This window comes from Dipteris shenzhenensis, chromosome 10 (genome assembly GCF_047967505.1).
Source record: "Dipteris shenzhenensis isolate YYH24624 ecotype China chromosome 10, Dip_SZ_1.0, whole genome shotgun sequence".
In the NCBI taxonomy this organism is placed as follows: domain Eukaryota; kingdom Viridiplantae; phylum Streptophyta; class Polypodiopsida; order Gleicheniales; family Dipteridaceae; genus Dipteris; species Dipteris shenzhenensis.
This window is the reverse complement of record NC_141605.1, coordinates 24,598,833-24,670,921: the sequence shown is the minus strand read 5'-3', so window position 1 is coordinate 24,670,921 and position 72,089 is coordinate 24,598,833. Positions and strand designations below refer to the sequence as shown.

The window sequence follows — 72,089 nt, the reverse complement described above, 5'->3', positions numbered from 1 at the left end:
TAAAGGCCTGGCTAGGGTATATATATATATATCTTAGTCTATGCAGTATTTCTTTGCTGCCATGTTTTTCCCTCCCCCCGGTTGACACTTACAATGTACTGGCTTACAGTATATGCAAACTCTGCACATCAACACATTCGAGTGCACTGCAAGTTCTTGGACTTCGATAACTGCTCGTGCTTGTCGAGATAAACATGTATCATTCCAATTACTTGTAAGTGATATGCTTTAGAGTTTTGTGTCTACTTCAATCAATCATCTCACCCATTGCATCTTTGTGTGAAGGCTTGCCCATCTACATGTCCCAAACACAATAGGCATGACATCTTTATGATGCAAAAATTTGGCATGGCAAATAGAGACACGCTCATGTGCTACTTTGCCAATGAGGACAAAAGACTAGTGGACGCCATGCTTGTGAAGGAGGTGAGTGGGTCCAAAGGCTTGGTACAACTTCCCAATGGGGCTATTCTTGCACAATGTGTTTTCAAGGTAGGTGCTTTAGAGATATTTGTTCCTTGAATTGCAATAATTTGTAAAAGCCACATCTTATCTTAAGAACTTGCTAGTGGTTCCTATGCAAGAGGAGTGCCAGTGTAAGTATAAAGAGGAGATGGACAAAGTGGACACCTCATCCTGCCACGAGAGGAGTGCCAAAAAGAGGCATGTAGACTATGCAATTTTCTCAATTTATTTTAACTCTTGTAGTCATGGTTGTGGAGGATAATAATTACAATCGTTCATGGTTTTCTACCTTGTGGGTGATTATGTTGAGATCAAGATTGCATTATCTTTCTTGCTTTTACAAGATATGTTTCTATTTTTTTGCCATACCATTCAAGCTTGTTGTTTATGAATCACCTTTAAGATTTTTAATTATGGTTTTCAAAACAATGTTTGGGGGCTTTTATTACTACAACATTCCTTCTTACTTAGAGTAGGAGATACTTAGGATAGTGGGCTGAAGGACATATGATTGTTCAAGGGAGGTTATGATAGACTATTTTAATGTTCAATGGAGCTTATGAGACTGATCATTTTATTGTTGTGGAACAATGTAGAAGATGCTTAAGAAGTGGGATGAAGAACATATGCTTGTGCTAATGGGATAAAGGAGGTATGCTTGTTCAAGGGAGCTTGACCGATTAATTTATTATTTTGGAATTGGGGGCTATAAATTTTATTTCTTTTATTAATGTAGTCTTCCAATTTATATAGATAAAAGGTCTCGACGTGCCTTTTTTTCCTAGAGCCAATGATGTGCTACTTTTCTAGAGCCCTTCTTCTTCCATTCCTTGAGTAATTGTTTGTCTATTGTCTTGGATTTAATGAGCAACATGGGGGAATGCATCCTCACTTACACACAACGATCATGCCGTTCTCGCTAACTCATTGATAGTACACACATCCTTGCACAAGTCACGACATGGAGAACATCAGTCAGTACCTTGTCACATACCAAGCTTGTCATAGAGGACATCAATCACTCACAAAGTTTGGCCTAGACTGTGCCCGCTCACCTAAACCTATGACCGCTTGCCAAAAATGGTGACCGCTTCCCTAGGTCCACTGCCAAAACATTTCTTTCCTTTATGTACTATATAGCACATTTATGCACTATTTAGCATAATGTATTCAACATAGCATGGCTGATGTGTAATGTAGTGTTATTTGCGCCATGAAGCACATGATATCACCTATATACATGTTGTGCTATGTAGCTCAACTTGTGGTAAATAGCACACAATCTACTCCATATAGCATAGTTAATGCACTTAGAAGCATATTCTATGCTATGCAGCATTATCTATGCTATATATCACTCAATCTAGTCTTTCAAACATTCTAAATGAGCTATATATTTCATGCAATATCTTTCATATATAGCACTTCATCTATTCTTGCAAGCATACTTAATGAGCTATATAGCTCATACTATGTGCTATATATTATTTTTGTTATATGTTACTTTATCTGATCTTTCAATCATACAATATGAGCTATATAGCTCATACTATGTGCTATATATTATTTTTGTTATATGTTACTTTATCTGATCTTTCAATCATACAATATGAGCTATATAGCTCATACTATATGACATGTACATTATATTTGCTATATAGAACTTAATATATTCTTTCAAGCATACTTAACGAGCTATATAGCTCATACTATGTGCTATATATTATTTCTCTTATATATTACTTTATCTAATCTTTCAACCATACAATGTGAGCTATATAGCTCATAACATGTGCTATGTACATTATCTATGCTATATAGCACTCAATCTATTTTTTTAAGCCTACTGAATTATCTATATAGCTCATGCTATGTGCTAACATAATATCTTCTATATAACACTTAATCTAATATTTCAAGCATATTGAAAGAGCTATATAGCTCATAATATGTGCTACGTAGCATAGGACTTGTAATATATAGCATGTAACTAAGCTATGTAGCATAATGTACAATCTATATCTACTATATAGCATGCATTGTGCAACATAATCTTGGAGGTAAATGTAAACTAAAAACTCACTTGTGTGGAGTACGAGTACAAGGATATTGACTCTTCTGCGATGCATGAATTGATAGCTTGCATGGATAAGGTAGAAATCATGTGGCAACACCTATCATGAAGGCAATACAAAAGGCCAAGGGTGCTCATGGATGTTTACTTGACATTTTGTGGATACAAGCTAATAATTGCTGGAAAGAAAACATGAATAGATACATATTTGCGTTATGCTCAATGTTGGATGCTTTGAAAATATTTGAAGAAGTGGAAATGGGTTTTCTCCTTGTTGGCCACACACATGAAGAAATAGACCAGGGTTTTAATGTTATATCTAGAGAGTTGAAGTCAAGGGATGTTTTGAATATGGAGGACATGCTAGCTTGAATTGAAAAAAGAATTGGTGTCTCTCAAAAGGAGGAATCAAAAGTTGCTATCTTGCATAGGATGGTAGACTAGAGGATGTTCATTGAGCCACATTTGAAAAAAGGAGATGATGCAGTAATAGGCCATACAAATCCACATGACTTTAGGTTTGGCATGCATAACAACACTCCAATGATGCAATGGATGCACTAGTACTAAGTAGATGGAGATGACTTATGGAGTCACACATGTGCTTTATTGGAAATGATAACACCATTGGAAGAAAATAGATTTTTCCTTGCAAAAAATAAAGCACTTGACATAGATGAAAAAATATATATTTTTTAAAAAGCACTTGACATAGATGAAATGAAAGTCTTGTGGGCCTTCATTTCTCATGTTAGAAGTGTGATGTAAAAATACCCAAAGCAATCAAAGAGAAAAATGGAGATAATCAATTCAAAGGAATCTTTCTTCAAATATCTAAAAGGACAAAAAACTTTACCAAGCATAGGATACTCAGAATTACTTTGGCCATAATAGGATGAGTTAAGAAGATATGAACTTACAAATTTTGTGGTAGGAGAGGTGATAAGCCCTTACCATAGTTTGTACCATCTAATGAGTTTACAGAGGATATCTTTGTTGTTGTTTGGTTAGCTGATAAATTGGGATGAGAGTTTTTCAATAGTCATGATGGGAAGGTCTCACTTGAGACATAAGTGTTCAATACGTAAGAGGAATCGTGCACACGTATATATACCTTTGTAAGACTAGAATATATCCAATCATTTCTAAAGAAAAAAATCCTACAATGAAAATTAAAGAGAAAAAAAGAAAGAGAAGAAAAATGAGCAAACCAAAATATAAATTTTAAAAAATATATAATAAAAACAAAAGGTAGACATATCTGGCAAACAAAGCAATGCTTAGGTCATCAGTGTATACACAACTATACTAGGTTTCTAAAGACCCATGTAAAATCAAGTGCTTACTAATAGCTCAACTAAACAAAAGGGAAAGATAACAACAAATAAAGAAGAAAGGAAGAAGGTCACTAAGCAAAAATAAACAAACAAAAGAGACTTATGTGTGTGTGTGTGTGTGTGTGTGTGTGTGTGTGTGTGTGCGTGCGTGCATGCATGCACGCGCGTGCACGTGTGTGTGTGTAAGTCTCTTTTGTTTGTTTATTTTTGCTTAGTCACCTTCTTCCTTTCTTCTTTATTTGTTGTTATCTTTCCCTTTTGTTTAGTTGACTTATTAGTAAGCACTGGGTTTCCCGTGTATATGTGTACGTATGTATGGATGTATGTATGTATGTATATGTATAGAGAGAGAGAGAGAGAGAGCCACACACACACGTGTGCGCATGCACATACACATATGTATGTATGTATGTGAATGTGTGTGTGTGTGTGGGGGGGCACATGTGCATGTGTGTAATTGTATCCGGCATTGCTAGAAAATCCGCAATCTTCTGGTGTCAATGCTTTCGATTCTTAAGAGGCCTCATTAGCTCAACAGTCCCCTTTGGTTGGAATCGATTCTCAGTGTGCCTCTCCGGTTATTGAGACATAGTCTATTCAGTTGCAAGTGGATCTCTGTCCTTTGGATAAAGTTCATGATAGTGTAGTGGCACCAAATGTGGATTTGCAAGACAAAGATACTTGGACTAGGGTTGATACTATGGATGCTTCTGCTGGATTGAATACAGATGCCCAACCAATGTCAGATCTGGCACTGCCTCTCCATTTTCCTTGGACACTTTCCATCCCTGGTTGCGGCAGGTTTTTGACCCAGTGATTCAAAAAATTTGAGTGCCTACTTATCTCAACAAGAATCACAAGGGTAAAAAACACCTTCATTTTATTGATGGTGATGTGGTTCCTTAACAACAGTTTTTGCACTCAAACAATCTCACCATGGAGGATATCCTGTTGGATGCCCCCCTTGGTTACTTGTAAACATTTTCACTTTTCTAGTTTACAGTTAGCCTCTTGGCTTTTCCTAGGGGCCTACATGTAATCTTTTTACTTTTGTACTTCATGGTGGGTTTTCACCTCTTTTGAGGTTTCCCATAGAGAAATATAAGATTTCACTAACAAAAGAAAAATAAAAGTATGTGTGTGTTTGTAAAATAAACTCTCTCTCTCTCTCTCTCCCTCTCGTATGAAAGAAAGAAAGAAAGAGTTATGCATGCATGCATGTATGTATGTATGTAAAATAAATTCTCTCTCTCTCTCTCTCTCTCTCTCTCTCTCTCTCTTGTATGAATGAATGAATGAAAGAATTATTTAAATCATAAAAAATTAAAGGAACCACTTACACGTATGTACCTCTTCCTATAATGATGCTAAAGTAAATTCCTTACTTAGAAAGCTCAAATTACCTATTTTATGAAACTAAAAGAAAAATGGAGTGTTGAGCTCCTGCTTTTTGATTTTAGCTTATGTCAAACATGCCTAAGGCCGATACACCATAGATTAAAGACTCCATTGAAACTAAGACAATGCACACATTTTTTATTATTTTTCTTGGATTATACGTCTTGTGTATTGGCAAAGTGATCAAATCTATGGAACTAGGAAGAAATGACTCCATATTTTGCCAAATCATAAATGTTTGAGTCAATGTGAGGCATCTTTGTAGTGTGTAAACCACTATATTCAAGTCTTTAGCGTTTATCATATATATCAACCTCTAATCCTATGGTAGATTGGGAGAGCCTAAGATCTAAGGAGACACAAGAATCCTCTCTTGAAGTACAATTAAGTTCACAAGAGCAATGAGGATAGAATATTCCTTCTCCAAAGCACAAGCATCTTTGGACATAAAGTCTTAATTAAGTGTTCCATTAGCTTCTGGCAACCATATAAAATGCTACTCGTGTATTAGTCATACATCCTCGCTATCGAGCTAGAATAATCTAGCTCCATTCTAGTTATTTTTGTAGAACCTAGATGTAGGAATCAAACTTGAGCTTGCCTTATTGACAAGAAAGTGGGTAGATACTAGCATTCACACCTCAATGTACAACCCCTCTTATGGGAGTATCTATGTGTTGTTGGTAGGAAATAGAAACATATACCCCTAAGGGGAGGAGGCAAATGTTGTATTAATAAATTGAGCTAAGTTACTTAATTGCTTGGTTTAGCTAAGTTACTCCCTAGCATATAGGCTGAAGCTATGGTTAATATCATTTGCTTATAAGAGATTAAAATCATGGTTAATGTCATTTGCTTATAAGACCTTAGTTTAGTCTAGCATTTATTGATTGACATTATTGCTATCATTTGCATATACACCTTAATATACGAAGCAATGTTAATCCTTGGAGTATACTAAGCTAGCATAAGGCTAATTGCTTGGTTGAGCTAAGTTACTCCCTAGCATAGAGGTTGAAACTATGGTTAATGTCATTTGCTTATAAGACCATAGTTTAGTCTAGCATTTATCATTTGACATTATTGCTAACATCATTTGCTTATAGACCTTAATACACTAGAAACGAATTAAGGAATGTTAATCCATGGAGTATAATAAGTCAGCATAAGGCTCATAGCCAACACAACAACTCTAAAGCATTAATCTCTTTCAATTTCAATTTCAATATTGCCTTCTTCTTTGTATTGGAATAGAAGTGTAGGAAGGACTTGTTTCCAGGTAATACCTTCCTCTCTGTTGGAATGGAGATGATACATGCCTTTATGAGCTAAGTGCTAAAGTTGAAAATAGAGGTAGATAGCCAACAAAGGAATGCACAAGCTATGTTCAAGGAAGTCTTAATATTTTTACATGACGAGCCTTGCCCAAGTTTTGGAATGCTGATTTGAGACTAAACCACATGTGAGAGCTGAGATTAAACCACATGTCATGTAAAAGAAATTTATTAAAAAAGATAAGGTTTGTCCAACCGTCTAGTCTCAAAACAAAGAGGAGCATTTGGTTTGCATCTGAATAGCATTCATTTGCTTCCCTTCACAAGACATTTTGGACGTTTTGCCATGTGGGAAAGAGGCCCTTTTCCATGTAGTATTCAACATCATGAGTTTCTACAGAGGAGGCCCACATACCTAGCCAGGTGCGGCTAGGGACAGGGGATTGCCGGCCCACTTACCTAACCAGGTGCGGCTAGGGGCAAGGGACCGCCGGCTCCCACCTCGGGCCGGCGGTCCCCTGTCCCTAGCCGCACTTGGCTAGGTACATGGGCCTTCTCTTCGAGAAACTTAGGTGCGGCTAGGGGCAGGGGACTACCAACTCCCACCCTAGGCCGGCAGCCCCTGTCCCTAGCTGCACCTGGCTATGATGTTGTCGTAATGTGGCAAAGCAACATGTCTAAAACTTGCTGTGTGCAGCTTCTTGGCAAGGCAAGGCGTGTCATTTGATCAACAAGTGATACAGATTTCAACTCACCCTCCCTTCTCATTTTATTCCTTCTCTTCAGAGTATTTCTGAACATCTCGCATAGTAGGTCATTGACTCCGCCCATCTTATTGGTACGCTTTATGTTCTTTGCGATGCTCAAAATAAAATTGATGATTGGAGGGTCGTTGGAATAGGAATTCAACCACACATGCCTCCCATGTCTCGTTAAATGCCAAGGTTGGCTCTTCTTGCTAGGCAGACTCCAACGAGGGTGCAGTCAACTACAGTTTTCACTGTGGAGGTTGCCTACAATTTTTCATAATATCATGGCACTTTGCGAGCTGCACTACCGCCGTCACCACAACAAATAGAAGCTCGTCCCCTTCATGCCCCAGAAAAATAAGGCATGAAGCCAGATAGAATCACCTTTGTTGGGATCCTTGAAGCTTGTGTCTACTCAGTAGCCCTAGCAGCAGGTTAGGTGATCCATGGATAGGACTCGAGACAGAAATAGATGTGGGGACTGCCATGATTGCAGTGTTCACTCAGCATGGATGTGGAAAGAATGCTTTTCAGTACTTTTGACAACTGCAGGAGGAAAACTTGAAGCCAAACAGGGTTACTTTTCGTAGTACCCTTGATGCATGTGGCAGCCCAGTTCCAACAAAGGGCAACTGGATCCATTCTCTAATTTCTGAAAGTGGAATGGAGTCAGAAATTGCAATGGGGAATGCCCTTGTAGATATGTATTGCAAATGGAAGATGCACATCAAATGTTTGGTAGGATGGCTTGGAAGAGTTATGGCTATGGAAAGGAGCTTGTGATCCAAGTCCGATGTGATGGGATACCTCTTGATTGAGGGTGAGGACAACTTTAGCTTGCAGTGCCAGAGATACTCAGGTTGACACACTGCATGTAGGCAGTAGTACCACAAGACCTGATGACCTTTCTCTCCCTTCCAGCATGGCAGATTCACATATCAGAGCAAGGGGAAACATCCCTGGTACTTAGGGATGGGACATTGATTAGATAGGGAGGCTCTAGTGACCCATCCTAGGGCTACTCTAGAAACAAAGAATTTATGGGTAGCATGGAAACGGAGATGATACATCTTATTTGTGTTCCACAAAAGAAGGGAAAGAGATGGATAATGTAGAAATGACACTAGATTGGATCCTTGATGCCCACTAAGAGCCCCCTCCTATAGGCAGGAGTATCTGCTTTATTACTTTGGAGAACTGCGTACAATAGCTGAGTTGCTCAGCCAAAAGGATAGCCAAATGTAAGGCTGAGAAGACCAAATGAGACCATGGAACAACTTAAGCTGTTCAACAACCATTTTGCAACCCAGATCTGTTGAGGGAGAAGTGCACTACTGGCTGGAGAGAGATGACTTTTTCTATCTACGAACTCAGTGAGAATGCTGTGAATGAAGACCGTGAACTGTGCCTGTGTTTAGACCTCTGAAAGTTCGCTGCTTGCTGCTGTTATTGATGTGCACTGTTGCTATCCCTCATGGGCTCCATAATTCAATATGTATGGGGAATGTGGGTGCTAGATGATGCAAGGGAATATCTTGCCGAGATGTCACAGTAGAATGGTATCTCCTATAGTGCTATGATAGCTGCAGAAAGGGCATGGCAAGGATACAACCGTTTGGTCAAATGCATGATGAAGGTATTGCACTAGACATGATCACCTTCGTCTGCATTGTGGATGTGTGCACTAGTCTGGGAGCCTTAGAAGAGGGTAGAGTATCCATGCTAGTGTTGTTGGCAACGGATGGGAGTTGGATATTGTTGTGGAGAATTCTCTCATCAATATGTCTGGCAAAAGTAGGAGCATAGAGGATGCAAGGGCGGTGTTTTTTGCATAGTTGCTACAGTGACATGTGATCTTGTGGAGTGGCCTGATTGCTTCGTATGCCCATAATGGACATGGCAAGGAATATCTTCTACTGTATGGCCAAATGCAGGTTGAAGGTCTTGTGCCAAACAAGATCACATTCATCTGTGAAATCTTTGACAGACAGCCAACTCGAGATGGGGTGTCGTGGGCTGCAATCATGTCAGGATATGCGTAGCATGGGCATGGTTATCCTGCTCTGGAGCTTTTTGGCAGAATGCAGCAGGAAGGGATCAGGCCAACAGAAGTCATATTTCTGGGGGTTCTAAAAGCATGCAGCATCATAGGTGCAATCATATCAAAGTAGCAAGGAGGCCTGGTTGTGCAGCATTTAGGCACTTAAGCTCCATAGGTTGACAGAAAATTGGAAGTGCCAGTAGGAGGTAGCAAGTAATTCTAAAGATATCAGGGGTCGAGTGCGACTTTAGCTTTCTGAGATGACAGGGATTCTAGCTATGAGTTGATGTACATGGTAAGAGCTTGATGTGATGGTTCTTAGGCTTATTGGGCTAATGGCAAGCAGCACTTTGGAAGTCAAGAGCAAATACCTTCAAACCTCCACCCTTTTGGTCTATTGGAAATGCGTATGCTTTTTGGAATAAGCAATTAGCATCCCCCTTCAAATGAACAACAGGGATGAAGGGATTGTTGTGCTCCTCAAGATTGCAAATGAGCCATGTTTTTTGTAGGATATCCGCTTGAAGTCAGCACGAATGTCTTGTTGAAGATGTCTTTTAGTTGGTCCCTGATTTTTTTGCCATGGGGATTGAGCCAATAATGCTTTACATGCTTTGTTAGTGGTCACTTCCCATCGTTGTGTATCCAGCATATGCTGTCCTTGGCCTAGGCTTTTTGGGGCACCACTCAAAGGTGAGGGGGTAGTTTTACTGAATAAATTAGTCTATCTATTCTCTTTTCCATGGGCCTTGAAGCCCTCTGGCTTCCTGCATCACATCGTGGATAGGATGAGTTCCCATAAACACATAGGGGTACTGTGTAGCCTTTGATGAGTTTAGGTGCCCCATTTGTAGACCTTATGGTTGATCCCGTGGCCAAGGTGCCTTTCTAGCAATGTTTTGTATGTCTCATTGCATAGAGTGCCTAATAACCTGTATCCGTTTCATTTGGCAACGTCGCCTGGCTTCCTGCATCGCATCTCCAAGAACTAGATTTCCATAAGTGGATAGGATCTTATATATAGGTACCTTGAGGGATCGGACCTTATATATAGGTACTGTGCTTGCCTTTAATGAGTTTAGGTGCCCCATTTCTCTAGACCTTATGGTTGATCCCGTGGTGTTACCAATTGGGCAAACTTATGATCACACATTTGGCTTGGATCGATGGTTTGTAATCCAAACCATTTTCAAATATATAGATGTTCTTGGGGGACTATATATAGCATATTTTTGCGCTACAATTAGAGAGAGAGCCCAACTTGAGTGGGTATGCATCATAGAGTGGAGGGGTCCTTCTTGAGGCTCAAAGTGCCTTGCCTTGTGGCAAGTTCTTAACCTTGAACTTTATATTCTTGTCTTTTGATCCATGCCCACTGAGCTGATTTTTGTCGAAAAGGAAGGTGATCCCACAGCTTTGCATCAGTTAAAGTTGCTTACCTTTGCTAGGATGTTGTCAGCCATGTTTCAGTTGGAATTGTCCGAAGCTAGCAGCAGCTCCTGCGAGCCCTCCTCCCTCCTTCCGTAGCCTCTACCTCCCTACCCTCCTCCGCCTCACTCCCTCGCCCTTGCCCCCCTCGCCCTCGCCTTACGACCCTCGCCCTCGCCTCACACCCCTCGCCCCTCGCCTTGCCCCGCCACCACGCCCTCGCCTCACCCCTCGACCCTCACCCCTCGCCACCACACCCCGCCCCTCAGCCCTCTGCCCCCGCCTCTCGCCCTCCGCCCTCGCCCCTCGCCCCTCCGCCCCTCGCCCCTCCGCCCCTCGCCCCTCGCCCCTCCGCCCCTTGCCCCTCCGCCCCTCCGCCTCGCCCCCGCCCCTCACCCGTCCGCCCTCCGCCCTCGCCCCTCGCCCCTCCGCTCCTTCGCCCTCCGCCCTCACCCCTCGCCCTCGTCCCTCGCCCCTCCGCCCTCCGCCCTTGCCCCTGCCGCCGCCCCTCTCCCTCGCCTTCGACCTCCGCCCTCCGCTCTCGCCTCCGACCTCCCCCTCCGCCCCCCTCCGCCTTCCGCCCTCCACCCCCGCCATCGCCTCCTCTTCCTCCGCCCCGCCTTGCTTCGCCTCGCCTTATTGTCCTCCGTCACACCCAGGCTCCATCCCTCGTCTATCTCCCCCCCCGTTGTGGCAGCCTCTTCTTCATCGGAGGTCTCGCAGTTTGTCTTGGCGGTATGGCGGCTCCCTGCCCGGAACTGGAGGCCCAGCCGGACCCTCCCTCTCTTGATGCCTACCGCGTGATCTTGACAGAGCAACAGTCGTCTCGGGTACAACAAGATGCCAATGACTTTGCCCTCACTTCCGTCTATGGCAGAGTCATTGGACACTCTCCCTCCAGACCAGCCATCAGGGAGGACTGGCTCCAGTCCACTCTTATGCTAGAGGACAGCCACATCGAGGAGGTGGCCCTTATGGGAAGGGGCATCTTCTGGCTTAAACTCTCCACTGCGAAAGCTGCGAGCAACCTGATTGCTGGTTCCCCCACATCTGTGGATGGAAAGATCATCATGATAGTCCCTTGGTACCGAGGATTCAGCGCAGCAGACTTTGATGCTCGTTTCCGCATACCTCGCCACCCAGTGACGCTAGTTTTTCCAGGCCTTGCTGCTGAGTTGCAGCCGATAGTCAAGGACCTGGGTTCCCACTTTGGCTGGGTGATGCATGACACTTTAGTCGATGCGGTTACTGCAGCAGGAGCTCCCAGAGTACGTGTGGCTGTGGCAGACCCTGCGTCCCTCCCTGCAGTGATTGAGATCGTGACAGATGTTAGCAGCATTACTTAGAGCATGGTAGTCACAGGACAGCCAGGCCAGTGCCTGAGGTGTCACGGCTTTGGGCACCTGGCTGTTGCTTGTCCACGCTTCTCCAGCTCCTCTCGGCCCCCCCCGCCCCCCCCCCCTCAGCCCCCTCCCCCTCCCTCCGGGCAGCCACGTCAGGAAGAGCAGAGGCAGCCGGAGTCCGGTCCAGAGGTGGCTGGCGGCTGGACCGAGGTTAGAAGGAAAAGAGGAAAGAATAAGAAGACTTCTGACAAAGGCACGGAGGTAGAGGTTACCCAACCTGCAGCAGCGCCTCAGAGACCTGACAGGCAGCCGCCCCAGGGTCCTGGGAGAGCTTCTTCTTCGTCTGTAGCCTGCCCTCCGCAGCCTCAGGTCCCTCCCTCTTCCGATCCCCAGCTCCCTTCCACTTAGCTCCAGCCCCTACCCCAGCCGTAGCCCCCTCTTCCCGACCCGCAGCATCAGCCCCCGCCTCTTCCTCTTCAGCCCCCTCCTCTTCCTCTTCAGCCCCAGTCCCAGCTCCAGCCCCATCCCCCCTCCCCCGTCCCTCTCAGCTCTTCTGCAGTGTCAGCTGCACCGGTGGTTCCTCAGCCGCGGGCAGCCCCCACTCCCCCTCCTCCGCCCCCCCCTGCTAGTCGCTTCCGTGGAGTCTGAGTTGCCTACCCCTCAGCCTCCTTTTCCCTCCCCACCCCAGGCAAGGCATCCCGAGTCAGCACGACCCCTGGAGCAGTCTTCCTTGTCCGCTAGCCCGACCCCCTCAGTTGCAGACTCTGGCGGGCCTCAGCTCCAGGAGAGAGAGCTTCCTCGCGACTTCTACAGATCTGGTCCCTGGGATTACTTGGATGTTGCCGACCTCGGGACCTTCCCTGCTTGTCTCGACATTAGTATCTTCCTGCTCCGTAAAGGGGCAGATGGGATCGCAGCCTTGGCCCCGAGGGATGGCCCCAGCTTTGCTTTCACCTTTCTCAGCGACGGCATCGAGACTTGGATAGACGACTCGGTCTGGGAGGCTCTCAGAGAGCAGACGCATGCTCAGATTTGCTCCTGGATAGGCCCGTCGGGTGGACAGCTTCTCGAGACTCAGTGGTCCGAGGGTGACGTGCGCCTGCGGTGGCGTTGCGCCGCCAAGCGTTTCAGATTGATTGTGATCCTCAGGCCCCCTCTGTCGTGGCCCCTCCCCCAGGATGTCAGAGCCTGGACTCTTCAGAAACTTTGCGTCTTCTATGGGATGACTACCTCAGAGATCTCGAGTTGGCTCGAGAAAGCGTTTGTCCATGGCATCAAAGGCCTCACGCCTTTGCTAAAAGTTTTGAAGAACGGGCAGGATGACCCCGCCTCCCCCTCCAAACCCTCACAAAAGCGTCAGCGCCTTCACTCCGAAATTTCAGCCTCTTCATCGACCTCAGCCGCGAGTAGACAGTTGTTCGCAGCCTACCAGTCCTCATCATGAGCTTACACCTTGTCTCCTGGAACGTGAACGGGTTTCATTCTTCTCGCACCCGTGGTCCTAGGAAGCTCATCTTGAGACAGGAACTCGAGCCAGCAGTGATTGGTCGCTTGGATATACTCCTGCTCCAGGAGCATAAGCTTTCAGTGGCTCATTCCCGTAGCTGCGGGAAGATCCTCCCTGGACGCTCTCATACTTATTGGGAGCCCTCGATCGGTGCATAGGGGAGGAGTGGCGGTGTCTGTACTTCCGTTTGCGAATCGTTTGCCCAGGGAGTTTTTGGTCATGGTATGTTGATCCCAGGCCGTGCACTTTGGGTTGGCCTAGAGTTGGAGGGCTCCAAAATAGGAATCCTCAACATCTATGCACCCACAGACCTCCGTTGCAGAGCCACTTTCTGGAGGACACTCACAGAGATTCTCCCAGACATGGATTCGTGGATTGTTGGAGGTGACTTCAACAATCTGGAGACTTTGGAGGACCAGCAGTACTTCCTGACCTCATTCATGACACTCAGACAGGCTTTGTCCAGGATCGCAGTATCCTGGATAATGTCTTTACCTTCTCAGAGGCGACGGAGTGGGCTCAGCACAGCGGGTCGCACTTAGCCATCCTAGTTCTCGACTTTGAGAAGGCCTACGATCGAGTGGACTGGTCCTTTCTGGAGGGTACTTTGGAGAGACTAGGATTCCTAGTAGGATGGATTCAGGGTATCTCAGCGTTATACAGGACAGCTTCCAGTAGGGTCATCATCGGCGGCAGGATGGGAGAGCGATTTCGATTGAAGAGATCAGTGCGGCAGGGCTGCCCCCTCGCTCCTTACCTGCTTCTCTTCTTTGCCGAGGCGATGACATACTATCTTCGGGCGAGGTCGATCGGGATCCGGGGTGTTCGCCTTCCTATCAGGGAGGACACGGAGCTCCTGGACTCGGAGTATGCAGATGACACAGCGCTGTACGTTCAGGATGATGAGATGATGCTGGAGAGGGTGAGGCTCGCCTTAGAGGTCTTCTGCTCGGCATCCGGTGCAAAAATCAACTGGAATAAATCAGTTGGTTTTCTCACAAACCCTGGGGCATGCTCACAGTGGCATGCTCACAGTGGGGGAGGTTTTTGGGTTTCAGATGGATCCCGCGGGGGCAGACAGCTAGATATCTCGGCTTTCAGGTCGGCCTGGACATCACGCCAGCTCAGCAGTTTCTCCCGGTGCTAGATTTCATTCGACGGAAGCTGGCTTTCTGGAGCACTGCTAAGCTCTCTCTTGCAGGTCGTGCTCTTGTAGTCAACCAGGTTCTCCTGGCCACAGCCTGGTATGTGGTCTCTTGTTGGTGCTTCTCGAGATCCAGCGTGGCACAGCTCAGGAGGATGGTCCGGAATTTCCTGTGGTCTGGGGAGGATGGTCTCAGAGATACCAGAGCCAGGGTAGCCTGGCAGACAGTCATTCTTCCGCAGGCTGAGGGTGGCTTGGGGGTCATTGATCCTGAGCTTCAGAGTCAGGCCCTGCTGGGTAAGTTAGTTATCTGCGGTTTGACCCCGGGGGGGCGAACGTGGAAGATGTTATTTCAGCAAGGGATCAGTTCTTGCGTCCCGCGTCGAGGTGGAGAGTGGCTACCGTCCCTCCGGTGGATCTTCACCTCTGCACCGCTTACTCACCCCCGCTCCCCGCTCATTCGTAGCCTTCTCACGGTTTGGAGGCGACTCCGTCTCAGTCTCATACAGTCCCCTCCTAGCAGTCAGGAGGAGATCGACCGCCAGCTGCTCATCTGGAACCGATCAGGTCAGAGATACCTTGGGCCTTCAGCTGGGGGAGAGGTCACATATCCTGTGGGACGGTTGGATGCAGGGGCCAGCCCGGTCCCTTCGAGTTTGGAGGGACACTTACAGACACTTGGAGACCGTTGCTCTAGTAGCCGCAGCTGGAGGTGTCCGTGGAGCTCAGGCGAGACGCACAGAGATAGACGGAGCGATTCCCGTCGGTTGGTTGGTTCCACCCGAGATTTAGATCCTCATGCCTGGTGATGACCGTTGGCTTGGACAGTTCACCCCCCGTGGCATCCCACTGGTGGTTGCAGGCCGGATGGACGACACCTCTGTTTCCTTCTTCGCGGTTTTGGGGGATGGCCTTCTCAGGAGATAGGGTGTGCTCATCGACCCCCTTCTCTCGTGGCAGAGGGTTTGGGTCGTAGGCCTCGTGGGGAAGGTTTGGCGGATCGATCCTAGTATAGAGCAGGATCAGCTGCAGTTATGGCGACTCTGGCTTTGGGAGGGGCGGGCCCTGTCAGAGCTTGATTGGGACCCAGGTGAGTGGAGATGGCCAGAGGTTGTGGCAGGCCAGGGGCCGACCCCTTTCTTCGCTTACAGCACGACATTGGGCAGGAGAGTTCTTGGGAGGATGCAGAGCCGCCCGCCCACCCAGCGGCCCAGTTGGTATGCTCAGGGTATCTCCAGGCTATTTTTGCAGGCCTTCTGGAAGGCCTTGTGGGAGAGCTGGCGGCCGCGGAAGATTTCCTACTTCCTTTGGCTACTCGCCCACAAGGGTCTTCCAGTGGGGAGCTGGTTGCGGCAAATTGGTCAGGATGGACTTTGTCAGATTTGTCATGAGGACGAGGAGTCACCAAAACACTGCCTGTGGAGTTGCACTCGTGCCCAGGAAGTGTGGAGGTGGACCTTCGGGATCCTTACTCGCGCAGCACCGGAGCTAGGTTTGATCACCTGGGGCGCGTTCTGCTGGTGCAGCACCATACTTGGCTTTCATCAGTTGTTCGAGGCAGGCCCGCAGGACCCCATGTTCCTTATCACACAGGGGACTTGGGGGCCGCTTGAGGGCATCCCGCCGCACCTGGCAGAGGCGGACACAGGATCTCAGGAGAGGCAACCAGTCTGGGAGATTATTAGCAGCATCGCTGGATGGCACATTTGGACCTCGTGCTGCGCGCAGATCCTCGGTGGTACCTCTCTTTCGACTGCCCAGGTCATGGCCGACATCTGGAGTGAGATTATACACACACTCAGAGGCCAGTGGGACCAGATACAGGGAGATTCCCGGGCTGGCCGGGAGAAGCAGAGACGTTTCCTCCGAGATTGGGATACGCAGGGCCTCTTCTTCGAGCATACTTCTCAGGGCCTTCAGTGGCGCTATTCACCACCTCTCTGGCTGTTTATTCACACCCGCCTGATCCCTCCGTGAGAGAGAGCTTTTTGTTTCCTTTTAGGGCTGCGTCCGATTTGTGAACGCAGCCCCGTCAGCTGCAAATCTGACCTCATGTATCTTGTTTTTTCGAAGTAATATAATCAGCACTGTTTTTTCAGCAAAAAAAAAGCCATGTTCCAGTTTGGTCTACTCCAGGTCTAAACAACCTGTAAGCCCCCAGATAAGAACAGTGCTGTTATTTATGGTGAGCTGCATAATGAAGACAAGTGGAGGCAAGCAAGATGAAAACATGAGGAGGCGTGCTGTTAAACATGGTGAGCTGCATAATGAAGACAAGTGGAGGCAAGCAAGATAGACACATGTGGAGGCAAACTTACTTAGATTCTGATGACATGGAAGTCATCTCAAGCAAGTACGATCAAACTCATTTTATAGGCAGAGGGAGTGGCTATATGCCCTGTAACCATGTGGGGGCAATCATTCATTCAGTGAGCCCATAGTTGGCTGTATCAGGCTACATCCAGCCCAACCTACAATTTATGGACAGCTTGTACTAGTCAAACACATTGTTTGACAGACAATGGGAAATGCCAGTAGGAGGTAGCAAGCAATTCTGAAGGTATCAAGGGTTGAATGCCACTTTATTTCCCACTAGATATGTAAGCGGTTGCTAATCACTGCACTAGGTGAACATTTATTCCAATAGGCACTTCAGCACTGAAGTTGCAACAATACATAGCCCCTACAATTAATTACAATTACTTACATATATGCCAAGTGCATGTGCTTGAATGAGGCCCAAAAAGGGCTCTTTAGTTGGCTTTGCCTCCATAGCATTGCTGAGATTATAGGGATTCTGGGTAGGAGGTGATGTACATGGAAAGATCTTGATGTGATGGCTCTCTGGCAATCTGAGATGACAGGGATTCTAGCTATGAGTTGATGTACATGGCAAGAGCTTGATGTGATGGTTCTCAGGCTTATTGGGCTAACGGCAAGCAGCAATTTGGAAGCAAAAGAAAATGCCTTCAAACCTCCACCTTTTTGGATGTATTGGATATGGGTATGCTTTTTGGAAGAAACAATTAGAATCCCCCTTCAACTGAACAATAGGAATGAAGGGATTGCTGTGCTCTTCAACATTGCAAATGAGCCATATTTTTTGTAGGATATCTGCTTGAAGTCAGCACGGATGTCTTGTTGAAGCTGTCTTTTAGTTGGTCCCTGATTTTTTTGCCATGGGGATTGAGCCAATAATGATTTACATGCTTTGTTAGTGGTCACTCCCCATCGTTGTGTACCTCTACTCTGTGCGACTATCAACAAATCATTGAAACTGGATTTGACTGTGATGTAATTGTAGGAGCACCCTTATTGTAATGTATTCTGAATGTCAAAGCTTAGAGGAGACTAGCAAAGTTTTTATTGGCTTACTCAATTGAGACGATGTAGTATATTCTGCAATGATCTCAGCTTATGTTGAACATGGGCATGGTTTTCTTGCTCTTGAACTTTTTGAGGGCATGCAGCAGGAGGGCTAAATGGCAGACAAAATCACTTTCTTGTGCGTTCTTAGAGCATGTGGCAGCATATAGGATGTAGCGGGAGATAGTCTTTCTTTCTTTCTCTCTCTTGCTCAATACTAACTGCAACTGCAAGATGATGCACTCAATACACAAAGTGAGCTGTGGATGTGAGAGAGAATCAGAGGGAGAGAATGTAGTGGACCTCCGAAGAGGAAATAGATACAACTGAATAATGAATGCCCAAAGGGCTGAATAAACTGTATGAAGGGGCTGAAACCCTCACTGCAAAACTGGAAGACTAGACTACCTAGAGGAGGTGAATCCTCACTAGATCCCTGAAGAGGCTGAGGCTACCTTGCTGGTCTGCTGTGGGGAGGCCTAACTGTGCTGCTCTGAAGGCTTGAAAGCCTGAGGAGTTGATGAAGAATGAGGGCCGAAGGCTGCCCTTTTACAGGCTGATAGGTCAGCTTGGCCGACTTGGTCAATGCAGACCGTTGACCACGCCAACCGGTTACCAGGTCGGCCAAAAAGCCAATGTTGACAAAAAAGGCAACACGTTGACTTTTGACCAAAAAGTCAACTCTGCATTTTTTGACATGCGATGATGTGGCGTTGACTGCCTGTGGACTGTGTGCTCGAGGAAACATGCCTTCTTCCACATATTGCTGAACATCTTGTAGTTTTGGCCATCCAGTGTCTACCCAAGAAACCATCCCCCGGTCTTGTACTACAATGGATTGAGTAGCTAACTCATCTGCCCTTTGATTTTCTTTTCTGTTTATATGAACAAACTTGCAAAAATCAAACTGACTACATAGTGCCATAGCCTTTTGATTAAGCTCCTTCAAATGAGGACTTCTTGTCTTGTAATGCCCTTGCATTTGCTTTATAATAAGATGAGAATATCCTCTTACTTCCAATTCTTTAACTTGACTTTGAAGACAACCCTCCAAACCAAGAATCAAGGCATTATACTCAGCTGCATTGTTAGTTGTGATACCTGGAAGTTCTTCTCGATGCCCATGATATAGGAGCAATAAGATAGGGGAGGCTAATAAACGACCAGATCATCAAAATTGGATTGATGTCTGATGTAGTTCCTGTGAGTACTCTTGTTGACATGTATGTCAAATGTGGTAACATAGAGGAGGGTCACATCATGTTTAATGACTTCACAATCAAGATGCAATATTGTGGGGTGCATTGATTGTGGGGTATGCTCAGCATGGCAATTGGAACCTAGCTAAGTAGTGTTTTGAGGATATGCAACAAGGCTTGAAGCCAAATGATGTGTTATTCACAAGTGTTCTGGCTATTTCAGTCATGTTGGCCAACTTGAGGAAGGTCATAAATTATTTATGTCAATGATAGATGACTATGGCATCACACCATGTATCAAGCACTATAGCTGCATGGTTGACCTTTTTCGCTATGTAGGATGCTTGAATGAGTCTGAAGACCTACTTCGTACCATGCCTAGAGCTCCAAATAGTACTGCGTGGACCTCTTTGCTGACAAGCTGCAGAACATATTGTAGTGTGGAGTTAGGAATACGTTGCTTCAAAAAAGTCATACAATCACAGCCACATGATGCTTCTGGGCATGTGCTTATGTCAAACATTTACACTGAGGTTCATAACTTGGAGGATGTAGATGAATTGAAAAAACTGAGAAAATTTGGTCGTGCACAGAAGGGGTTATGTGAAGGCGAAAAGGCTGTGCCAGCTGTTCAAGGATGATGCAGTTGGACTTTTGACGGAGCCATTGTTAGGTGAGGATATGGAAGGAGTCTTTGTGTGTGCAGTATGAGATGCTAGCCATCGCGAATCCATGGTTGTGTGGATACAGGACAATTATGATGACTATACAAGGTTATGATTGCATACTGACTAGCACAATGCAGGTTGCTCCCAAAATGTTCAGGTAGGAGATAGAAATGAGTGTGTACAAAAAATTGTCTCTATTTGTAGTTGTCATTATAAATAATAAAGAATATCTTCAATCTGTTAATACTCTATATAAACTTATCCAATGAAGGACACCAATAAATAGACAAGAAAGAGCAAAAATAGCGATGGATTGGACACAAGCAAAGAAGAAAGCCCATTTAGAACCATCTGCAGTGTCATGGATCAACATCAATTTCCTCCACAAGAAATGGGGTGAATGTTGTGAGGCTTTGCTTCATCAGATGTGCTAGTGTGCTTACTATGGTAGAATCAACTATCATACGAAAGGCAATAACCTACACAAAATGCCTGAGGAAAACATTCCTCCACTGTCATCCTTGGGAAATATTTTCTTAGCCACATATGTGGAAAGAAATTCAGGAGACAAACACTAGTTCTGCTGCAAAGCATGCCAAAACAATAGGTCTCGAGAGAAATACATTGTCAATTTTGAGCCAGCGTACATAAGATAGCTCTTACAAGTAAACCAATTTCACACGCAACTATTAAGCATCATTGATATTTCTATTCATGTGAAGAAAACGGCACATGCCATGGCAAATGACCTCTTTGAAAAATGATCCTTACTTGATAATCCATTGATATGTTGGGATCCAATTGGACCACGTTGCATCAACAAAGACGAGCTATTTGAATCAGTACAAAGCTTGCTCACATTCAACATCGAGCATAATTCAAAAATTCAACGATACTGTATAATGTTCGAGCATCCCCATCAAAAGCTTGGCGTATACATATTGTCAGCTGAAGCCGCAGCATAGATAAGCTCAAGGCACTCGTCCGATAGCCCATTCGATCTCATGGTGATTGTTGAAACATAGAATTTCTACTCAGTCTTAGAAAACATGGTCTTTGTAGCTACACATACACTAGATCAGAAAAGAGATAAACACGAAATGGCTTCAATTTTCTTTAGAGATTTTGGTATGGTAGTCGAAGGGCCCCCAACATTCTACATAGATGGACAACTAGGCCTTGGTACATCGTGCCTTGATATCTCAATAGAGGTGCATACACGTTCAAGATACCAATCTGGGCCTCTCCTACCTAAGGGCCCATCCAAATGCACGTCTTGGGATGACTGATGAGGTCACATCAACACGTTGGCTTGAAATTGATGAAATAGAGAAAATCATCTACCCCATCAACCCAAACTTCACTTGGAGGGATTTCCTAGTTGAGTGCGTAGTTCTCTTTTGCTGCTGGTTGCAAATGTTCTTGTAGCATTTTATCTTTAATCCCTCTGGTATACTCAGTTGAGTCAAACATCATCTCATCCGATATGAAATCCAAAACTGTGGATCCCTACATGCACACATCATGCTTTGGATTCACAATGATGACATTGATAGAATATCCAATGAGATAGTGGCTCGTATACCGAGAAATGGCTCTGTAAATGTGCATGGATTGGATTAGCTGTTGCAATCCCGCTTGCATGACAAAATAGATCGACGTATTTAGAAAACCTTGCACAGGGAAACCAAGTAAGGTCAAATGCAAGTACGGGTTTCCCTTCGACACACAACTGAATCCCTTTGCCTCGATCGATAAAAATACTCAACGGTGGCTCTACTATTGACCTTGGTATGAACACAGGAACATTGTGTCCTACCATTCAACCATGATGCTATTATGGGGTGCGCACATGAACATCCAACGCATCACAAACTCCGTCATCTCACACTATCTTTTGGGTAGTTGAATGGGCCTAAGTAACCTAGATCCAATCATGCTAAAGATCATTTCCGCCTCTGTTTTGACCAAGCCAGCATCACCAGTAGAGGCAACCCTAAATTGCTTGCACATATCCATCATCATCGAGCGCAGTGAGGCGGTACACTACATAGACTCCTCACCATCCACACTCCAACAAAAGATTATGACACCACAGGGGTACACAGTGATCCGATATTATGCACAACCCTCTGAGCTTGAAGCCATCACATTTTGTGCATACCGTACAAATTACACCATAGAGAAGAGAGAGAGCAAGGGACAGACATATATGCACAGGTGCTCTCCATAATTTTATTTACTTATCAACTAAAGTGGTCTACTTCACAGAATATCATCTAATACATCTTACAGAGGGTTTCTTCTTCAACCTCCTCCTATGTCACGTGCCTTGAAGGACCAAGGATTCACTCATATCAAAGGAAAACACAACACAATCATACTTTGATAATGTAAGAAAACAATACGTCTGTGCTCAACAGATAACAGGATCTCGTATGCAAGAGAGAAAAGCTGATAGTATAGAGAATAAAAAATTTGATTACTGTAAAACTAATACAATATATGGCGCTGCCTCCCAGCCGTGCGCTCCTATGTGAGAAGCTTCGATGGCATGCTGAAAACAATAGAGGACGGAGGCTGGATGCTAAGGAATCAGGGTTGCTGTAGCCAGTGATGAATATGGGCTTCACGGGCTTGCTCTTATATAGCCACCAGTCATAGTCGGTTAGACCAAATTGGGTGACCGACCCAGTCTGCCCAAAACAGTCGACTGGAGGTCGGTCCTGAAATAGGCCACTGACCACACGATAGAACTGTGGCATAGACTAGAGCAACTGACCTACGGAGTTCGTTCGGCCCAGAGCCATCCGAGATCATCTGGGGCTCCAAATGGGCCCCACAACTCGAGAGTGGGTTGCCTCGGGAAATGCTCCGTCTACCCTCAGTGCGATCAGTCATGGGATGCCTTCCCACGCTTGCATGTAGCCTAGTTGGCAGTGTGCCAACTCTATCTGAAGCCGTCCAGCCATCAGGCCACACATGGCCCCCATCTGGTGTCCAAACCAGGACCTACCGGATAACCGAGATACTCAAATGCCTTCTCCTCATATGGGGGGCTTACAAGTAGAGTTAGCTGGTTCCCGCGTAGTTATATGAGAGTGGAGCATTGATATCTAACAGATAAATGCCACATCAAAGGCATCATCAAGACAGAGGGTGATTTGGAAATAAATATCACTGAATACACCCAATGCAAGTTACTAGTAGAAGAGAGGATACAACACATGATGAACATGGTAATGCAAAAAATCCATTTTCTACGAGTAGATATTATGACATCACCAGAAGTTAATGATTAAAATAAAATGGAAATCTTGCATGATCGCACAAGACTACTGGGACTGCTTCATGAATTCAGCCAGATGGAGCATGCCAAACTTACCTCAAGACAAAGTGATGTATACAATGATATCATCTCTAAAGCGAAAGGACTCCATATCATTTGTGGCACACTGGTAGAAGGGAAATCCTTCTTGATCAGATATATCACATACCAGCTTGTAAAAGTGACAAATCTGTAATATTGACTGTGACCATAGGTGTTGTAGTAGTAATGTGACTAAGCCGCATAGCTACAACTATTCATTACCAATTCAATATCACAAGCGACTCGCAACTATAACCCTCCCTCATTGCCAAAACAGATGAACGACATCAAGCAATCAGCCAAGATGATGTGATAATCATCGATGAAATATCCATGAGGACAAGTACAACGTTTGATCTTGTAATCAGACAGCTATGTGTAGTCATGTGGCAATCAATTCTCAACCCATTTGATAATAAACTTGTGCTACTATTCAGAGACCTTGCCCAGCTACCAGCAATATGCAAACACCAAGCAAACTTTTGCCACACATGCCACATCAAAATATCTTCGCATTGACAGCATGGCACAATCTACACGATGAAACACTCTGCCCTAGAGAGTGACTTCCTCCAATTTCTAAACATCATAGAGACATCATACGAGATAGAAAACCAACAGTAGAAGAGATACAACACTCGGTGGAATCATGGTCAACAAAGAACAAGCAACACAGTTTGTGGACACAACAAGATTGCAATAATATGCTCCCATCACCTTGATGCCAGAGAACACAATTTGAAAATACTACACAAGCTATTTCCTCCTACTAAGAGATAGCCTGTCATGCTAACCACAAATGCAACTGATGAACCCTTGATTAAAGAATGGCTAGATGATGAAAAATTCAACGAGATCACTGAAATTGCAAATGGATCTAGAATAATGATCACCAAGGACATTGACTTGACAATTGGAGCAGTCAATGGCGCAATTGTGACTGTCCATAACATCAAGCGCTCCATAACTAATCGAACTATTACAACTATTCACGCTGGTATCAACATGACATCGCAACCGATTGTGTTGCGCAAGACAAGACATCGAAGAAAACCAACGAATGGCAAGTGGTACCACAAGACAATTGTCCCAATCACACTTGCATACGCTGTCACATGACACAAGGCACATGGATGCATGATCTTAACCAAATCAATGGTGGTCATTCGGGAAGCATTTACGCCTAGTGGCATATGTCATGCTATCTAGAGTCACATCAAGACGAAATCTTCACATTTTGGGCCAACTAACACTTGATAACTTTCAGCCTGTCCAATTCTGAATGGTAGTATTAGGACAATTCTAACTTACAAGAAATTTAGTACAAGTCTAACTTTCATTCTCTACTTGTAGATCTACCATCCATTCGAGAATTACCAATCGCATCATTTTACATGGATCCAAACCAGGTACTACATAAACTATAATGTCCTATTCACTTACCATCATTATTATATGATTAACCTAATAGCTACTAAAACCAATCTCCATACACAACACTGTATCACAGTTATTTAACTTGTAAAAATCACAAGTCAATGTTCAGCCATCACAACAAAACCAACCAAAAACATTCTACTTGTCAATTTCCCAAATGAAAATGGCTAACAATTCTCGAGAAGAGCCAACATCATACATATTGGGGTTTCCAACATACTAAATACTGCACGAATTCATTAGTGATTGCAAGCAATGAATCATGAACAAGGAGAAGCCCGACCGATTAGCAAATGGAATTTTCCGTGCTATAATCAATTGATATCCAAGACTTATGAAAACTATACTAAGGGAGCTAGATATAGAATTGGATAATCACCACGAGTTCATGATACAAAATGAAGCTCAAGAATTGCTAGACAAAAAAGCAAATGGAATTCCTTGCTAATGTATCGAGCTTCTACTTTATGGTTTCAACATCTCACTAGATTGGCTTACAAGTTTGGATCGTAAGATGAGATTAAATATATTGAACAAATTTATGGATGAGTATGGGTATCAACACACCGACAAAACACTCTGCTAACAATAGCCAAATGAAAATAAAAATCTTGATACCATGTCGATGCGTTCTATGTTTGTTTTATAATTATTCAAATTCATATATTTAAAAGTTGAATTATAGAGGCATAAACATAATGATCTATTAATTGTAATATTACTAGTTCAAAAAGTATATCCATTAAAATCAAAGACATCGATGAGCATCCAACAAAATGCCAAGAAAAAGGAAGGACTGTCATCTGATCTATTCCATACCTCGCATAAAAGATGGACAGAAATACATTAGGCATACCAACAATATGGCAAGGTGTATGGAAAGCCACAAAAAATACCCTCCACCTAAGATGAAAATCGACATTGCAAATTTTAGCCCACTTTTAGCCCATTGTAGATATATTGGCAGAATCAAGCAATATAGACAAGGCAATTGCACTAGAAGAAAAATGCATATCACGATTTCATACAACAGGAGAACAAGGATACAACAACCTCAAAGGCCACCCTCCATATCAAAAGAAATGATACTATTTGAAACACCACAATTTCATATAAATTATTTCGTGTAATTAAAAACCACATTGCACAATAGTATTTTGTTAGCACTATTTCTCAACGATGGTCTCATTTAAATTTTGTTTTATAAGAAATTTCGCTTTGATAATTAGAAGCTCTTTAATTTATCTTGGGAAACATCAGTATCTAAATTTAATTATCTTAGATCTAGTCATGGATCATTCAATTTGAGAAACCATCAATATTTGATTCCTCTCTTTAGCTTGCATATCATAGTCATTAATATGCTCGGGGATTCTACCATTTGTGACGAGTTGAACATGTTCTTGTGGCTCATGGAATGATACATGGAATGAGTTGAACATGTTCTTGTGGCTCATGGAACGATACACAAAGACCAACAATATAAATTTTATCAACGTTCATGCCATGTTCAACAAACACAATGCAAATGAATATAAGAATAATATTTTATGTACGCTCTAAGTATTACGACTTGTTTTTACAAAAGCAATGAAATATTATATGAATCTAATTCCCTACTTTATATTTCTTTCATGTGTTTAGCATTATCTATAGAAGGAGCACAAACCAAACCATCAAAGGTAATGTTTTTTGCATGTGAGATAATCAAAGTATAACACAAACATGAGCGTAAACTAGTAACGCATGACCAGATTTGGCCCTAACATGTTTGTTATTACTAAATAGAAATTCAAATTTATCAATACTCGTGCGATCAATATATATATATATCTTGTTAGATTCCTTTCCTTTCATTTATGCTTTCAGCTTTGTTTTGTGCTCATGTTTGTGTATCTACAATACAATTTTCCTAAAAAGGAGTAAGATTTTCAATGTCGTATTTCATCTTAGGTGGAGGGTATTTTTTGTGGCTTTCTATACACCTTGCCAGATTGTCGGTATGCCCGATGTTCTTCTTTCCATTTTGGATGCATGTTATGGAATAGATCAGATGACTGTCTTTCCTTTTGCTTGGCATTTTGTTTAACGGCCATCGATGTCTTTGATTCTTAATGGATCTACTTTTTGGACTGGCAATAATACAATTAATATATCATTACATTTATGCCTCAATAATTCAACTGTCAATTATACAAATTTCAATAATTATAAAACGGGTATAGAACACATCGACATGGTATCCAGATTTTTACCTTCATAAGGCTTGTAGACCGGTTAAAGCCTTGTCTATATTGATTATTCTCACAACATTTAGAGCCAATTTATCAGTTACCTTTTCTATTGTTAGTGGAGTGTTTTGTCTAGTGTGCTGATACCTATAGTCATCCACAAATTTGTTCAATATATTTGATCCCGTCTTACGATCCAAACTTGTAAGCCGATCTAATGAGATGTTGAATCCATAATGTAGAAGCTCGATACAGTAGTAGCAAGAAATTCCATTTGCTTTATTGTGTAGCAACTCTTGAGCTTCGTTTTGTATCATTGATTCATGGTGATTACCAAATTCTATATCTAACTTCCTTAGTATAGCTTTCATAAGTCCAAGATATCAATTTATTTAGAATAGATCCAGGGAAAAATCATTATTACTGTAGTTGTTGATTTTTGTTTTGGGATAGTTTTATTACCATTTACCAACTGGTCATCCTTGTCCTTGTTCAAGAGTCATTGCTTGCAATCACTAGTGAAATCGTGCAGTATTGAGTATGTTGGAGACCCCAATATGTATGTGGTTGGCTCTTCTCTGGCATCGTTAGACATTTTCATATGAGGAGTTGACAAGTAGACTATTTTTGGTTGGTTTTTTAATGTTGGCTTAATGTTGACTTGTGATTTGTACAAGTCGAATAACTGTGATATGGTGTTATGTATGGAGGTTGGTTTTAGTAGCTGTTAGGTTAATCACATTATCAATAAATGATGGCAAGTTAATAGGACACTATAGTTTATATTGTACCTGGTTTGGATCCATTTAAAAGATACGATTGGTAAATCTCAAATGGATGGTAGATCTGCAAGTAGAGAATGAAAGTTAGACTTGTACTACATGTCTTGTAACTAATGTAGCTTAGAATTGTTATAATAGTACCATTCAGAATTGGACAAGTTGAGAGTTGTCAGGTGAAGATTTCACCTTGATGTGACTCTAGGTAACATGATATATGCCAGCCTAGGCATGAATGCTTCCTGAATGACCACCATTGCTTTGGTAGCAGGAGGAAATAGTTTGTGCAATATTTTTAGATTGTATTCTCTAGAATCAAGGCGATGGGAGCATATTATTGTAGTGTTACTGTCCACCACAAACTATTCTGCTTGTTCTTCGTTTATCATGATGCCATGGACATAGTGTTGTATCTCCTCTATTGTCAATTTCCTATCTCGTATGATGTCCAAAAACTGGAGGAAGTCACCATTGAGGGCATGTCATATAGAGTGTTTCATGGTGTAGATTGTGCCATGCTACCAATGAGAAGATATTTTAATGTGGCATGTTTGGCAAAAGTTCGCTTGGTGTTTGCATATTGCTGGTAGCTACGCAAGGTCTTCGAATAGTAGCACAAGCTTATCATCAAATGGGTTGAGAAGAATTGATTGTGACGTGACTGCACGTATTTGTCTGATTATGAGATCAAATGTTGTACTTGTAATCTTGGATATTTCATTGATGATTATCACATCAGCTTGGCTGATTGCTTGATGTTGTTCATCTATTTTAGGAAAGAAGGAGGGGTATAATTATGAGTAGCTTGTGAGCTTGAATTAGTAATGAATAGTTGTAGCTATGCAAATGAGTCAATATTACAGATTTGTCACCTTTTACAAGCTGGTATGCAATTATATATCTTACCCCAAGAAGGATTTCCCTACTCCTGGTGTACCACAAATGATATGGAGTCCTTTCCCTTTAGAAATGATATCATTATATATGTCACTTTTCTTTGAGGTAAGTTTGGCATGCTCCATCTGCCTGAATTCATGAAGCACTCCTAGTAACCGTGTGCGATCATGAAAGATTTCTGTTTCATTTTGATCATTGACTTCTGGTGATGTCATAATATCTGCTTGTAGTAGCAAAGGGATTTTTTGCAAAATCATGTTCATTATTTGTTATATCCTCTCTTCTACTAGTAACTGGTATTAACTAGAAAAGAAATCAAGGCACGAGGCTAAACACTAGGCATGGTGATGCTCGAGGGCCATAGAGGGAAAGGGAACGTGAGGGGAAAAGCATTAACATGGGTGGGGAAAAGGGATTAAGAGGGGTGGGAATGAAGAGGGGGACTATGGCACAAGGGGGAAGGAAGAGGGGGAAGAGGAGCATGTACATGATGGGAGGTGGAATGTAGAGATGGAGACATCAAGGGAAGAGAGTCATGCTTTATTTGAAAGGAAGGAAGGATGGGGGAAATCAAAGTACTAGTATGGTGGCTTTACAAGAATGAGCGTATCACATCAAGGAATAGCCCCTCCTTTTATAGCCAAGAGAGGGGGTCTCTCCCAATAAATGCATCCTCCCACATGCATGGTGTGTGTGGAGGAATCTCCCATGTGGGCTAGGTGGGTATGCACTCTCAATTGTGTGCACAACCCTTTGCCTCATTTTTCCACATAAATCAAACCCCATATCCCAAGTCTAAGATACTCCCTTGGTCTCTTCTCAATTTTATAATACGTTCAAACATCTAGAAGGACAAGCGGAGGGTTGGCACAAGGAATCTTGCCACCTCATCCTACTTTCCCCATTATTCAACTTGCATTCTTGAACTATCTACACCCCCCCACATGGGCCTATCCTGCATGGAGGGAATAATCCAATATAATATCCATCTCCACCTATTTTATATTACTTCTCCCATGGTCCTTGGGCCATGTCTCACTAAATGCAGGCATGGGACTGTCTAGACGGAGGGGTGGCACATGGAGGAACCATGCCACCTTAACATTTTATGATATTACTACCATGGATTATGTACAACACACCTATGGGTCCTCTTACGTGGAAGGGTGGCACATGGTCATGCCCTGCCACCTCAACCCTGGGCCCTATGCACACCATATTTTATTATACTATTGCCACACATACAAGCACACGCACATATTTATGCCTTTTACCTTGGCCAAATTTATCCATAATAGTCCCCCCCCCTAGGCAGGGAATGCACAACATTTCCATGCCTGGGACCATGGCGCACAAAGAAGGGCTTGAGATAACGCTTGTTGATCACCTTCTTGCCATATGGCTCATGCAGCTCCTCAACTTGTACAGACCCATTGCTACGTTTCTTGATGACATCGGGTTTCATCTAACTTTTCAAGTTGTACCAACCTGGCCTCTACATGTTCATCTTCTGTCATCCTTTATTCTTGTGCCAATATCAAGGCCGGAATCTCTATCTCTAGTGATAAAACTGCCTCAGTATCGTACACCAACGCAAAAGGAGTATGACCTAGAGATGTTTTATGGGTGATGTTGTAAGCCCATACGGCTTCAATGACCTTCTGATCCCATTGGCTCCTGTACCCTGTGGCCATTTTTCCCATGGATTTACAAAGGAGGCCATTGGTCTGCTCCGTTTGTCCCATGGATGCTGGATAATAGATGCTAGAAGTGCGATCATCAATACCCATGCAATCCATGAGCTACTCCACTGCTTCATTTAAGAATGGACTCCCATGGTTAGATACTATTTCCATGGGTGTCCCAAACCTTGTGTAGATAAGTTCAAATATGAAATTTGAAACTGCCTCACCATTTGCAGTGGGGAGGGCGATAGCTTCAGCCCACTTAGTGACATACTGAGTGGCTATCAAAAGATACTTCCTTTTGCGGGCAGTCATGGGCAGGGGCCCGACAAAATCTATTCCCCACTTCTGAAACGGATGGATGGACATCACTGGATGATGTTGCCTAGGATGCAAATCCTTCCTACCAAAGAATTTGCATGGTTCACAAGTTTTGCAATACATAGTGACATCCTTGAACAAGATCGGTCAATAGTACCCAGCATGCAAAATCTTCTTAGCTGTATAGTCACCGGCACAGTGGCCTCCATAAAATTCATCATGATAATGCTTCAATACCTTAGTACTTCATATGCATCGATTGCCCATCTTAATACCCCATCCATGCCTTGACGGTACACACCCCATCAAAGAGAGTGTAGTGCCTACTATCTCTACGGATCTTCTTTCTCTCATAGCTAGCACTTTTCAGAGGAAAGGAGAAAGTGGTCAGAAATGTGTAGATACCACCATACCATGGATCCCCAACTTCTATGACCGCTATAAGGGTTACATCAAGGCACTCCTCTAAATTAATCAAAGCATTTTTCAAGTTGGAACAACCCCCTTTTGAAAGAAAAATCATATTCATGTAGAACTGCCAACCATTTGGCCAACCAGCCCATGGGATTTGGTGATTGAAGAACCTGCTTTGCAAGACCATGGCTAGAGATTATAAAATGAAGGAATTTCCAACCACATAATGCTTAAATTTCTCAATGCAGAACACCTAAGACAAGGCATGCTTGTCAGCCTCAGAGTAGCATCGTTTAGTTTCGAGCAATTGTCGAGAAGAAAATCGAATGGGATACATGAACCGATCCTCCCCTTGCTGGAGAAGAATACCTGCCAGAGTGTGCTCACCAAACCCAGGATTGATATAGAAAGTCTTTGACCAATCAGGGCGCCCTACTATTCATGGTGTGGCACATGCTTTGGCCATCTATAGCTTCTGATGCTATGGATTTGGCACTAGAACTAGTAAGAAGCTTTGCTACTCATACTCCTCAAGCAAAGAAACATAGTAAAGTTGATGTAAGTTTAATTAAAAGTGTTGCAAGGAGACGAGGCATTATTCTTTTGAATGTCCGAAGAACCCACTTGCTACACGCAAGCCAAGTACTCAGGGAAATGCTACCAACAACAGTGGGGGCAATGGAGGACAAACCAATGGCCGTACTAATGATAATGGCCAACACCGAGTCAACTACATCGATGATATTGCTGAAAGATCCCAGGATGAATCTTTCAAGCAAGAGGGCAGAGATGAGGAGGAAACCGACTATATTCCTTCACGTAAGTGCTCTTTAGGTAAAAGTGCCTCTCTTTTTTGTACTTCTTTATTATGCATGATTGCATCATTACACGAAAAAGAATGTAATTTTTTGTTTGATAACGAAAGCACCCATGATTTTATTTCACATTATTTAGTTGAGGAACTAGGTCTTCCATCCATCAAAACAAAATACAAAGTCAAATTAGCTTTTAAACCATTGTTTTCAGTCTCAGTAGTCACCATCATGTAAGCATTGATTTCGACCCGTCAATTACATATTTTTTACCATTTTTAGGCTACGAAGGTCGAAATCAATTGTGGATTTCAAAGTCAAATGCACTCACTTGAAAGATACAATTAAGCATTGTGTATGCACCTTAGATCGGGACGAAGACTAGCACCTACATACTTTCGCAAACTTTCTTTTGCCCTCAACGCTCTCCAAGAATTCAACATCTCACCATCGATAAGCAGTATGGAGGACCTAAGGGTTGAATAAGAAATAGATAATGAAGATTTGCATCCTGCAAATTACGTTGGTCAACAATGCAACCACAACAATAACAACAATGGCAAAGACACTTTGGCAAATTGGAAATTCCAAAGTACAATGGATGAGGGGATCCCATTAGGTTCCTTCAACTCTTCGATGCAACATGTTGCGGACATGAAAAAAGTCAGCAGCTATGCACATTTCAGCGATGCTCATGAAGCTGCAATTGACATTGAGGACATCATGATCGATTCTGACAGCGATAGTGACGGCTATAAATCAAGTCATCGTGGACAAAAAATCTTCGAAGAAGGGAATCACTTCCAATAAGGATCGCACCACCGAGGACAAAGTGGAAGCCATGGCCCTAAGCGTAAAAGATGGAATAATGCAGGCCATTGAGCAAAAGTTACACATCTCTCAGCCCCCACAATACCCATGGAGAGAAAATGTTTGGTGCCCACATTGGATGGCCAACCATACAACCAATGAATGCCCAATCCTGAGGAACATGCTAAACCCACCAGAAGTGGCTTAGCCCCCACAGTTATGGTGTCCCATTTGCAATTTTGCAGGGCATGATGTAAATACCTATTTCTATAATATGAGGGTAGCACAACCCCGGCCCCAACAATACCAATAGCCACTGCCAATCCCAGTGTACATGCAACTAGCACTAGCACCTAATGCACAAGTGCCATGTCTCAACCCCCTCCTGGTGAGGACACAAGTGCCTCAACTAATGAGAATCCCAATCCTCTGCAATATCCTCGGGCTCCCAATCTTGCTCTAATAGTTCCGGTGCAACAACTCCAACCTGAAGAGCTAGAACCTCACTATGAGAATGAAATAGAATACCCTATGTACTACATGGATGGTGCCAAAGGACTCATTCTTGTGTATGCTAATCAAGTAAGGCCCACCACATATCGAACCCCCAGCAAGTGTTTCGATTGTGGAGAAAACCACCGCATAGCGGAATACCCACACAAGGGTAACCCACTATGACACGGTTCTTCCTCTCTGCAACTCCATTCTGCTGAGAAGTGCACGCTATTTCGTACTTCTTCTAGAAAGCTCCAATGGTTCAAAAGTCCAGTCCCCCCTCCCTTCCCCCATCTGTACAGAATGTCTTCAAAACCTTTCTGGACTCCTTTTCTACCTTGGCCTTCCACTCCTTGAATTTATTCAATGCTTGATACCATGAGGCTGCAACCCATCGATGGCAAGCTCGAAACAGTAGAGGACGGAGGTTGGATGCTAAGGAATCAGGGTTGTTGTAGTCAGTGAAGAAAGTAGTGAGAATTTGCAAATTACTTGTTGACACAGGCCCACATAGATCAACTGCACGGGGCTTTGTCCCTCAATGTGGCCGCCTTAAAAAATGGCTCCTAGTATTACTTGCCCTCCAAGCAAGCCCTACAAACTCCATCCGTGCATGCACTCGATGGAAGTCCATCCACCATCTCTCCTGTTTGCATCTCTAACAAGGTCCTATAGTTGATGTGCCCAAATCTCTCATACCACCGCTTGGATCCTCCTTTGTCACCATCAACCATTTGCATGGGTCCTATACAACCCATTCTCTTCAACTCTTTGAGCCATGATCTCTCTGATCTCTCTGGACCTTACCCAGTCTCCCTTGTCACCAAACTCTACCTTCATCCGGTTTTTGGACATTCGACTCACAAATAACAAGTTCTTATAAAGAGCAGGCACATTGTCATCATGAATGGAATGCATGTCCTAGTTTCCTCCACCATCATCATTGAGTCTAGGTGTGCAAGCTCCATGGATCTAAACCATGCTTTCTTGTTGGATGTATGTCGTGACGCTTCGCTATCCACATACGAGCCTAGCTTGCACCACATGAGTTGAGCAATACTCGATGACCATGAAAGCTCTTGTTGGATGATTCAGATTTGGCCGACTCCTTGGGCTTAGATTCCTTCCTCTTTTGATCGCCGACCTTCTTCCAACAATGTTTTGTGAAGTGGCTAGGTTTCTCGCATTAGAAAACATTTCTAGTCCCAAGTTCTTTTTTTCTTGCTTGCATCTTCTGACTTATTCATCTTTAGCCTTTCCCTTGCTGGAATTTCCTTTGTCCTTTGCCAGGAATGCCTTGTCATGTTGCAATCGTAAAGTTGCTCCCCCAGCCGTCACCTACGGCAGCGAGGGGCCGAGGCTTGGTTCTCTCTCCTACTATCACGAGCTTTTGAAACTCCTCGAAAGCATCCCAAGTACCACTTGTGCTAGCTAGCTTGACTCCACTTTCTAACCAACTCAAGCCACCTGATCTCTCACCACCTTCACCTTCGTGAGATGGTCATGGACTTGATCCCCCTTCCTCCATGTCTATATTGAACAATTGGTGTTGGAGAGAGAGGATCCTAGATGTGTTGACTATCTCATACAAATCCTTCAAAGCCGTCCATGCCTCACCTAATGTATCAGCAGCCTGAATATGTAGAATGAGAGAATCCGTTGTCATCCCTATGATCAGTGCAAGGGCTTGGGCATCTTTGTCTGGATCTACAGCCATCGTGTTCACTGTAGATGCACTCACACAGAGATAACCTCACTGCAAAATGCAGACAGCAGATAGGAGAGAAGAAGAGAGAGAGAGAACTCAGACTTTATTTATCCATTGATGTGTGAAAACGGCTCACAAAAGGGCAAAAAGCTTTCAGCAAGGGGCTGGGCACAAAACAGCAATCCAAGCGATTGCACTGCTGAGAACTCTCAAAGAGATGTCCACGATGCCTTCAGTGAATGCTCCACTCAATGTGGAGACGTGAGGAGGTTTATATAGGCTGAGATATGGCTCCGGATAGCCGACTGGATATGCGACTGGAACACAAGATGCACCGACCAGCTCTGCCCTAATCCCAGTCTGTAAAACCTGCCTGTTTGTTGCAGACTACCACACCTACTGCCAGGCCCTGGCAGAGGCTAATCCATGCTGTCCATCTGTCCAACTGCCACATGGACTGTCCTCCAAACAGATGAGGCTGCTGCGCAATCATCTGGTTTAGATAAACCCTAATCCCCTACAGTGTCTACTGCCGCTTATCTCATTTGGGGGCTCACAGGTGGGTCAGTGACTTCTAACAGATGCTTGGAGAGCCCTCAATTTTAGTAGATGTTGCATAAGGCATCATATACTGTTGGTTTTAGTTTCAGTGTCAAATTTCGATACACTTGTTTTGATGCATAAACAGCACTATTTGTAACTCTTTGTGAACTTTTCTAAGGATAAGAATGAAGTTTGGACTAATGTCAAGTGCCTATTTCAAAGTTGACCTCTCATCTAGTGTAGTTGTGCAGTGCAATAAGATTTCTATAAGATCATAAATTAGGCGCCAAAAATATAAGCATACAACAAATTTTCTGAAAGCAAAGACAGCTTATTTAGAAAATATAGGGAGGGAAAAGAAGGATATGAAGAGCATGAATTTAAAGATTACATGAATTACAAGGAAAAGCAAAGAACAGCACTGGCAGAGAAATTTCTCTATGCTACAAAAACCACGCACAAGACCTTCGATCACTCTTTGAAGATGAATGTATTAACACATTCATGCGATCTTCTGCTATGCATAAGAATTGTCAATCCTTTATGTAACATCCTTACCGAATTAATGTAGCCAATTTGTACAATCGTTTATGTAACATGCTGACCAAATTAATGTATCCAACTATATCTATGAGTACTATCCAAATGCCATTGTAAATCGTGCCATTATCAATTACTGTCCACATGCCATTGTAAGTTGTGGCGCATTATCAACTACCCTTCTCAACAAGAAACAACAGATTGGCTTCGAAGTATCTAGTTTTTCCCGTATGATACAAGCCAAGACGATCGTTTCCCACATTACTAAACATTGTGGGGTGGAGGAGAAAGAGCATCAACAGAAAGTACTGATGTTACTGTACATAAGTGGTATTATAGTCCTTTGTTAGCAGGCTGAGAAAGTATGCATGGCCACTAGATAATTATGATCCAATTCACTGCCCACTAGAAATTTCAGGAAAAATAATCACGTGTGCATTTGTGTGTACAGGCATGCATGTGCTTATAGATGCGGAAGCGCGCACAAGAAAATATATTATTACTCAAATAGGCACCAGGAAAACAATTTTGATCCAAATAAACTTTTCAAAGCCACTACTTTTCCTGTATTTTGTAGGCAAATGAGTCTGCAAGAATGCTTATGAAATGCATAGGCTTTTCGACAACACCATCGATTACCTTTGACAAGCAAATTCCTGCTTTTGAGGATATGCACAGCAGTTTCTAAAATACAGTGTTACAACAGCAGCAAAGCATAAGACTTTGCCAGTCCATCAGGCCCCAGTACTCCTGGCCAGACCATATTATAAAGATTTACCCAAGAAATTCCCCCTAAAACATATATTACAGTTGCTTTTCCTACATGACTCATGTAACGGCTCCCTTGGAAAACCTACGTTCTAAGCCATGATTACAAAATTGGGCAATCCTTCTCTGCCTCCATACATTCAAAATGGACCGTACTTTTCTCCTTCCCTTGAGTTAAATCCTCAACTATCTGATTGGGACAGCACGGAGTTGAGCTGCATGGATGAGCACTATCTAAATGTGGTACCATACATGAGCCACCTCCACAAGCCTCATGGTCTTCAGTGAATGCCTTCTCTTTTTCATCCACCACAAACACATTACTCAATTGTACACAGCCAGATGACGATGCTTCTTTTACTCCACTCCCCAAAGGTCGTTCTGTATGACAAAGTGCACACAAAACAGAAGAATCAGTTGTAGAAGCACACATCCTGCAAAACATCCTCAGTCAATCATGATACTGACCATGGCAGCTCATTGAAGAGGGTGGCTGAGAAGCTGGGCCCCGTTTCATCTTGTTCTGCAGTCCACAAAATGCACCTAGTCAATGACCTGAAAATGTATGAAAGCAGTACAAAGACAATTTGCCTCTTGTGTAGTCCCAGTGTCAGTAATGAACACCAAGTTGGGGTCTAATAGCCCATTTAAACATGATACGTGATCAAAGTAGTATAAGAGGAGGGAGGACCTTAGCTTGGTCTTCACAAAACCTTACAGCTTCTGCTATGCTGCATGTGCGTCCATGCACCAGATTATATGCCCACAACAAAAGTTTCCTGGGCACACTAAGATCCACACTAACTAGAGAACCACTAGACAGATTAGTAGTCAATGACTCATTGCCGGCTGTGGCAGCAGAGGCAGATGGTAGCAGAAATAAGTTAATTCCAACAGGAAAAGGACCTGCACAATCTCGATAAAATGTGAAAGTATGTTTCAGTAAAACAGACGCCTTATCCATGTTTTCTGGGGATGCCTGTTTGATTCTTACACCTCCCATGCTTGATAGAAGATTATGTTGCTTCACTGCATAACTGCCATCCTCAGGGAAATAAGATTCAGATACGTTACTTATGAGCTCGTCAGGTCGTAGCTCCACCACCAACTGATCAGAACTGTTTGAAACAGATTGCTCATTCCCAGAATCTGCAGAAGATCTTTCCCCAAAGCGTCGTGTAATTACAGAAAGGGAAGCACATAGAGCTCGGCACCAGCCAACTGCTGCATGCCTACACACTCGAGCACAGTGCTCTTTGACCAGCTTTGGGATTTTAAAACGTTTTCTTATCTTTTCATTCACGGATTCCAGAATATCCACTTTGTTGTCACACTCCAAACTTCGGAGATAGCCATGGATGTAGCTGCAGAACAATAACAAATCAAGCACAACAAGACATCCAAAATCAAAGAAGTCCACAAGGGCCATAGTCAAACTCAGGATATCTTTGAATACTACATTCACGATGCTTTTGCCAATAATGATGGTCAAAACGAGAAGACAGATGCCCAAACTTCAGGTACTCAAGGACTTGTCGTGTTCTCAAAAGTCATTTCACATTTAAGCAAACAATGCATTAACAGAATTAATAGTGAGATAACAGCAAACCAATGGTATGGATATAGACAAGTTTGGTATATTACACTTTCTGATCATCAGATAGCAGTGAATGGAAGTACAGACAAGGAACTAACTTATTCACGTCTGTCCTAGTTTCTGGGTTACTTAAGACTCAGGCATGCCAGCATTCCATGAATTTCCATCAGTCACCCATCCTCTTATTTTATTTATGTAGAAAACCGTCTAGCAAAGTTGAATCGTGTTATTTAAGCCTCCATGTGTGTTTTCTTTTGCGAAGATTTAAAATGTAACGATATCCTTGCTATTGCTTGATCTTCTTTTCTTCCTCCATGAGTGATCCAACAAGACGTGCCACTTTAGCTTTCTCTCCACCACGCCCATGATAGTACTCCAGTCCTTTAGCTGTGACAGGTAGCCGCATCATGAAATCCATTCTTATGTGGGTCCCCTTCCCCTCAAGGACAGGCGGTGTTTTTAGTTAGGACTGGGCTTGAGCCTTGATTGCCATGTGGCATTATCCAATATACACATTGCATAGTTATGCTAGCCTGCCAAGTCTCTTGAGTAGATCAATCCCATAACTTCTAAGCATAGATGCAGTATGCCCAAGTCTAGTAATATATACCTTCATAAGACTAGAATATATCCAGTAAAGGCTGTTTTGGTACTATGCTAGTGAGTTGCATTTTGCAATCTCTTCCATGTGAAGTAAGATCAACTGCTTTAAACTTCTTAAAGTATATCCTTTGTCCATTACAAAAGGTGGACAAGAGACAGATATAGCAGAAATTTTGAAAAAAATTATACCACTGTCTTTTCAGGGATGGGTTCAGACCCCTCTCCAGCCTCCTACTTACCCGGATCAGAGATGTTTGGCGACTTTCATTCATGAGGCCATACGTCTGCTCAGGGCACATAGACGACATCAAGGTACTCAGGTAGATTCCACTTAGAGTGTGCTCACTGAGTTCTTCAGCCGGATAGCACGGACCAGCAGGCCCCAGGGGAGACACCATAGCCAAGGCTCAGAGCGAGGGGCATGACAGACCCGCCAATGTATTGATGCACAGATCAGGCTCGGGGATCTTCCCTCCATGTTCACAGTGGCAATTGTCCGACCCAGGCCACAACTAGGAGACCACAGCGAACCGTACACACTAATCATCACCACCGCTCTATCACAGGTTTTATGCCACCACAGCTTCATACAAAACCCAAGGCTCTGTCGGAAAGGTCACCTCCCCATCTGTAGGCCCCCATATGAGGAGAGCATGGGGGGGGCTGAACCTAGGGATTGAGAGACTGACAAATGAGCAGCAGCATGGCTGCCATGTGGGCAGAAATCAAAGAATAAAGAAAAGTGAGGTACCTGGAAGAGCCATGGTGGCTTCAACAGATGGAGCTCATAGACCGAATAATGGCTATGGATGTTTAGCATGAATCTGGCCTGGAAGAGGCAGATCTGGAGCAGCACCAGATGGCGGAGTATACCCAGGAGAAAGGCGAGCCACATGGCAGAAGCTGTGGGCAGGATCTCGACCTGCAACAGACCTGGAAAGTGGTGCAGCAAAAAGGGGGAGCAGCAGGTCTGGTTCAGGCCATTGGCTGAGGCTGGTTGGGGCTGGTTGAAGCCAGCCAACCAGGCCTGGAGATAGGCAGACCAGGGAAGCTGTACCCTGCAAAATTTGGGGCCTGAAAGCAGCCCAAAAGGGCCTGGCAGAGGCCCTTATATAGAGCTTGGAAAGGAGCCAACCTGGTCGGTTTTTTACAGACCAGTCTGGTCGGCCAGACTGGTCGGTTCTATCAGCAGCCCTTGGGGGCTATATAAGGAGGGCATTCAGCCCTCATTACAGCAGCACTTCAGGGAGCAGAAGGAGCAGCAGACCAGCAGCCTATGAGCCTACATCCAGCAGCACATAGAGGCTGGAGAGCTGCAGATCTAGCTCAGCAAAGGTGCTGCCCACCTGGGCCGGTTTGCAGACAGCAAGGTGGAAGAGATCTGGACAGAAAGTCTACAGAGTCCAGACGCTCGAGGTGGAGCGCGTGGGCTTGAGTCTAGAGATAGCCGGCAGATAGGAGAAGGACCTTGTGGTAAGATCAGAGGACCACACCATTGGTGGGACTTTAGATCTATCTCTTTTGTATTGTGTCCATAGTTTTGGACGGAAATATATTATTTTGGTGGTTTCTCTATCTGGCTGGTTCATTGCCTATTGATGAGTCTGCACATCTATTCTATGCACATTAAGTTAAGAAGTTTGTGATTCCACACCCCACACCACACTGTGTGAGCTCCTGGGCAATTCTATCAGTCTTCCGCAAGTGCGCACCCTCTGTTGGGTCATTTCTAACAGGCTCCCGTGGGCTTGACTTCTAGAGGACCACTGCAGTGATACCACACCACAGCTTTTGTCTTCTCCCTAGGCTCAGACATTTTTGGTACCAGTGTTTCTATGTTTAGGTTGCACTTGTCTTGGGTATAGATGCCTGCTTAGAGGCTCCACCCATTCAGCTCTTGTATCTGGTTTTTTAAGTCGCATAGGCCCTTCAATCTTTTGAAGACTTTAAATAAAAACTCTCTCTCTCTCTCTCTATATATATATATATGTGTGTGTGTGTGTGTGTGTGTGTGTGTGTGTGCAGAGCCACCTATCCCATCACAGACCTGGATGTGTGGCACACTTATGTGACATCCCTCTATCATGTCTCGGTTCAAGCACCACCTGATATGTACGGACTCCCTAGACCCCCCACTTGCATTTTATTCACCACCGTAGAGAATGTGCGAGCTGCACTACGCAGCTTCAGAACCGGAGCCCAGGACCATGAGGGGCTACGGTCTTGGCCCCGATCCTAACACAGATGTTCAATCATGCTTTATGCCATGGCTCCCCCTTGCTTGGAGTACCACCATTGTGACGATACACAAAGCAGGGGATCCCATGGATATTAGGTACTACCGCACTCATGATTGGTCAAACACTCGCCAAGATTTATGGGTCAGGACTAGAGAGACAGACTAGCTCCTACACAGAGACACAAGGGCAACGGGCATTGGGACAGGTTGGGTTCCAGAGACAACATTCCACTCTTGATCATATCTTCACCCTGCGGCAGTCATTGAGGCGGCGAGATTGAGATCCCACAAGGTTTACCCTTGCTTTGTAGACTTCGGAAGGCCTTCGACACAGTCCAAGATCTTGCATGATACCAAATCAAACAGCAGGAGGGGAAGTACCTCCGGAGATAGGGATTTCTACACATTTGAGTCTGCCTCTGAACATGGTTGTGGTGGACCACAGACGATGCAGAGACGTACCAGATCATGCACAATGGAGCTTCAGCCCATCACAGCTCTACTTGGAGATCGCCCAAGAAGAGGCTCTCAATATTGCCTATTGGATACAAAGATCACGAAGACCGTGCCCGCCGCCACCACAGCGAGAGAGGACTCAACAGACACAAATACAAGATATTTTTGCAGCAAACAGGAGAGCCACCATGGAATCTGTTTATGTTTTTTGACCCTAAGATTTGAGTATTAGCTTTGAGCCTATTTAAATTTTAAGTATAGTACTCAGCAAAGGGCCTTAGTGAGCCCTTTGCCTCAGCCCACAGAGGCTTGAATGTGTTACTCTGATATCGTACTTTGTCTCATAGGCCCATGTAGCCTCCCGAAGACAATAATACATCTCTCTCTCTCTCACACACACACACACGCACACACACAAACACACACATATATGCCTTGGATGTGGATGCCCATTTAGTGGCCCCACCGCATACCTTTTATTGTGTATCCTTTGAAGATGTTTATAAACTTGCTTTCCTTCTTTCTTCTCTCTCATGTATTTCTAGGCCGGCATGTCAATTTCAGACCCTCCTTTCTCTCTTTTCTATCTCTCAGCCCCAACTTGCCCCGCTTCCAACCGCCAAGGCAAAAACACACGGGCTCTCCCCATTGGGCTGCTCCCCCCCCTCCTTCTGATGTGTTGTCCTCGCTACCCAAAGTGGACCATTCCCATGTGTTCCATTCGGTACCTATCAAAGCAGCAGCCTGTTTCACTTTGTGGAGTGGCTCACGGCTATTTGGAGGACCACCTACTAGTGATTCGGAAGGATTTCGTGCTCATGGGCAAGCTGTTCCTAATGGGAGAGGATAGCTTGTTCTAGAGCGGGGTCTAGGCACCTCCTGCCTATCAACAAAGGATCTATTGCATGTTCCATCTCTAGTAGATGCATCAAAAGTTGAGGCATGCCAAAAAAGTATTAAGAAAGCTCAAGATAGAGCAAAAAGTTATGTAAATCCACAAAGGTGCAAAGTGATATTTGAAGAAGTTGAGAGAGTTTATTCAACAGTCCCTAAAACCCTAAATCTGGTGAATGTCCTAAGTTGTGGTCCATTCACACGTCAGAGGATTGGTGAGATTGCTTATAAGTTAGCCTTACTAAAAGGTTGTACAGTGCATCCAATCCTTCACATTAGTCGTTTGAAGAAGCACTTGCTTGAAGGAGATAGTCTGGTAGGAGAAGAGCTTCTCAAGCATTTAATTGAACTCCGCGTGCTCCCGCATGAGCCAAAAAAAATCTTGATTTTGAAGAAAGGCCTACACGCCACACAATTGTTTAATAACAATTAGTAAAGTGAGGGATGGTTTAGAAGAGAATGCTACATGGGAAGGTGTAAGCAAACTTAAGAAACGGTTTCCAAATATTCTTATGTGGTGTTCGTCTCCTACATGGACTAACACCCAAAATAGCAATTGACCATTGGGCATAGGGCTGAGTGGTGTTCCCAAAGGCTTTCTTGAAGTGAGCCTTTGGGCGTGCTAGTTGAGCGGTGTCGTGCGTGTTTATGAGAAGAGAAGCAACGACCTTGACAAGTTGTTTAGCATGCACATGTCGAAATCTCCTATCACATTTGTGAGCGTACATCCTTTCTACAAGTTGTCTAATAGTTATAGCCCTAGCAAGCTTTTTGTTCTAGGCCCATTTGTGTACTTAATTGTGTGCATGGGGGCTAAATTTAAAAAGAAATATTAAATTATAATTAATTCAAATATGCCTATTTATTGAGGCTAGAATATTTATTCAAATTAAAAGTATTTACGAAAACTGAATCTCACCAGCTCTTTTTAGCTTTTCACTTGATTTTCATAGCATTCTCTACTTTCTCTAGTTCAGATTTCGGCATTTGCTTATTTCCTTGTTGATTCATGCATATTCTGTTTGAGACTCTAGCAGGCTCTTGTAAAAACTAGCTAGCTACCATCGGTTTGCACTCGAGGCATTGTTTTCGGGTTACCAAGCCAGTGTCTTCGGTGCAGACAGATGGGTCACCTTGCCAGAGATTGCCCCTGTGGCCTTCCCCATGCGCCTCCCCCCCCCCTTCCCCCACAGAGTAGGCAGAGTCATCAGGCCCTAGTCCAACGCCCTCTCAGGCAGGAGCAGCAAGAGTCTCAGACCCCATGGGTTACCCCCTCAGAAGGGAACTGGACCCAAGTTAAAAAGAAAAAGAAACCAATCGCAAAGAGAGGGACAGGGCTGACTGAGAGGCCTCCAAGGAGGAACATCAGGAGCCACCTCCCCCAACGGCAGGGGCCATCACCCATCCAGTCGATCCTCCCGCTTCGGAGGTTCAGCCTCCGCACCCACCCTTGCAGCAGCAGCGACGCAGGATTTATGCAACAGAATTGAGGAGCCTTTCACAGATGAGGAGCTATGGGAAGCCCTCAAGGCTCTCCCGAACCAAGCAACATCCTGGACAACATCTTCACGTTCTGGGAGGCAGTGGATTGGTCCAGGGAGGAGTCACAGCCCCGCGGGCCATCCTTCTCTTGGACTTTGAGAAGGCCTACAACAAGGTGGAGTGGTCCTTCCTGGAGGGCACTATGCAGAGATTGGGTTTCTCAGACAGATGGGTCAAAGGAGTTTCAGCACTATATGCAGGGAGCTCTAGTCAGATGCTTATCGGACGACACATAGGCGAGGCCTTTCCTCTCTCTCGCTCAGTCCATCATTCACTCCCTTCCTCTTCCTGTTTGTGACGGAGGCTTTGGGCTACTACTTGAGATCATAGGTGGCGGGTCTCACAGGGTTGAGGCTCCCAATTAGACAAGAGGAGGAGCTACTTGACTCGGAGTTTGTAGATGACACGGTCTTGTATGTTGAGGGCAGCACAGCAAGTTTGGAGAGAGTCCCTGGCTATTTACTGTGAGGCCTCGGGTGCACGGATCAACTGGACAAAATCCATAGGTTTCTTCACAGGCTTTGAGGAGACACAGGAGATCTGTAAGTGGGGGAGTGACTTTGGCTTTAGATGGATACCGCGGGGCTAGATAGCGAGATACCTCGGATGCCAGGTTGGTATTGACATTACAGCAGAGCAGCAGATTGCCCTGGTCCTTGAGAGTGTTCGGCGCAAGCTTCTCTATTGGAGCTCAGCCAAACTCTCCCTAGTAGGTTGGGCCTTAGAGGCAAACCAGGTCCTTGCCACAGCTTGGTATATCGCCTCCTGCTGGTGCTTTCATAGAGAATGCATTGGGCAGCTCCGACGGTTGGTACGGAACTTCCTGTGGGCAGGTTCAGACGGCACGAGAAACACTAGGGCCCAAGAAGCTTGGCAGACGGTGATCATGCCGCATGCACTGGGAGGCTTGGGTATCATCGATTCGAAGATGCAAAGCACAGCCCTACTGGGCAAGTTGGTGGTTCATGGCCTCACCCCAGGTGCAGAGCCTTGGAAGCTCCTCTTACAGCGAGGGCTTCTAAGGAACACCCCACGCACTGCGGGACAGTGGCAGCCTTCACATAGATGGATCTTCTCAAAGGCCCCCCTTACGAGGAAAGGGTTCCCCCTTGATGAGGAGCCTTCACAGGGTCTCGCAGAGACTGGCACGAGATGCAGAGGAGTTTTGAGCGCCAGCCCCTTATGTGGCACCCAGAGATCAGAGATCAAGAGGGACGTATGCTCGGACAGCGGACTCACATTGATTGGGCACAGTGGGACAGTGGTCCAGCAGGGTCCTTTGGCCGTTGGAGCAGATTACGTATGGAGACAAAGGCGAGGCTTGATGCCCTAGCACATCTGCAAGGGGTAGGGCAGCAAATAGGTGAGATTGACTTAGCCATTCCCGAGTCCTGGTGGGAAGGACTTCGCGTTTGGAGAGACAGCAAATGGTTGGGGCAGTTTTCCCGTACTGGCGTTCCCTTGAGGATGTTGATGCAGCGAGGCAACACACACCTCGGCTTCTTTCGCGTAGGACCTAGAGGCCCACTCCATCCACTCACTGAGAGAGACCTCGAGATGGATGGGAGTCTTGATGGGATTCATTGGTAGATGATTAGAGTGGTGGGATGTTTGGGGAAGGAGTGGCACATTGACCCTCCCAATATCTCACAGCAAGACGCCCCTAGATGGCGCCTTTGGCTGTGGGAGGGTAGACCCCTGTGGGATCTGAGAGAGTGGTTTTGGCCCTCAAGGGGGGGCCTAGCTGAGCAGGTGGATGGGGTGCCCTTCTTTTCCTACACCACACGGATTGGCAGGAGGCTTCAGATGGACTCGTCGAGGTGGACGGAAGTGAAGATCCACCTGAGGGACGGGAGCCACTCTCCACCTCGTCGCGGGACACAAGAACCGACCCCCTGCTGAAGTAGCATCTTCCACGTCTGCCCCCTCGGGGTCAAACCGCGGATGACTAACTTGCCTAGCAAGGCCCGACTCTGCAGCTCTGGATCGATGACTCCCAGGCCTCCCTCAGCCTGCAGAAGAATAACTGTCTGCCAAGCAACCCTGGCTCTGGTATCTCTGAGGCCATCCTCCCCGGACCAAAGGAAGTTCCGAACCAGCCTCCTAAGCTGTGCCACACTGGATCTCGAGAAACACCAACAGGAAGCCACATACCAAGCCGTGGCAAGGAGGACTTGGTTGACTACCAAGGCACGACCTGCAAGGGAAAGCTTAGCAGTGCTCCAGAAAGCCAGCTTCCGTCGGATGGAATCTAGCACCGGGAGAAACTGCTGAGCTGGCGTGATGTCCAGGCCGACCTGAAAACCCAAGTATCTAGCTGTTTGTCCCCGCGGGATCCACCTGAAACCCAAAAACCTCCCCCACTGAGAACGCGCCCCGTGGTCTGTGAGGAAACCAACTGATTTGTTCCAGTTGATTTTCGCACCAGCAGCCGAACAGAAGACCTCCAAGGCCATCCTCACCCTCTCCAGCATCAACTCATCGTCCTGGACATACAGGGCTGTGTCATCCGCGTACTCCGAGTCCAAGAGCTCCGTGTCCTCCCGGAGGGGAAGGCGAACACCCCTGATCCCTGTAGACCTCGCCCGGAGATAGTAAGTCATAGCCTCTGCGAAGAAGAGAAACAGGTAAGGGGCAAGGGGGCAGCCCTGACGCACTGATCTCTCCAAGCTAAAACGCTCTCCCATCCTGCCTCCAATGACTCCTCTGCTAGAGGCTGTCCTGTACAAAGCTGAAATACCCTGAGTCCAACCTGCTGGGAAACCTAGCCGCTCTAGAGTCCCCTCCAGAAAGGACCAGTCCACCCGATCGTAGGCCTTCTCAAAGTCGAGAAGTAGGATGGCAAGGTGTGATCCGCTATGCTGAGCCCACTCCGCCGCCTCTGAAAAGGTGAAGACATTGTCTAGGATGCTGCGATCCTGAACAAAGCCTGTCTGAGTGTCGTGAATGAGGTCTGGAAGTAGAGGCCGAACTCTGGCGCTGATCATCTTGGCTAGGATTTTGTAGGCAGTGGTAAGGAGAGTGATCGGGTGCCACTGACGGATCTCCTGTCTATCTCCTCCCTTCGGGATGAGGCAAATCAGTCCCGAGGAGAGGCTCTCTGGCATATAACCGCTGCTGAAAATCCTCTGAAGAGCTGCTAAGAGGGGCTGATGGATCTGGTCCCAGAAGGAGGTGAAGAATGCCCGGGATAGCCCATCCTCACCTGGGCACTTCTGTCCATCGATGGCCATCAAGGCCTCCAGCATCTCATCCGTGGTAAACGGTGCCAACAGCGTCGCCTGCATGCTAGGCTGGACCAAGGAAGGAGTGTGTCTCCACACCTCCTCACGGGCACGACGAGTGCGAGGAGCAAGCGGCTCCTGCTGAAAAAGGGTCCTGTAGAAGTCGGTGGCCAATCCCAAGACCTCTCCCGGATCCGTGACGATGTGTCCCGTCGCTGTCCTGAGAATCCGAAGCTGATCACCTGCAGCTCTCTGGCCATGTGTCCTGAAGAACTCCCTGCACATCCGGTCACCCTTCCGAGCCCAGAAGGAGAGAGAGGCGTAATAGGAAAACTCTGAGCGACGCTGGAGTGTCTCCTCAAGAAGGGCTCTGGCTCGAAGGGCCTGGATCCAAAGCTCCTCCGAGCCCGGGGATGCCTGCTGGAGCCGCTGAATGGAGGCGAGGTCTCTCCAAAGGGCTCTCTCTCTACCCCACCACTCCTGTCGAACCTGTAGGGCTGCGAGCTGGCAGATCTGGCTGGACTCCTGCAACGCCTGCGCCACCGAATCAACCAAGTCCTCGCACTCGCCCCAGTCTCTATCCCAAAGATCGCAAATACTGCTGCGCACGTCCTCCCTCGAGAAAATGGAATCGGGAATCCGGCATGAGCGGGGGGGAAGGGTCTGAGCTGCCGAATCTAATGATAAGAGCACCGGCGCATGGTCGGAGAGTGTCGTCCCTGGAACTATACCGGCCTGACCGCCTCTGCTGATGGCCCAATCACTAACATAGAATCTATCCAGCCTCTCCAGGAGTCTGCCTCCTTCCCTGCGGAAACCCCACGAGAAGTCCAAGCTCCCGTGCCAACGCCGGAAGGACGGGTCTCGCCAACAGTCCCTTCCTCCTGTCGCAAAGATAAAAGAGTCCCAAGCGGACTGCTCTGCCTGAGCCATACCTGTAAACTCCGGTCCTCTGCCCTGCTGGTCCTCCAAGGTCTCCAAATTGTTGAAGTCACCTCCAACAATCCAAGAATCCATGTCTGGGAGAATCCCTGTAAGTGTCCTCCAGAAGGTGGCTCTACAACGGAGATCTGTGGGGGCATAAATGTTGAGGATTCCAACTCTGGAGCCCTCTAATTCCAGGCCTACCCAAAGGGCACGACCTGGAATCAACGTGCCATGATCGAAAACTCCCTGGGCTAGCTGCTCTCCTACGGAAGTACAGACACCACCACTCCTCCCCAGTGCGCCGATGGAGGGCTCCCAATAAGTGTGAGAGCGACCAGTGAGGATCTTCCCACATCTACGGGAGTGAGCCGCCGAAAGCTTGTGTTCCTGTAGCAGAAGTACATCCACACGTCCTATCACTGCTGGCTGAAGTCGTGTACCGCTACCAAGTGTGAGCATAATCCTCTAAATGCATGGCGCTCCTTGTCATGTTTGGGATGGAAGCAGAAGCCATCTGCTCTCAACTGCCACTGTACGTCCTCGCATCTACGTTCCTTTTCCTACAACAATATGGCTGTCCATTTTGCTTTGGCTGTTGTGCTCATTCTCGCATGCCCTCCATACACTGCCACCTGTTCTCCCGCTTGTCCTTCATTTCACTCACTCGACATCTGTACTTCCTCATTTCTCTACCCCTTATTCTTCTCACACACACACACTAACCCACACTTCACCCTCTCCTCCTTTATTGACTTCCCTTTCCCGGTGACACTTGCACGTGATAGACGAATTTTCAAAAGTTTTCAAGTTGGCTTCCACCTCAAGATCAACAAATGACCACCCATTCAACCAATCCTTCTTCCACCCCATTGCAAATGAGAACCTGTTTATTTTCAAAAGCAGCAGTTATAGAAAGATGTCGACTAGGAAAATTCCAGTACCCTTTTCGCACGCATGCATGGATCCTACCCTTCAAGAAGTCCGGCTCAGGATTGGATGTTTTCTACCTGACCTCCCCAAGCATTTTTAACTCTTGGGTGGAGGCTTCTTTTAGATGGTTTTGTTTTGGTAGAGGCTTCTTCTAGATGGTTTTGTTTCAGTAAATATCGCAATCACAGGTGCTTTAGGCTAGCCCTCTTCTCAAAGATGGTGTTCCTTTCTCCTTATACCTTAGGCAAGCAGATCACCTCTTTCCAGGCCTTTTCACAATTATCACCAGCTCTTCCCCACCATCAGAGCTTGTTTTGGAGTGGTGATGAAGTTCCCCCTCTCCCTAGTCTGCCTTCTTCAACAGCAAAAGAGTTGACTCTAGAGTTCCATGCGTTAGGGTCATTGTTTCTTACCTCAACATCTTAGATGATCATGTTATGCCTCACACACCTAATGGCTCCCTCTTTCAATAGAGGATCAAGATAACTGGTTGTCACGATCAATGTTGCATTTGCAGATTCTTTAGGCATTTTGCCCAATGAAGAAAAGAAAGAATGCATTCATATCTTTTTTCTACCGCTTCAGCCTTGTATCAATATTTTCTCATGAAACCTAGCCCCCACGGATGGTATCCATAAAAAGCTGCAGTCATAATATATGGAATTTCCTCATCTCCCACTTCCAAATGAGTGCCTTTCTGCAATATTCTAGAGCTGAAACAAACTCACTCCCCTTCTGCCTCTTTTCACTAAGCATGTATTTCATTTGTATCTTTCCTCAAAATCCACCTCATACATTTATATAAATTGACTGAGGTGACTACCTCCAGTTCCTTAGCCTATCTCCCAAGTCTATAGGAGTTGCCTACTGGCGATTCCTTCTTACATGTCCAATGACTGTGACATTTGTTTTTCTTACATGCCCCCAAACCCCCTCCTCGCCAGCCTCTCGAGCCGGCCTCCAGCCCTTCGTGGGCTTAGGTTAGGCCACGTCTCGTCCCAACCCCCCTTTCGCCCATCAGGGCCCTCTTGGCCCTTCAGTGGCCAGCCCTTAGGGCTGCTTTGCCCTGCCCACCGCCTTCTTTCCCCTCCTTCTGCCTGTTTTCCCCCTCGACTCTCCCCTTTCCTCCCGTCACCTCCCCCACCCGCCCAAATTTTTCCCTCCCCCCAGGCTGCTTTAGGCAGCTCGGAAGGCTTCTTGAAGCTCCACTCTCGCTGCTGCCCTATGGGACTATTTTGGCCTTTTCCCTTCCTGTTTTCCTTTTCCTTCCCTTCTCAGAGCTAGCAATTTGAGATTACTTGTTTAACTTTGGGATTCAGACCTAAAAAACTAACCTTTGGTCTGGCAGCGCCCTCAACACCCTCGGCATCTAACTCTTCAGGATAGAGCAAACCGCACACAACGAAGGTTTCAAGACTAGATACACGCGAGCTTGTGGAACGGCGGGAAAACGCTTTCCCATGCAGTCTATGGTGTTTTGTGATTCGGCGCGGCACACGACTGGAAAAATAGACCAAAACTACATGTTTGGGCCCATTTCTACGCTCTCACTGCCTCTCATCCCTTGATCCAGCCCTCACTAAACTCTCTTATACCCACTCAGGCCCCACTCCAGTGACTGCACTCTCTACTAGCATCTCAGCCCTCACAGATCAACCCACCCCCAGCCCCCTTCTCTCACAGCTCAGCCCAACCCCTTTCATTGTACTGCATTAACCTCTCATCTACTTGCAACTCTATCCGTGGTTGTTCTATGCATCCCCATTGACTCTATTGGAAGTTTCTAAGACTCTCGCATCAAGATGTCAGCACCCCTTCTTCAGTACCACTGGGAAAATATATGAGGCAGATCAAAACAGAAGATCGGATTGAGCTACGTTGCTACAATTTCCATCAGATTCAAGTGTGAATTGAAATCTTTTGACTGGAATTTGTAAGTAGCCCGACCCTAGGGCATCAAATCTCAAACGCTACAAAGAAGCAAGTAAAACTACAAACTACTGCTTGATTTTCAAAATCAAAGTTCATGTATAGAACTCTTGAAATTGAATACTGCTTACCCATAGATGGCAGCCTCAGATACTATCTGAGCAGAGGCCAATCCAGCTTCTGTTAAGCTCACAGTTGCAATGTCTGACCAGGAACTCCCATGTTCCATAAAAAGATTGAATATTTTCTCCAGAAGAGTGCTCAATGAATAATTTGACATGGATCCAAACGTGTCAAAATGACAGATTGCAGCTCCAAGAGTATGAATATACTTCCCAAGTGCCACATTTATCATATCTGCCAGGCACAAAGAGAACTGCACAAAGATAGTCAAAACAACTGGCAACATATGAAGCTGCGAACAGAAGATCAAAGAAATAGAAATATAGGAATCACATAAAAGACTCAAAAAAAGGGAGACACAGGCATCAAACTTTCTGAAATGTGGTGAGCTTATGATGTCAAGGTGAGAAAAGAAACAAAGACAAGTACAGATCCAAAAAGCTGTTTTTCAACACCTAAACGCAAAATGTATTGAAGAAATAGGCTGATTGAAATTTATAATCACTCACTTTTTTGTCAACTCGCAGGGAACAATAGGCCCTCTCCAAAGTGCATATATCACATGTTTTCTCACAAAGGTGGAGATAAAATAGCAAGTACTTCCTCAGGCATGTGATAAACTTGCGTGAACTTTCTGGCATTGATATCTCAAATCCACGTCTTGCACCTGTAGAACCAGGAGTTTTGCGCCTTGCATTGACAACACGCAAAGAACATCATCTCCAGGAATATAATTTATTCACCATGTGCACCTAAGTCTAAGTTAAGTTGATTCACTGAGTGGTATGATTGCTGAGCATGTTTTGTCTGCGTAGATAGTGCCTACATGTGTGCATGAGATGAAGGAAAATGCAAATCTTAATAGCAGCTAGACACCTGTTTCTCTTTGTAGATCCATCAATCTCCCACATGTTTATTGTAAAGAGAGACCTGTTCGACTTGAAACAAAATGCTAACTCTTCTTTTGCTCTCTCTACATCGTTCCTCCGATTACGGAAAAGTAAACCTTGTGCCAGTCGAAATCTAGCCTTATGATAATGCTTCAGTTCTCCTTCTATGCATACTTCCAACGCTTTTACACAATCATCAAAGAGGGCATTCCATGCCTCTCTAACACAGTTCCCTGGTGACTCAAATGAAGATTCCACAGAAGGTTTGTTGTCATCATCCCCAAGTGAGTCAGATTTTGTTGTTTGATTCTTTTGACTATGGAAGTCTTGCAGCAAAGTAAAGACTCGCTCTTTTGTGCAATGAACAAAGCAGAATCTGGCTACAACCTGCAGCAAGTTAAACCCAGTGTTTACCAAGCTTAATGTTGCAAGCTGCAAATTTCAACCCATCTCTCTAATGTCAACAAAAGGGGTCTTCAGCTACTTTATTCATCAATCATTCGATCAACCATAATACCTGAATAACATTTACATTATTTGCACCCTTCGAACAGAGCAATTTCAGACGTGATGCATGAAGACGGTAGAGAAGATCAACAGCTGAAGAGTTCATCTCAGCCGCTTTTTTGTAGTGAGTAAGAGACTTTTCACATGGTTGTCCCATTTTTTCACAAAGCTTTCCCAAGTAGAAGAGATACATCCATTCAGATCTGCAAAACAGAAACTTATACTTTTTTTCGGATGGCCAAAACACAAATTTAAATCTAGCAAGCAGCCTTGCAGAGTGAAGATCCGTACTTAAAAGATAGAGCTTTCTCAAAATGCATGAAAGATTTCTGACATATTGCTCTCCATAAAGAATTCCTGACTGCAACATGCTGCCGCTGATTATAGGATGGTGCCACATTTTGTAAAGTGTCATAATACACAAGGGCAAGCAATTCATGTACTTGACTCTGTAACATCACCATGCAATCCCGAGGTATTAATCAAGGTTTCCAAGACCCTCACCACGATATGCATGCTCAGTTTCAGAAAAGACATTTCACAAATCCATAAAGGATATGGCCATATCAGATAGTATACCTTCTGTTCTGGAGTCCTCGCCAAAGCCAAACTCATCAAGAGACAACGCCTAGTCCGTCGTCTACCAGTCTCCACTTTTTTTGTCAGATGTGTATTCATATGCCATTCTGTTGCATTGCATGTTTTACTACCATCATTCAGCATTAAATCCACTTCCTGCAAATATATATATTCTCATTAGCAATCCTAAAACAGGATTTATCAACAAATGAACTAAACAAACATTGGAAGAGAAAATTTATCTACCTCATCATAAAGATTTGAAAGCTTGTGCCAACTTTCAAAACGCAATGGATTATATAGCAAATCGTACTTGAAGAGCCTGACATTCTGCTCAACAAAATCTTCTCCCTCTTTAGTAAAAACAAAACCTGGCCATTTGTCACTAGCACAGATCTCCTCAACCTGTGTCAAAAGATAATACAGATTCCCATAGACCTCACGATAAGGCTCAGATGTTGCGTGTCGATCATCAAGTGCATTGTTTGGATAACTTCCTGCAGCTGCAAGGTCATCCGGCTCCGTGCCCACAACATCCACATGAGGTGATGACAACCCTGTAAAAGTCCTATAATCAATTGGTCCCTCCAAAGGATTGGCTGTTGGAGTTGGTGTTCTCAAGGCATAACTTAAGACTTCTTTAATGTCACCACCTCGTAATACAATGGAAGATAGCTTGTCTTCATCAAAATCCAGATCATCCAGAAACGCATCTACAGCATTGCTTTCAAGAACATGTGCAGGTGGCTCTGGGAATTGTTTTCGAATAGCCCTCAACACTTTGCGAAGTTTAACCAAGCAAGCTTTCTGCCAAGCATAATCGCCAATTTTAGGACACAATAATTGAAGTTGGAAACTAACTTTGAGAGAAAATATGGCTTTTTTGATGCAAAAAGAATCTGATCAAAATGCTGAAAACCATAGGGTATTTGCCTTGCTGCCTTCTCAAATAACACAATTTCTTCCTAGTAACTTGACTGGTAAAACCTTGTATACTCTAATGACAGCATCATTTGTTAGAAGCAAGCCTAATATCTCACATTACAAGCACCGGATACGGGAGAGCACCTCCCTTCAAAACTTGCCACTTCCTATCACTATTGGAACAGGTTACAGAACTTCAAAAGAATTTTCGACAAGGGAAGACAACCACCAAGAAGGTGGGGCTGTGTGCATTAGAAACCAAATCCTCTAATTGCAGCCTTTCCTAAAAGGAAAGAAATTGCAATCACAGAACAGTTTGCAACATGCCAACAATCAAGTCCTTACCGTGCAAACCCTTGCATAAGGAAGGAGGTATTGGAAAACTTCAGCGCACTGTTCCTTTGTTTGATAGTCTCCCAAGCTTGTGTTTGCATGGACTGCAAGGCCATCTTGACCAGTTGACTCTAAGCCAGCCCGCAGGTTCAGACCATACAGACAGAAAAAACTCTGATCCAGAGCAATATCAAGGCCTAAATCCATTTTTATCTTTTCTACATCACAAACTTGTTCATCAGAACTGGGTAAAAGAGGTGTCTTTCTTCTATTCTCCATGGGGTTTTCCTCAAAACCCATAAGTCTGCTATCTTTCACTGTGGCTTCATCACTTCTGTGCAGGCCACCATTGTAAGCAGGGACTATCGTGGGTGTCTCCCTGCCCTCCTCACCCTTTAATTTGCAGGAATACTCATCTGCAATTGATCCACTTTCCTGGAGTACTGCATCAACTTTGCCAGAACTTGGCTGTTCCCTTGTCAGGCCCATTAAGTAGGGAGTTCCACTCTTCAGCTTCAACTCCAGGGCTAAAAGATGCTTGATAGCCATCTTAAGAAAGACCCCTTCCCCACCTTCACAAGCCTTGCCTGCACAGCAAAGCCCACGTTCCGCAAGTACATCATGGACTATAACCAAAAGTTCCACCTGCCAGGCCACATTCATCATGTATTAATTCTAAAAAAGCACAATAGAGCCGCACATATTTGACATTTGAATCTCATTCAAAGCTATTTGGCCAACCTGTTCTTTTATTGAGGTTGTGGAATGATAGTGTTGAAGTCTACAAAAAGCAACTGCTGCATCCACAAAGCACGCGGTCACTGTCTTTTCAATAAGATCTGACACTGGCAAACCAGAAGACCTACGAACAGCTTGCATCATCGATATGTGACACATCAGTGTCAGAAGAAGCTGCTGCATACGCCCCAGTAATTTTCCACTTGGAGACTGCATGCATAATTTCCCACCTTTAATTTAGAAAAGAGTGCATTTGCCTAAGTTTGCTTATAGCCATTCCACAAAAATCAATGTCGCAGTTGACAAGTTCTAGGCATTGAAGTATGCTTACCACAAATGAAGGTTTGTCAAGTATCTGCTGACCAAGATCAGCCACACATCTGCTTATCTGTCTCATTTCTTCTGCTACGATCTTAAACCAATCTCCACTTGTACCTACTCCACCTGGATTATAGTGCTTCTGATGTATACCTTGCAGTGGAATATTAAAAAGATTTCCTGCTCCGTTGACCTTGATGAAACCTGCAGTAAGGAAATGTATCAACATCCTCCGCTCATAACACTGCAAAGCCACACATAGATTCTTTGGCTTTGATCTTTCACATGCACAAACAAGCATGTGTAAGGCTGTCAGCTCTGTTGAAAAGTCAGCCGCATGCTTCTTGCCAACTGGACTTGCTTTGTCACCGCCTTCTTCAGAAAGCAAAATAGGTCCAAGAAGCTCTATCAAGTCTGCATAGTGACCTTGTTCCAGCATCTGAGCAGCTGAACGTGTTAGCAAATCCTGTATCTGTAACTCATAGATTTTATGGCGTACCCTTTCTGCAGAGATTCCATTGTCGACTTTGCAGTAAGGAAGAATGATACAAGCAGTGCCTTCTTTGGCCTTTTCTTGGGCATCAAGACTAGCAAGACACTTCTCAAAATCTTCTCTCCCCTTCTCATAGCTCCCCTGATAATATCTTACACGGCCACTGACCCAATAATACCGCACCCAAAAAGACCAGCACTGATCTTTCATTTCAAGCACTAAAGGTCTTCCTTCTTTATCCAGCCAAGTTAATTCTGTCACCTTTGCTTCTCCTGAACCACTATTTCCCAAGATTCCTGGCGTAGCATCCCAAACAATGCCTGATGATGGAATAGTCACACCAATGCAATCTAATATCTTACAAAGACAATATTCACAATCCTGAAGATAACCTGCAATCTCAAGTTCATCTGTAGTAGATGTCACCATATCCATGTACACCTCAGCAAGGAAAAGGCTGCACAACATTGTTGGTCCTTTTGAAACATTCCGAATATTTTTCTCTAACTGCACCAAAGCTGTCCAACTCTCAAGAGGCTTGACAATGCTCAAAGAAATTTTTTCAAGAAGACACTGGGCAATGTAGTATAACCCACTGTTGACCACATGCTCCCTGAGAAATTGTAGAGCTTCTCCCTCGTCACTATCATATACAACTTGTAATTTCTCTTCTTCTAAGTCATTGGACAAAAAAGGAGGTATATTTTCCAGACCTTCCCTGCAAACAAGATAAGGCTCAAGTAAACTCTTTAAAGCTTCACATGAAACTTTGCTTTTACCAAGTTCTAGCTGTGTATTTTCAATCTCTTCACTTTTATCAAATTTGCGAGTTCGAATTCTTTCAAGCCTAGTGCTGCGTCTTTCTAAAGGTGGTTCCTCATCAGTGGAAGCATCTCTCTCCTTCAAGGTGCCAAGCCTGTCAGATCCTACATCACAAGAAGAACCAAGTACCCATGATCCCTCTAATTTGAATCTCTTTTCACAGGACAAGTCTTCAGTATCATCCAAAGGTCCTCTGAATAAGGCTGGAGCATAGGGCATCGCATTTGATGAAGACAGTCTTGCTTCTTGTATCTCAATTGTATCAGTTTCAGTATCACAGTACTTAGCACTTCCATAGATTTTATTTCCCCTGAGTAAAAAGATAACAGCTGCGTTTGCAATCGCTACACTTGAGGGCTCCGTTGAAGTTGCTGCAGAATCAGCACCTATTGTACCATAGTCTTGGATGACAACAGGCCCCTTCAGATTGATCTCCTCAAGAGCCCTGGAAATTTTATTGGTGACCTCAATCCACGATGCCTCTTCAAAATTCAACAGGATCTTCCAGGAAGTACTTTTGCCAGAAGACCCTTCCACTATTTTTAGATCTTCTAGCTTCCGTTTTTTGGAGAAAGATAGGCTATAATGCTGTGGCTTCAACCTATCAATGCCACGCAAAGTGACAGCATATTTCTTCGAGCTTCCACAATCCTTTATACAATCTCTTATTTTAGCAGAGCCCACATTGTCTTCAATAACTCGTCTTACCAACTCAGCCCTAGGATGGCAGGGTGAGATTTTAAGAAGCTGCTTGACAACAGATAAGCATGCAACCTCATCCCCAATTGCAATCAATACTTCCACTAGCTTCTCCATGCAACCCCCTTCAATACAAAAGGACGATGAGTGAATACCGACAAAAGCGGATATCAACAAGAACAAGCTTTCCCATGACTCTTCTATTCAAACAGCCACACAGATTTTCAGAAGATCTTGCAAAGACTCATGCATCAATTAAAAAGTCTCGTGCAGCTTCAATTGTAATGTCACACTACATTTTGAACAACTCAATGTTTTGAAACTTATAATTTTGCCTTCTTGGCACAGCAAGAGCCTAACTGTATTGAGATAGGTTAGCTATGTATATACTGGAAAAGGAAAAACAACCCATTTAACGAAAAGGCGAACTAAGAGATGACAAGAAGCTTTTGCCTTGGTCTTAAAAGATTCTGGAGACAAATCTTAGGAGCGATCTTCAGTGTGCATTAAAATAAAAACACTGCTAAGAAACAAGAACTCCAACCAAGTTGCATTGCAAATAGACAGCACCTTTAAATATAGTTTGTAAAATATAAGCCTCTTACAGTGATTAGGACTGCATTGAAGACCTTGTTCAAAGGCCCAGCGTGCAATATTAAATGAACCAAGCAAGCATGCCAACGTGCCCAAACGATTCAGCAGTGCAACATCCTTCCCATCAATTGACACAGCCTGCAGGAAGCACTGCAGAGCATCTTTGTAAAAACTTGTACCCTGCTTGAAGAAGGCCTCAGCTAAATTCTTGAATGCCAAAAACCTGAAACCACGTCATCCAAAAGCTTGCCTGTCATGTCTTTGGAAATTTCAACATCAATGAAAGGAACCCTCTATGAACAAACATTCATGCACAGGTTCAAAGGTGATTGCATTTACAAATGAGACTTGCAAAGCTCTCTCTCTCTCTCTCTCTCTCTGGAGAAATCACCCACATGGGGAGACAACTCCTCACCCCAGTGGATGTTTTGGACTGCAAATATGCAATGGCACGTCATGTTTCAAAGATACAGAAAAATATACATGCAAAATCCATCAAGGATCAAGCGTATTGATTACATGATCATAAGCCCGGCTGCAAGACAATGATTGAATACCTCAAGATTGAGGAGACTTTGGAATCTGACCACAGAGCAATGTCACTAGGCCTCATAGGGACAAAGATTGCTGCAGCAAAACAGAAAATTACTGGCGCACCCCAGGCTGAGAATGGATTACAAAAACGCTCACATCTACCAGAAAGAACTAGAAACAGCAATATCACAATGTCACATGCCTTCTACTCGTCAAGCAATGAATAAATGCATAACAGAAATGCTGCTGGAAACAGTCCAAGGGGAGAAGCATAGGCAAGCCCTGCAATCCTGGTACAACCAGGAATGTAAAACAGCAAATAAGGCTTGGAAGACAGCAGATACAACTGAGAAAGAGTGCAAAGCTAGAGCATACAAACGGGTGGTAAGAAACAAGAAAATACATTTTCTCAATAGCAAAAACCATAAAAGTTTTGACAAAACCCCTGAAAGTTTTTTCAGAAATTATATGGCACTAACATCAGGAGAGGAATGCATCATGGGAAGACATGATACAATTAGGAGGAGAGGTGAGGAGAGGTCTGAAGAAGCTAGCAAATGCGAAGGCCCAGACACACAAGGGCTAGTAGCTGATATGTTGAGGGTCCATATTTCTTGTTGTGCACTGCTCTCACCAAGGAAGTCAATGGGCATCCATTTCTGTTCTAGATGGCTTGCACTAAGCCTAGAATTGTTCCTAGCAACCCATACTGGGTTACCAAATTCCCACTGCTTCATCAAGTGCCCACTTGACCTCTTAATTGCCCAGAGCAGAGAAAGAAAGCATCAATACACAGCAAGCATCCATAGAAGTTTGGACAAGAAATAGAACTATACCTTTGTAAGACTAGGATAAGACAAGAAATATAACTACCCACTGAGAGAAACCCTGCACAACACAAGCATCAGGAAGTCCACGCCCCATCTCGCCTTCTCCATCTTCTTCTCCGCCTAGAAGGGCCGTTTGTTTTCAGGTTCTATAAAGACGTGTGAGTTTGGAGTAATTCCATGGGACCCCCGTGTACGAGCAAGAAGAACAAGCTTGACGACACAAATTGTGCCCAATAGAAGCTGAACATGATACTATGGTTCATCCACAAGGGCCTTTGGGAGATTGTGCAAGGATTCAAAAGAAAGCCTGAGCATCCACAGAGCTCGATCCATTGGGATGCAAACCATGAGAATGCTTTTCTGGAAGACTTACAAGACTGGGAGGAGCAGTATGGCACATTCTGCGATGGTGCGGACCATTTTGAACAAGGTCTTTCCTGTAGTGCAAACTTTGACCAATGCTTCAGAGGTGTGGTCCAAACTGGAGGATCTCTATGCCAGGAATTGATCCATAAGGGCTGTCACTTTGCAGGGGCAACTTTACAGTCTAGAATTCCCTAAAAGTAGCCTTATGCAGCCATTCCTAATGCAGGTGAAGGTCATCCATGACCAGCTCATGGAATTTGGTGCTTCTTTAGCCTCGTCTCAGCTGGCTGCCTAATTCTCACCAAAGTCCCACCGAGGTACGAGATGGTCTCTCGGGCATCATGGTGCCAGGTCACGATAAGTACCTTGTATTTCGATGACCTGTGCTCCCTTCTCCTAGAGGATGAATGGGTTCTCTTATCCCAAGGTAAGCTGAAGAAGTCTTATGATTGTGGTGAGGCATTCATTGCAGTTCCGAAGAAAGGCAAAGGTGCTATGCATGTGGGAAGAGAGGGTATCTAGCCAAGGATTGTCGGTCCAAGAACAAAAGCAAGTCCTAGGCCAACGACACAAAGTCAAAGTCATCTTCCAACTGGACTAGTACTCCCAAGGAAGCTGCTGCCCACGAACTACCAGTTTTCTAATAGTTAGGAATGTCTTCCCCCACGTGTCATAGCCAGAGTGTACTATGGGAGCCTGTATTGACTTAGATAGGTCTATTTATCAGGCCTGGCATGTGAGTTCCAGGATGTTGGTGCATTGGTCTCCTAGACCTCTGAGTTGGTCATGCATCCATGCATGATGAGCCTCATAGCCATGCTAGGTGAGCCTCTAAGTCTATACCATGCTCACTAGCCTCTGAGCCATGCTCACTTGCCTCTGAGTTAGCATGAGAGCCATGTCTAGTTCTAGACCGTCATTGCACAGTTTGATGACCGTCATTGTCATGTTCTTGGTTCCATTCTAGTAGTCACTCACCTTTCCTCCATGGGGGGTGTAAAGATATGAAGTCAAGATGCGTCAGTTTGGTGTGTTTTAGTAAGTTCTAGTCTAGTGTGTCCTATGGTACCACGTGTCACACTGGGAGTTATCCCATATGCATTGGTGTTCGTATGTGTGTGTGTGTGCTCTATATAAGAGCTGTACTTGTCTAGTGTCAAATCAATCAAGTATCAAGGTACAAGCTCTTTCGCCTACATGTGAGTACTTTCATTTTGTTCATTGCTTAGTCATTTCATTATGTCTCTCTTTGAGTATCACTCTCTCTCTCCCTAGCCTACCCTCGTTTCTCTCCCTCTCCACCGTGTGCCTTCACAAAGAGGGGTGTGGGCAGGAGAGAGGGCTGATTACAGCTCCTATCATTTGAAAGTCTGGCAAGCAAGGCAAGACGCTGGAACTGTGGACCAAATGTGTTCAAAGTTCATTGCTTGATGTCGCAGAGACTATGAACATGGTGTGTTCCGGAGTTACGTTCGAGGTTCCTAGTCATGATGTGTCAATCGAAGGATATTGGTCGTGGTGTGTTCCACAGCTCATCATTCCCCTTTTGGAAATTCAATGCAGACTAGTATGGGAAATCAAAGCCAAGGAAATCCCTTTGCTATTCTAGGTGGCATTATCTTTTGAGGACCCTAGCTATCAAATGCTATCTTCGCGGTAAATCCAACATTCATTGGTGCTATCTTCGCGGTAAATCCAGTATTTGTGGTGCTAGAGGGTCCATGGCTGCATTTCATCGGCTTGCTTCTTCCAATCATTTGTACCATGGTCCATGAGCTGCAAAGAGAGTATTAGAGTTTAAGGCATCTCATGTGTAGAGAGAGAGGGCTTCTTGTGGGTGTGCCCACCCAAAGAGAGGATAGGCACACATTCTTCATCCAGGCCAGGTCCTAGGGCATGGGCATATTTGCCAAGGTTAGGGTAGGTTAGGGCAGAATCAATTGCTGGTTGGTGGTCTGTTAGAGGCTGGCTGAGGCAGGCCTACTTGGCCCAAGGTTAGGGCGGGCCCAGTTTGGGCACCCAACTAGGTCAGGTCAACCAACCTAACCTGACCCTCTTTGGGTGGGTCAGGGCCAACCTTAGGTCAGCCAGTCAGTAATGCTCATAGCAGGCCGACCAGGCTGGTAGGGGCCTTTAAATTGGCTCCCCCCTCTCTCACACTAGATATGTCAATAAGAGCTTCAGATGTCTCTAAAATCTAGCAAAACACGACAATGTGCAGTCTTGGATTCAAAAACTTTACGGTTACGTCACACATGAATGCTTTTACAATGCACATGCTATGACACTCTTACATCAATGGCACCTGAACTCAAGTGAACCCATATGCATAAAAATGTATCCACACTCATCCGTTTATATACATGCTAAGATGCCCTAACTCTTAATCAACACGGAAAATGCTTTAGCCATAAAGATGTCGGGTACTAGAACACAGAACGCAGAGAGAAGCAAATGCAGTCCTTGCAATTCCATCAACAACTACCCATTCTTGAGGAACAGGATTTCATAGAATAAGCATACCCATTAACTAACGTTAAAGATGCTTGTTCCACCATGAAGGGAGCTAGGTGAGCCAAAAAATCAGACCACATGCATTTGCTCTTCACTATGATTCACTTATCTATTTCTTTTCCTTTCATACTTTAACATGAAAACTCCAGCTCATATATTCACACAGACCAATGCCTCCAGGTGAGTCTTGAGTACAGAATGCAAGCAAATAGCAGATCGCCTGAGACAAGCAAAAAAGAACTTGCCCCTAATTCCAACAAAGCCACATCATTGAAGACAAGTGTTTAGCCTTCTAGTAAAATATGTTTACAGTCTCGCTGAAAGCAGACCTTAGCTGAAGCATGGGGGAAGAGCTCGTCATGTTCTCTGCCTGAGAAAGAATGAAACAAAGGGAACATAAGAATTTCACAACAAGGACTTGATGTTTTCATCATCAGTTTTCAATTGGATTGGATGCAAGGGGAGAAAATAAAATCAATAAAGATGCTTCACCTCTGCGTTCATGCTTAGAGGATCCTTGATGATGGCCTCAAAAAGCTTTTGTGCTTGGACGTATTCTGCAGCTTGTAAAAGTTGCAGACTTTCATGGTACATTTGTGTGAGACGGAACTCCTGATAGACCCAAAAAAGGATCCTTAGAAACCATTTTCAACTTAACTAAAGTTCACCTATCTTATGTTTTAAATGGCAAACTGTCCAATTGGCAAAGGAGACACAAAATCAAAATCTAGCAAAAGCCAGAAGTTACTGCTTTGTAGATTCCCAATGTCAAGACGAGAGATTCTTCACAGACATCCACTACATAAATCAAACCTGGGCTTCTTTTGTTGGTGCCAAGTTCTGCCAATGATTTCGTGAGACATCAGCATCATTGATAGCTGCAATGGAAAACTGGCATCCAAGAATCTATCAGCCAAAGGAACAGGAAGAGCAATCACAAATGCAAGCCATGCAGAGGAAATCAGTTGAAATAAAACACGTTCTGCTTTCACAGACTTGTTAATAATCTTTCTAGCACCACTGAATAACAGTCTACAATATCAAAAGCCATTGAGTCATACCATCTATGATACATGGAAATGGAAGGAAAGTTCTAGAATCTACACACTCATGCCCGTCCTGCACTACCCTCCCTTTAAAACACTTATTAAACCTTCCCCACACACTCTCAGTAACCCAATTTTTTACCCTTGAAGGTCGGCTGAGTCACAAGGCGATTCCCAAAAACCCGTATTTCGATATCTTTTTAAGAATATGAACTACACAAATAGATCTGGACTGAGAAAACAGAAATTGTTTTAGCAGTTCTCTTCAAGTAATCATGCAGGTGCCAGGGTTGCTATTTCACTCGTTTTAAAACTCAACGGGCTTTAAACACCCACCCCGGAAATGATTGTTGGCAAAGATAAGACATGGATTGGTCATTGATACCATGAGTATTACAACATTATTCATCAGAACAAAGGAAACACAGTAAACGTGTACTCTTACCATGGTACTGGTAGTCCAAGCATGAAAATTGAGTGTCTGCAACAACCAAAACCCTTCTTTTCTGCCTTCCTTTAAAGCTGCAAGATCAGAAGAAACCCAAAACATTACAAAAGCGAGAATTTTAACAGAAGACAAAACATCAAACAAGAAATAAGAAGCAATGTGTATGCTGTTAAACCCGAAATTGTACAAAAGCAGCAAGCAAATCCATAACTATAATTGTCAAAGTGCAGCAAACAGAGAATGGAGAGCAGATCTGCGAACTGAGACAGCAAAGAAATGCAAAAAACAAAACTGCGCAGAAATAACAGGGGAAAAACTCTGCTGAATAGCTGAGAAAAACTCCACGGAAGTGGTCGCCACAAACATACCAAGACTAGGCTGGGAACTGTGCCAAACAACTGCCAAAAACTCCCGCGTACAACCAGGCCAAATAAGCCTATTTATAGGGGGCAGGGGCTGCTGACCTGGTCGACTAATGCCAAGATTCCAAGATATAATAACTACAGCAAAAGGATAGAGTAGAGTTCCTTCATTATTTTTCTTGTTTTTTGAGAAGTAATCGGTTAAATTATTAAATTAAGAGATAAAGGCACTCTTACTTGCAAAGACAAGAGAACCTATACAATTGGAAGTAACCACTCCATATTTAGCCATATCAATATTTTCTAAATGGTTGGTTATTTATTTATCAAAAATAAAAATAAAAGTAAAAATAAAAAATAAAATAAAGAGGTGGGAAAAAACCAAAACTAAATAGGTAAATCAAAGCAGATGACCTCCAAAAATAGAACAAACCTAAGAACTAAAAAGAAAATGGACTTGGAAGCTCCCCACTTTGGATTATGATTCTAATGCCAAATTTCCAAGACATAATAACTACAGCAAAAGGATAGAGTGGAGTTTATACCTAGATGAATCCAGGAACATTCCCAAACTCATCCTCTAAAAACACAACATAGTGCAGTTTCAATCTCACGATAGTCACTCATAAGATTGAAAACCATAAACTCCATAGCGCATAGCAGGGACTAGCTACTATGACATCCCCACTAATGTCATCAGCGCCCAACAGTGGGTGTAGACCATAGTATAAAAATATGCTCACATACAAATCCACACACCCACACATACTTGAACATCCATTTATACAAAGTCTTCGTATTGAGTTTCTATCAGCACCCCGGAGGTGAAGGACAAACTCAGCGATAACGAAGGCTAGTACTAAAGGAGAAGGCTAATCAAAAAGTAGCCCAAATCTCTTCATTCAAGCTACAACTACTTGTGAAGTCTAAACGATTTCATTTTAGTCTCTCCCAAACGAGCATCTAAATCTAGCTGATAGGGCAACGCACCATTTAAGATAGAAAGAATTATTGCAATACCAGCAGACCGCAACTTGGACGAAAACTTCACAAGGTGAAATTTGCATGTCCGCTAATACAGCAGAAGCATATACCATAGATGAATCTAGGAACATTCCCAAACTCATCCTCTAAAAGCACAACATAGTGCAGTTTCAATCTCACGATAGTCACTCATAAGATAGAGTGGAGTTTCTTCATTGCTTTTCTTACTTTTTGAGAAGTAATAGGTTAAATTACTAAATTAAGAGATAAAGGCACTCTAGGCACTCTTACTTGCCAAGACAAGAGAACCTATACAATTGGGAAGTAGCCACTCCATATTTAGCCATATCAGAGATGTTTTGAGTCAAATTTCAATGTGTGGCATTCCTATGATATTCAACAGAGCATACTGCATGCATAACTTTCTAGCTATTACCTGACTGTTATAGACTACTGACTTGATCAGTGAGGTTCGACTGAAATGTCACATACAATCCAAGCCTAATACTTCAAGGATGGGTAGAGACCTTATTCTATAAGGACATGAAGGCTCGCTTTTTTGACATCAGCACATGTCAGTTTCAAGGCCAAAATGAGACCATCAATAATTATGCCAACCACTTGATCTAGGATACCAGAATAGAAATTTTTATGCAAAGATTGATCCTTGAATGTATCCAAGGACAATGACAAACCTTTCAGTTGGTACAGAATTGTGAGACTTTGCAATATTCAAGCCAAGTTTCCATTAATTTCAGAACTTGGGACAGAAAGCTAAGTTTCATTATATGTTTCCAACTTGAAAACATAACATTCAACATTGGAAACATTTCAGAGATGGCATCAAAAAAACTAGGAAACAGTAAGTAGGGGTACATAGCACATTTATGATTGTCAATGCAACCTATAGAAAGTCTGTACAAAGCCTTGTTGGAATACATGGTTGCTAATAGATCATGTTTTAGCACTTGTGAATCAACAGTGTCGATACATGCATGTGCATTGATGCTTCCACTCGTCAATAGATAAGTGTCTATTGCAGTCTTCAAGATTATCCTACAAAAGGCTGGTGCTTGCTAAGGCAAGCCCTACCTGAATATGAGGTGGCAAATATGAAAACCCTTGCGATCACGCAACTTTCCAAATTCCAATCTGAAGAAGACAGTGAGATATGAGTGTTTTGGTTGTTCTAAACTTCAATTTCAAGAGACCTTACGTATCAACACGCTGCACTCTAATAAGAAAGACTTCAGACTAGGTAATCAAGCTATTGATCAACATCAGGATGGATATAGTTAGGGCATAACTGGTGACAATTGATCAATACTAATATTGTTGCCGCAAAACACCAAACTTGAACATTATTGCCTCTCTGCAAAAGAAGCCTGCAATAACGTAACCAATCCGGGAGAGTTGAGTGGGAAAGTTCACATGAATGTAAACATGGAGGTGCCTCCAGTCCAGCGTTACGATCTTTCTTTGTGATCGTGAACATTATTCCCTCTCTGAAAAAATAAAAAGAAGCCTGCAATACGGTAACCTAATCGTGGAGGTAAGAATGGACATGAATGAAAATATGAAGGTACTTCCAATCCAGGGTTACGATCTTGCTTTGTGATCTACTGAAGTTTTTGAATTGGAGTGGAACTGATGCACATAATCGTAGAGTTGTATGAGCTAAGTGGGGAAGGAATTAATATCACCAACAACTATTGCAGCCTGCTCCTTTACGTTTTTTAAGATCTGCACCATTGGGAATGTTTCACATGGTGTAAGCCTGCTTCTATCACTCAGGTGAAAGCTCTAGTTCAATGCATCATTCCAAATATTGGTTGGAGTCTACTTACTTTCAACAAATTTGACAAGTTCTAAGCATAATTTTAGTTAAAGAGCATACCTGGCAGCCGGAAGAAAGTCCAATCATGAAGGAGGGCTCTTGTATGCTTGAAGAACCAACAGAGGCACTAGGATTATATGTAAAGCAAGTGATTTCCTTGGCCTCTGATGAGGACAAGTTCAAAGGATCAAATCAAAAGCCGTTGCGTAGGGCTCACCGACATTATATAAGCTCATTCAAGCACAAATCACCATAGGGAAACATAGTAAAAAGATTAGTAACGTATTCCGACACAATCACTGGACACGAACCCAAGTATAGGGGCTTGAAATACACATCGCTTGAGCCTGCAGAGTCTACGAATCAAGTATTTGCTGCCGATCCATGAGAGCGATTGTTCCCAAGGAAGACTGAAAATGGTGTCAAATTTTCGCTTGCATGGAAAAATGGAGAAATAATGTACACACAACTAGATCCGGGCTATTGAGGTAGAATATATATAAATGAATTTAGTGCTATTTCCTAAAAATTGTTAAATAATATTTTCAAGTTTTGACTTAATTAAAGTGAATTTTGAAAATAGATTTATGTAAACTTGCAATTTGAGAATTATTAATTATGATATCAAGAAGAGCACTATAATAGTAGAATTTTTGAAATACACTACAATATGATTATAAGAGTAACAATACATGAAAATTTATCTCGTATACTTAAAAGTAGTTATTATTGGAATTGTTATATGTCACTAAAAACATGATGTTTTTAAAAGCATGAATTACTAATAGTTCATACATGAATTATTTTATGTGTATTGAAAAAAAGTAGTAACGCTTTGAGAATTGAAAAAATTGAGTGATATATGCTATGAATTAATAGTCCTTCAAGAGTATGACTTAACTATAGTTTGAAATAGGAAGTCCTTTACATGTATTGAAAATGGGATCCTACTTAAATATACTAGATTATGTCTCTATTTTTGAGAAAGTAAAATTCTTTTGTAAATGCTAGATTTCCATTGAGGTTATTGTAGCCGTATGTTGAGTCAATTGTGTTGAGTTCTCTTATGAATTTCTCTTCGAGTGTATCTGCTTTGCTTTTAAAGTTTGTGGTGGCTAGGATTTCTCTTTTGAAGTTCAAGTGGAACAGTTTGTACCTGTTAACATCATGTTTCATTTTTTATGGAGGATTGGTTTGGTGTTGTGCTATCCATTTTTCAAGATTACTAGTTTGTCCAATATATCGTTTTTCTGTAGCAATATATAGAATAGAATATATGTAATATGGCCCTTTTGTGCCTTTTTCTTTGTCTTCTTCGCAATTTCCTATAGAAGTTCAAGGCAATAAACTGAAATTCCTCCTGAGTGCTTATCTGTTATTGCTTGTGCTTCTGTTCTCAACATCATTGGAGTAATTATCGTCCTCTTTTGTGATTTTTCGAATTATGTACTTAGTTAGACCTGCATTATGTTTGAATTGATATTATGCATATGTTATTTATTTATTTTTAATATGTAAAGTTTAATAATTTTTTATAAATATAATTATTTTACTAACCGTTAGCTCTCATTTCTTTGTCTCCATGTTTTGCCTTCCATTGTTGTACTTCATGTTGATTGTTATCCATGAAATTCCTAAGGTCTTGCAGTGTGCTCAATCCATAAATGTATTCATTTGGTTCCTTTCCATCCATGTTTGCGAGATGCATTTGAGCTGTATACAAGAAATAATTTTGTCCCTTTGTTCTTTTTGTTGAATTTTCTTAATCTTGTTGAGCCAATCGGGCCTTACTTTTAAATTGATTAAAATATATGCAAAATAGTAATCTATTATAAATTAGAATATAAATTAATGTGAAGAAATACTACAATGCGTAATATTGAAAACGTACCTCGTCTGATGTTACTTCATGTGTCCCATGGGTTTGATTTTCATAGCATATTTTAGAAGGTAATATGATAGGCCTGTGTTGGTTATTTTTTGAATATTCATATGTGCTTGCCACAAAAGTAATATTCCTGCATGGTATGGAACGAAGTTATGATGTTCTAGGGATGGACAGAAGTAGATCCATCTTTGTGTGAGAAGATCTAAAGTAGGTTTAGTCTCTAAATGTATAGGATATGGAAATCCATATTTGCATTTGTGGCTTGTGCTTGAGTCAAATAGATTGCATGTTGGCCTACATTTGTGGATTTGTTTTCTCTTTACCATATAGTTAAGCTTTCTTTGAATTGAATTCTCTAGCCAGTTATTAAAATCATTCATGTAAGGGATATATGCATCTATCTGGTTTGATACGATCTCTATGTCTTGTTCATCTACCCATAGCATCATGTGTGCATGCATAGATCCTCAATTTTGTACCTCATATCTTATGATGTGATGGTTGACTCTACCTAGTAGTCCTTTATCACACAAAATATATCTTGCTAAGAATTGTTGTAGTCTAACATGGAAGAGCACTGTGCATTCAACTGGACAATCTTTCCATGTGAAGTTTTTATTGAATTGTTTAGCAATGGTTTCTATTTGATCGATTTCACACCATCTCATGGTTGATACCTTATCTGCAGTAAGTGTAAGGAATATATTGGGAAGGCCCCATGTGTCAACCATTGCCATTAGATCTTTTAAGTTTCTACAGTGCCATGAAGGAGATCCAAGAATAGAACTTGGTATCTGAAACTTAAGAATACCTCTAATTATCTCTTGTTCATATATTCTTGGATCTTGTTCTCTTTGTTGGTCAATATCTCTTTGTAATACTGTAGTTTGAGTAGAGTTTGCTATTATAATAGATTGATGTATTTGGTACATCAATAACAAGTATGGTTTGCAAAGAGTGAACACAGAGAACAATGTTGATATTCTCATTTTTAAATATACATTGAAGAACATCTTGCCATCATGAGCACCATATCCGAAAGGATAGAGGAATGGGAATAATGCATACTCTAGTGTTAATTCGTGACATTGTGACAGACCTTCCATAGATGTTATGAGCTGACGCTCAATAATTCTTGTTGAATCACGAAGTACAAATGTGTCAACTTCATGCGATGTATTTTTTTTTAATTGATGAGTTGTAGGTAGCATGTTGATTTGTTTAGTAATGACAAGTAGTTGTCCTCATGTGCAATTTTCATAAGATCGAATGGTGAGTCAGCAGAGTGTCTTTCAAGAATATCAGAAATAACTTCTAAAGAAAGAACACTTACTCCTAGTTTTAGATGCGGTCGTTCATACATTGTTAAGTATTTTTTAAATATGGGGTTTGTTCTAGAGTTAAATGCTAGAATGTGTTTTGTTGTTGATAATAAGTTTGTTGAGTTACTACAAAGTCTTTGTTGGTGATTCCAACATATTAGTGGATTATCCAACATCGATCTCCTTTGTAGTATACCTATTGCTAAAGATGTAATACCTTTAGAAACGTTTAGGGATATATCGATTATAGAAAGCATTTGTATTTAAAATATGTCCGCACCTAATACATTCTGTAAATAGTCTAGATCATAGGGAACCGAGTACAACTATGTTGGATAAGTCATATGATGTTATACTTGATTCTAGTAGTGATATTACTGATTTTAACTTTGTAAAAGGACCTGTGTTAAATTCTGTTCTATCACAAAATACACAATATTGCATCTTTGAAATATATTGAGATGTAATTTGGTTCCATTCTTTTAGAAATTTATCAATGAAGAGCCATGAAGAGAAACTCAGTTGTAATCGTCTTTTCTTGTTTTCTATGCTAATGTAGGAAGCAAGTTCTCTCCTTTCAATGAGTGACCTTTTCATATTTGTAAACTAAATTATATGTTAAAGTAGATGCACCTACTTTATTTTCCTGTTGTAGATGAGAGTGTTAAAAATGACTTGAAATTCACCAATTCGAATAATCTGCAAACAAAATATCAAGGTTGTTAACACTATATTTTTCACTCAAAATTTATAACGTCTTTAGTTTATATTGATACCAATTTGAATATAGCATATAGGAATTTGAATGTAGCATATAGCATTTCGAATATAGAACATGGTAAATAGCTCTTTCTTTTTGCACATAGGAGTTTGTGTTTAGCATATATTTTTTTGCATATATTTTGTAGCTATTTGAATTTGGGATATAGCAGTTTTCAGTTATCACTTTGTATATATTTGGTAGCAATTTGAATTTGAGATATAGCACTCTAAATTTCGTACATATCATTTTGCATTTAGAATTAGCACTTAGCATTGATCAACTAGCATTTTTGCATTTAGCATATAGCACTTTGTATCCAACACATAAACAAATAAACTTAACCACACATTCATGTGGGGGAAGAGTCGGCACATTTCCTCTCCAAAAATTATAAGACCAAGGAACGTGCCCTTCCTTGGGTTCATATCATTTTACATTTTGCACATAGCATTTGCATATAGTATGTAGCAATTTGAGTTTGGGATATAGAACATAGCACTTTGCATTTTGCACATGGTACTTTGTTTTTAGAAATGTATGATTTTGTATTTTGTACATAGTATTTTGCATTTTTGAAAATTTAATGGATCAATTTTGTAGTACAAAAAACATTGAGGTTGTTGGCAAGCCCATGCGTAGTAGCTCAAATTGCGAGCATCAATAGCACGGCCATCGAAGCAACAAGGATGAGCTACAAGAACGTCAAGCAAATGCCAATCGAAAACTTTGAATCATCAAGCTGCCTCTACAAGGTTTTCAAGAGCAAGTACCTTTAGGAGCAACTTGGCGCGGGAGATTCTCCTCCTGGGTGACTTCAATGTACGGACGAGGAGCAAACAGGTTAGCCTGCAAACTGAAACCGATGGAGGACTGGCACTAGCGGAGGAAGGTGAGCTGGCTAAAAGGTGCGGACAAGACTGGCTCCTAAACGTTCTATCATCGGATCTCTTCACCTAAGAAAGTGATAGTGATTCTAACTCGAAGGACGGGGAACTTGAGCCAAACATTTGCAACGGACATACAAATATGAA

The 72,089-nt window shown here is 43.5% G+C and overlaps 1 protein-coding gene across 1 annotated transcript; it reads right to left on the bottom strand.

The window, feature by feature from the left end:
* Positions 1–36,572: 36,572 nt before the first annotated feature.
* Positions 36,573–67,153, bottom strand: LOC147897599 (Tetratricopeptide repeat (TPR)-like superfamily protein). The gene is made up of 20 exons (XM_087380977.1): positions 67,146–67,153; positions 64,271–64,402; positions 63,900–63,976; positions 63,222–63,299; positions 62,901–63,020; positions 62,738–62,778; positions 58,176–58,387; positions 55,570–57,695; positions 55,242–55,448; positions 54,513–55,145; positions 53,490–54,050; positions 53,244–53,399; positions 52,956–53,113; positions 52,675–52,867; positions 52,144–52,544; positions 51,777–51,957; positions 51,276–51,559; positions 37,495–38,167; positions 37,272–37,326; positions 36,573–37,184 (listed from the first exon to the last, which is right to left on the bottom strand). The coding sequence occupies exons 3-20, from the start codon at positions 63,900–63,902 to the stop codon at positions 36,907–36,909; spliced, it is 6,360 nt and encodes a 2,119-aa protein (XP_087237103.1). The 5' UTR covers positions 63,903–63,976; positions 64,271–64,402; positions 67,146–67,153; the 3' UTR covers positions 36,573–36,906.
* Positions 67,154–72,089: the final 4,936 nt, after the last annotated feature.

Excerpts from the sequence above, each read along its gene's own strand:
- LOC147897599 (XM_087380977.1), bottom strand. Across the intron at positions 55,449-55,569 it reads TTGACAAACCTTCATTTGTG|TCTCCAAGTGGAAAATTACT; the intron begins GTAAGCATACTT and ends TTATGCATGCAG. Across the intron at positions 51,958-52,143 it reads GGATCTACAAAGAGAAACAG|GCGCAAAACTCCTGGTTCTA; the intron begins GTGTCTAGCTGC and ends TGTCAATGCAAG.